This window comes from Anomaloglossus baeobatrachus, chromosome 11, assembly GCF_048569485.1.
Source record: "Anomaloglossus baeobatrachus isolate aAnoBae1 chromosome 11, aAnoBae1.hap1, whole genome shotgun sequence".
Taxonomy (NCBI): Eukaryota; Metazoa; Chordata; class Amphibia; order Anura; family Aromobatidae; genus Anomaloglossus; species Anomaloglossus baeobatrachus.
In genome coordinates this window covers 15669099-15741187 of record NC_134363.1, presented here as the reverse complement: position 1 = coordinate 15741187, position 72089 = coordinate 15669099, and the positions used below count along the sequence as shown (strand labels likewise).

The 72089-nt window shown below is 43.3% G+C and overlaps 2 protein-coding genes across 2 annotated transcripts in view; one reads left to right on the top strand and one right to left on the bottom strand.

The window, feature by feature from the left end:
• LOC142256155 (phospholipase A2 inhibitor and Ly6/PLAUR domain-containing protein-like) overlaps positions 1-7202 on the top strand; it is a 10807-nt gene extending 3605 nt beyond the window's left edge. The window contains exons 2-5 of the mRNA XM_075327692.1: positions 1659-1772; positions 4318-4464; positions 6539-6688; positions 6950-7202. Of these exons, the coding sequence (XP_075183807.1) occupies positions 1659-1772; positions 4318-4464; positions 6539-6688; positions 6950-7065 (527 nt within the window). The 3' untranslated portion in view covers positions 7066-7202. The remainder of the gene's footprint in view (positions 1-1658; positions 1773-4317; positions 4465-6538; positions 6689-6949) is intronic.
• A 12450-nt stretch (positions 7203-19652) lies between these two features.
• On the bottom strand, positions 19653-53563 carry LOC142256115 (phospholipase A2 inhibitor LNF2-like). The gene is made up of 5 exons (XM_075327652.1): positions 53387-53563; positions 49673-49786; positions 49438-49584; positions 20597-20746; positions 19653-20356 (listed from the first exon to the last, which is right to left on the bottom strand). The coding sequence occupies exons 1-5, from the start codon at positions 53436-53438 to the stop codon at positions 20241-20243; spliced, it is 579 nt and encodes a 192-aa protein (XP_075183767.1). The 5' UTR covers positions 53439-53563; the 3' UTR covers positions 19653-20240.
• Between the last annotated feature and the right edge of the window lie 18526 nt (positions 53564-72089).

Here is a 72089-nt window from a genome sequence, read left to right as displayed (position 1 = left end):
ACAGAGCCTTCTCCTGGGCCTCACTTCCGGAGACTGGATGCCTTAAAAACTGACATTTCCAGTGAACCAGCACCGGCTATAAGCTTAAGGCTGCTTTGCCTGTGATTGCTTGTCAATGTCAGTGATATCTTGATCCGTTTGTTCCTGTGCCCCTGTGCCCTTGTCTGTGTTCCGTCCCCTGGTCATTCCTTCAGTCCTCTGTCTCTTCTCCTACCTCCCCACTTGGTTGCTTCCTCTGGTACTGACCCCAGCCTAACCTTGACTCCGCTTCTGCTCTTTTCTCCGGTCCTCCTTCTGCCCATACTGTGCTTGACCCGGCTCGCCTGACTATTCCTCACATGCCCCGCAGCTCTGCTCCTCAGCTGTGCTGTGAGGCAGTGTATGAGAACACTGTGTATTTACTTCCTGGTTCTCGTTGCTCTGTTTAGTGTCTTCTGCTGCAGAGCTCCGGCTCCCTCTGGTGACAGCTTGACAATAAATATCAGCTTTTGAGACTTCTCAGGACATTGAGCCTGATGAAGAGACCCGAGAAGTCTTGAAAACTACTAAATATACACTTATATTTTGTTAGCCATTAAAATGTATCAACCACTGAGGACTCTATAAGTTTTTTCTAACTATTGGCTAACATGATACAAAGATATATTTTACCTGTCAAAAGATTGTAATCAGGGTAACATACAAGTAGACGTTGATGCACAGAGTCATATTCATAACAGTCAAGTAAATTCACAAACTAAAATTGAGGCATTTACTATTTTAAAAAAAACTTATTCGTCAAACATTTAACCCCTTCATGACAGGCCGATTTTGCTCTTTCCGTTTTTTTTTTTTGCCATTCTTCTTCCGAGAAACGTAACTTTTTTATTTTTCAGGCAATATGGTAATGTGAGGGCTTGTTTTTTTGTGGAACGAGCTGTACATTTAAATAAAACCATGCGTTTTACCATATAGTGTACAGGAAAACGGCAAAAAAATTCCAAATGCGGAAAAGTTGCAAAAAAAGTGCAATAGCACTATAGTTTTTGAGATATTTTATTCACTGTGTTCACTATATGGTAAAACTGATGTGTCAGTGTGATGTCTGAGGTCGGTGTGAGTTCATAGACACCAAACATGTATAGGTTTACTTGTATCTAAAAGGTTAAAAAAAACAGAAGTTTGTCTGAAAAAGGGGCTTACGTTTTAAGCCATATTCCATTACCCGATGCTTTCTCATTTTTCGGCATTTACCATAATAGAAAAACCTATTACTTAAACATTTAAGGCACCATAGAATAACAGAAGCAATGTTGGCAATGACCAATGTCTGAGGATTTTTAGTTGTGATAGTAAAAAAGATAAATCTATTGAGAACTATTATAGTCACCTGAATTCCTCTTACTGATTGTTCCCATATAATATATTGGGTTGTCTTCTTTTTTCCAGTGTTTTCCTATAAATGTGATTTGCATAAGGGAAGAGTAATGGAATGGAAGGAGTCAAAAATTTAAGTCTCAGTAAAATCATAATCAATTTTGGCAAATACCAATATCTGAGGATTTCTAGCTATGATGAGAAGATAAATTTATTGACAATTATTACAGTCAGCATTTCACCTAAACTCCTCTTACTGAATGTTCCCATATAATGTATCTGGATTGTCTTTTTTTTTCCAGTCTTTTCCTATAAATGTTACTCGTGCATGTGCCGAAACTCTACAAAATGTCAGGAGACTGTGACTGAATGTCTTGGAGATCGATGTATGGCCGCCTCCCAATACTATTACGTTAGTGAGTAAAATAATTCTTCATGTTATGACACATACAGTATCTCCGTCTCAATTCTTCTGATTTTGTGATGTATATTTACTAGAGATGAGCCACCACCCTAGTGTTCGAGTTTGGTTCGGTTTGTCGAACTTGGGATGTGTTCGTCGAACGTTCGTCGAACACTTTTGAACACCACTGAAACAATAGCAGGCAAACACAAATTTACACAAACATGCGAAAACACGCATGCACACACACATATTATGTTCATCTTACCTTCCGTTCCACTGCCGGCCTCCTGGCCAGTACAAGATGTGTATCGGGTAACCATCGCGACCGATGAAAGAACTTCCACTGACAGAACGCTGATGTCAAAGGCAGGAGCCGCTTGTCTGTGATTGGCCAGCGCACTGCCTTTGAGGAGCATCTGACAGAGGAAGCTCCTCCCATTCCGCGATGGCTACCCAATACACATCCTGTAGCGGCGAACTACGGGTTTCGGGTAACCATCGCAATGAGGGAGGAACGTCCTCTGTCAGGCGCGCTGGCCAATCAGAGGCAAGCAGTGCCTGCCTTTGACGTCAGTGCTCTAACAGCAGAAGTTCTGGCATCGGTCGCGATGGTTACCCGGTACATATCTTGTACTGGCGAACTGCAAGTCCCAGGAGGCCGGCGATTGAATGGAAGGTAAGGTGAGCATAATATGTGTGGGGGTGTCTATTTTAGTGTATGTTTGTGTGTATTTGTACGTGTTTGTGCATCTGTGGAATGGCACAATAGGGGACCAGGATGGGACACTAAAGCCCTGTGCGCACTTGCCGTTTTTTGCCACTGATTTCCTGCGGTTTTGCTGCATGTTTCGATGCATGTTATGTTCATAACATCTCTGCAGTGATTCACCAGCAAATACAATGGGGAAAAAAAATTCTGTGCACACTATGCGGATTTTGACAGCTGCATGTTTTGCTGCAGGATTCCCGCAGCAAAAACAATTGCATGTAACTTCTTTTCCGCACGTCGCTGCGGGATTTCACTTTATTGACTGCAATGTAATCATGAAATCCCGCAGGGAATAACGCAGGCAGCAAATTCTGTGTGGTTCATTGCATTTTCCTGCGTTATTCCCTCAGGTATTTCGCGGTTTACCTACGGTAATGTACATTGCTGCCTGCGTTTTGCAGGGAAGTGATATCATTATGACAGGAAGAGGAAGCGGAGCAGAGAGTAAACACACACTCACACACAGACATAGACATATAGAATACACACACATCACACTCACACACAGACATATAGAATACACATACAAATGAAACGGACATATAGAAAAAAAAACACGTGTGCTCCGCCGTATCTTTACCATCCAGCCGAGGTAAGCACACAGCAGCGGCCCAATATTCTAAGGCTGGGGAGGGTGAGGGGCAAGGTTAATTTCCCCACCCCTCCCGCAGCCGAGAATATCAGCCCGCAGCTGCCCCGGGACTGTCGCATTTATTATGCGGCAGTCCCGGAGTGTCCCTGGCTCTTCCTGTTGCCGTGATGCAGTGGCAATCAGGGTAATATAAGGAGTTAATGGCGGCGGATCGCCGCCACTAAATTCAGGCTTGATCATGGCACCGTCTGTGACAGCTAACATAATCAACCCGTAAGTAAAGTGAAAAAACACACACACCGAAAAATCCTTTATTTTAAATAAAACACAAAAAAGCCCGTTTCACCCCTTTATTAACCCCCCAAAACACACAGCTCCGGCGTAATCCACGTCCTGCGATGCTTGCATCAAGCCACGACTGAAACACTGCTGACTGCAGCCTCGCAACGAGCCTGCCGAGGTAATTACCGGTCATTTCCCACTGCAGGTAATGTGAACACACTACCGATCGTGAAAAATACAGCGTGTGCTCACAGGGACTCTATCTATCTATCTATATATCTATCTATCTATTCCTCTATCTATTCTTCTATCTATCTATTTATTTATCTATCTACTTTCTATCTCAGAAGGAAATTACTTTTTTTTTCTCAATGTGCTTTATTGTATTGAATGCATTAAAACACATGTACCAACCTGCACGCGGCAAAACCGCGGCAATACGGCGAACAATACCGTGGTAAAACCACAGCAAACCGCGGCAAACCGCATGCGGTTTTTGGATGCGGTTTGCCGCGTTTTTTACTGCGGGTGTGAAAATCTTTCAGACCCTGCGGAATTTTCTTAAGAAAATTCCGTTTTCCAGTGCGCACAGGGCCTTAACAAGTTGTGGAACGAATTGTCTGCATTGCAATGATTTCCTATGCGAAATCTTGCTTTGCTGAACGAGAACCTTGGTTAACAAGCAACTCCAGGAATGAATTGTTCTCGTTAACCAAGGTTCCACTGTATTAACATTGAATGACAGTATTACACAGTTACGCTTTTGGTGTTCGAACCGTTATCGAACATAACCTTGAACTGTCAAACTTGAAGCTAATTGTTGGCGTTCGTCAAACGACTCGAACATCGCCTAAAACTGGCGACCAGTTCAATTCGAACACTGCTCATCTCTATTATTTACTTATTTTCCAGATGGAAAGGAGTTGAAATCATTTTATAAAGGTTGCGCCAATGAAACTTTGTGTGAAAAGAAGGGTTCAGGAGTAATTAAAAATGTAAAATTTTTTATGGAGACGCTTTGCTGCATTGGAGAGTTATGCAACAATCAAGTATATGAACGTAAGTGTCACAATGGCAACTATTATAAGGGATTAACAGACATAGGACTACAATCTTAGGGGCACTTTGCACACTCCGATATCGCAGGTGCGATGTCGGTGGGGTCAAATCGAAAGTGATGCACATCCGGCGTCGCAGGCAATATCATAGTGTGCAAATCAATTTTGATACGATTAACGAGCGCAAAAGTGTCGTAATCGTATCATCGGTGTAGCGTCGGTAATTATAATAATTTGGAAATGACCGAAGTTACGATGTTGTTCCTCATTCCTGCGGCAGCACACATCGCTGTGTGTGAAGCCGCAGGAGCGAGGAACATCTCCTACCTGCGTCCCGGCTACCAATGCAGAAGGAAGGAGGTGGGCGGAATGTTTACGTCCCGCTCATCTCCGCCCCTCCGCTGCTATTGGCCGCCTGCCGTGTGATGTCGCTATGACGCCGCATGACCCGCCCCCTTAGGAAGGGTAGGTGAGTGCATGTGAAGCTGCCGTATCGACAATGTTCGCTACGGCAGTGATCACAAGATATCGTACCTGCGACGGGGGCAGGGACTATCGCTGTAGCGTTGGTAACACATTGTTACCGATGTTGCAGCATGCAAAGCCCGCCTTAATCTAAGGTCTCATTCAGGCATCAATGGTTTTTCGGCTTTCACTAAAACTAATTGAAGTTCATCAGTGTCTGGCCAGTGTGTGTGTTTTTCCATGTTTTTAATATGTTTAAAAAAAATTGCAAAATTTCTACTCATTGCATTGTTGAAAAATATGAGCACATAAATTGCACATGGAAGGTATTTTGGTGCTGTCCAGATTTACAGACAGCTATGGCCAATTTTTATCACTGACTTATCAAAAACAAATCTCCTATTTTTTGCAAAGCACTTCATCCACAAAAAATTCAGACACCTAAGGGATACATCTATGTATATGATAACTAGGGATGATTGAATACCGCAAATGTTCGGCAACGCCCATATTCGCCGAATAGGTCACCACTATTCGATGATTTACGAATATCTGACTGGGCATCACTTTGGTAACTTCTAAAAATTTTGTAAAATTTGGAGAAATTTTTAGGTTTTTTGATTTTGTCACTTATGCTTGATTTGGTCATCTCTACTTGTAACCATCCGACAAACTGGTTGATTTCTGTCAATGACATCTGAATGTCCTCTCATTAAATGAAAAACTACTTATTTTTAGGTAGACATTCTGAAGAAATGTTGCCAAACTTATGTTTAGATTGTTTTCAACTCATAAAAAAGGTGCTACTTGTTATCAAACTAAAACAGAAAAGGAAACAAGAAAGTTCCTTTTTATGACGTAAAGCAGAAATACTAAATGTTACACCACTCACAAAGTGGAGTGAGATACTAGTTACTATGGGGTGTAGCATGGAGTCTACAACTAGATGGCACAGTGAGTATGAGCATGCTGTGAGAGCAGAGGGGAAGTCAGACAAACCAAGGTCAGTACCGAGAGGACATGACTAAAAATTGGGAGTAGACAAGAATGAGATCAGGACTCAGGCCGGGGCTCAGGTAACCAGGAGAGTAAGTATAAATATACACAAGGGGCAGGCAAACACGTAGTCAGGAGAAGGTCAGAGGTCAGAAGCCGGATGGGAACAACAAGATCAGTTAAAGGTCAAAAGACAGTCCAGAGTTGAGTAGCCAAGATCAAGTCACAAGACATATTAGGAGCCAGGCACTTACTGCAACAAACCAGGAAATATGACTGCTCTGGCCAAACCCCCCCTGATAAACTAGAGAAATTACCCGGAATGCGGCGCATGTGGGTAAGTCCCTCCCATCACCAGTAAAAAAAATGGTGCAGGGAAACAGCCTGCCACAGGAATACAGAACGGCACCAAGACACTGGCAGGATGTTCCACGCGGCACACAGGCCGATACCGGCTCCAAAAGAAGGTGCAATAGAAAACATAGTACATAAGACGCACCACAAGTCAGGACCATGACACTAATTTATTGGAATTACATTAACATGTTTCCTTGATCATAAGTTATAGCTCTTTTGAAATATAAATTTACACAATATTGAGCTTATTTCTACAGTTCCTAAAGAGGATCCAACACCAAATGGTGTGGAATGTCCATTCTCCTTCTGTCTCGGCACTTTAGAGGAATGTAAGACTGATAAGAAGATAAAATGCACTGGATCCATGGACCGATGTATTGACTACAGGGCAACTTTGAGGATTGAATGTGAGCACATTTTTCTTAAACTTTTATATATGTTTTACAACCAAATGATCTTTTTGCTCAATTGCATGTAAAATAAAAACTATTGCAACTTCACATGTACATGAGCCTCAAATGAAATATTTTATGGTTTTGTGTATATAGTTCCTGAGAATATTCAATCATTTGAAACATTTTAGCTTCCATTAACAGTGTATTAAACAAAATTAGAATGTGTGAATATTTTTGTTTACCAAATGTTGATTGATGTTTTTATTTGAATAGATGCGAGAGACACAAACTACTCTGGCAAAGGATGTGTAAATAATGACACCTGCCGATACAACATTGACAGCAACATTGGGTTAGAAGAAATACACAGGGGACACCTGAAGTGCTAGATGATACGTTAAAATCCTGGCATCTTCAAAAAATGAATTAATGAATGAATTTTAATCTTTTAATTTCAATTATTTTCTTGTAATTTTTCTCAATTACAACTATTATTAAAGGATACAGCAGATATAACGTCTTTAAACAGGGCAATGAAATGATTTCTGGCTTTTCAGTTGGGAGTTGAGGCTTATTTATGAATAGTTACAGCAAAACATAGTAATATTGTTGTCATAATGGAAACTGTACAAAGCATTTACAAAAAGTGCATCCAGCTCCCCTCTCTGGTAAGGAGACCATCATCTGACCATGCAGGGATCTGAATGGAGTCAGCCCGCTCCTTTGGTATCCACAATTCAAATGAAAAAAGTCGATCCAGCGCAGTTCCAGTAGATAAAATGAAAAATCCTTTATTGGAAAAACAGTCTCGAGTCTGGAGACTGAGTAAGGACAGTTAGTCCGAAACGCGTCCTCGCAGCATGGCATAGTGGACTTTTAAATTTTTTTCCAATAAAGGACTTTTAATTTTATCTACTGGAACTGTGCTGGATCGACTTTTTTCATTTGAATGATGGAAACTGTAGTATGCAAGGTAATCACAAATTTTAGATCATCTTTTGGCTTAAAGGGGGCTTTACACGCTACAATATCTCTAGCTATATCACTAGCGAGCCCCCCGTCATTTGTGCGTCACGGGCAAATTGCTGACCGTGGTGCACAATATCGCTAACACCCGTCATGCGTACTTACCTTCCTAGCGTCACACAGCGGCCGACCAATAGAATCGGAGGGGCGGAGATCAGCCGCATTAACGACATGCCCACTTCGTTGCCGGAGGATGCAGGTAGGCTGTTGGTCATCGTTCCCGGGGTGTCACACGTAGCAAAGTGTGCTGCCTCAGGAATGACGAAAAACCTGCGTCCACAACGACCAACGATTTTTTTAAAATGAACGACGTGTCAACGATCAACAATAGGTGAGTATGTTTCATCGTTCACACTCGCTCGTAGCTGTTACACGCAATGACATCGCTAACGGCGCTGGATGTGTGTCACGAATTCCATGACCCCGACCACATATCGTTAGCTACGTTGTTGCATGTAAAGCCCCCTTAAGACTTATGGACTGGTCAAAATTTCAAAAAGAAGAAACAAAAAACATTTGAAATCTTTTGATTTAAATTAACATGTGATTATCTGAAAGCTTCAATAAATATTCACAAAGCAATGTGTTTTCTCATTTTGATGACATAATGAATAAAGGGGTTGTTCAGGTTTGCGATTAAAGTCTGCAGTCACTCTATGTGACCTTAGACTAATGAAAAGTCATAGTGCATGCACCGCACACTGTCAGGATTCTCCAGTGTTGATGTCGACAGCGGGCAGTCACATAGAATGACTGTAGATAATGATGAATGAGTTTAGGCATACTCGGATTTGCGATACTCGTGACGAGTACTGTCAATGGGGAATACTTGCAAACTAATGATTAACTCGAATGCCATACTATTCGTGTGAGTAGCGAATAGTGCGGAATTCGTGTTACTCATTACATTGCGACTATACCCCTTTGACATGCATTACACACACTATTCGGAATGAATACATATGAGTATCACGAATCCGAGTATTTCGAAACTCGCTCATCATTAATAGTGATGAGCGAGTATGCTTGTTACTACTCGGTACTCGCACGAGTATCACTGTACTCGGGCTACTCGGCGGGTACCGAGTAATTTTGCAATACTCGTGCTTTACTCGTGGTCTTCATTTCTGCATGTTGGCGCTCTTTTGAGAGCCAGCCCTCATGCAGGGATTGGCTGGCAGACCACTGCAATGCCACAGCCCTGTTAGTTGTGGAATTGCAGTGATTGGCCGGCCCGCACAGCGTGACCGAGCCTTTATACCGGCGGGCGCGCTGTGCTCTGTACACAGCCATCTCATATTCCCTGCTTTCCACGCCCACAGGCGCCTATGATTGGTTGCAGTGAGACACGCCCCCACGCTGAGTGACAGGTGTCACACTGCACCCAATCACAGCAGCCGGTGGGCGGGTCTATACTGTGCAGTAAAATAAATAAATAATTTAAAAAAACGGCGTGCGGTCCCCCCAATTTTAATACCAGCCAGATAAAGCCATACAGCTGAAGGCTGGTATTCTCAGGATGGGGAGCTCCACGTTATGGGGAGCCCCCCACCCTAACAATATCAGTCAGCAGCTGCCCAGAATTGCCGCATACATTATATGCGACAGTTCTGGGGCTGTACCCGGCTCTTCCCGATTTACCCTAGTGCGTTGGCAAATCGGGGTAATAAGGAGTTAATGGCAGCCCATAGCTGCCACTAAATCCTAGATTAATCATGTCAGGCGTCTCCCCGAGATTCCTTCCATGATTAATCTGTAAATTACAGTTAAAAAACACACACACCCGAAAAATCCTTTATTAGAAATAAAAAACACTAACAAAGTCCCTCATTACCAATTTATTAACCCCGACAAACCCTCCATGTCCGGTGTACTCCACGGACTCCGGCGTCGCGTCCAGCTCTGCTGCATGGAAGTGACAGGAGCTGCAGAAGACACCGCCACTCCGGTCACCTCCACGCAGCTAATGAAGGGAATAGTGCGATCAGCTGCTGTCAGTCAGGTAACTCCCGGCCACCGCTGGATCCAGCGGTGGCCGCGATTAACCTCAGTGACAGCAGCTGATCGCTATACTCACCTCAGTTGGTGCATGGAGCTGACTGGAGCGGCGGTGAGTAGCGCGATCAGCTGAGCTGTCACTGAGGTTACCCGCGGCCACCGCTGCATCCACCGCTGGATCCAGGTAACCTCAGTGACAGCTCAGCTGATCGCTATACTCATCTCATTAGCTGCGTGGAGGTGACCGGAGCGGCGGTGTATTCTGCAGCTCCTGTCACTTCCATGCAGCAGAGCTGGACGCGACGCTGGAGGACTGTGGAGTACGCCGGACATGGAGGGTTTGTCGGGGTTAATAAATTGGTAATGAGGGACTTTGTTAGTGTTTTTTATTTCTAATAAAGGATTTTTCGGGTGTGTGTGTTTTTTAACTGTAATTTACAGATTAATCATGGAAGGAATCTCGGGGAGACGCCTGACATGATTAATCTAGGATTTAGTGGCAGCTATGGGCTGACATTAACTCCTTATTACCCCGATTTGCCAACGCACTAGGGTAAATCGGGAAGAGCCGGGTACAGTCCCAGAACTGTCGCATATAATGTATGCGGCAATTCTGGGCAGCTGCTGACTGATATTGTTAGGGTGGGGGGCTCCCCATAACGTGGAGCTCCCCATCCTGAGAATACCAGCCTTCAGCTGTATGGCTTTATCTGGCTGGTATTAAAATTGGGGGGACCGCACGCCATTTTTTTTAATTATTTAATTATTTATTTCACTGCACAGTATACACACACCGGCTGCTGTGATTGGGTGCAGTGAGACAGCTGTCACTCAGTGTGGGAGCGTGTATCACTGCAACCAATCATAGGCGCCGAAAAGCAGGAAAGCAGAGAATACGAGATTGATTAATGAGCGGCCGGCTTTTTCAAAAGAGGAAAAGCCACCGGAATTTGAACAGCTGTGCAGCGCCGCGGCAGTGATCGGGGAACGGTAAGTAAGAGTGAGAGGGGGAGAATGACCGACAGACTGTGAGAGGGGGACAGACAAGAGAGAGAGAGATCGACAGAGCGAGACCGACCGACGGGAGATAGAATGAAAAAAAAAATGACCGACATCGTTAGTAAAAAGCACAAAACGTGCGTTTTGGACATCGGAGTGCCACACAAGGTTTTCACGTAAAATCTTTCATGTATTAATCTCAAAAAGTAACATACACCAGCTCTATCTCACTATTGGGTATGTGCCCTTAACATTTCCACCATGAAAATTCATTTTGGTGTCATTTTGGAAGGTTTTCTGGTGAGTCCGTAAAAATGGCGTAAAACTTGGACAAAATTGTTCACAGCTGTGACTTTTGAGTGATAAATGCTTCAAGGGGTCTTCCCCATGCTGATGCCATGTCATTTGAGCACTCTTCTGAGACTTTTGTGACATTTTTAGGGTTTCTACATGCTGCCGGGGGGTAATTTCACAAAAATACTCGGGTCTCCCATAGGATAACATTGGGCTCGGTGCTCGGGCCGAGTACACGAGTATCTTGGGAGGCTCGGCCCGAGCTTCGAGCACCCGAGCTTTTTAGTACTCGCTCATCACTAATCATTAACTGTAAACTTTCATCCCAAACACCTTTGCTATCGAGAAACAAACTGTTAAGGGGGCTTTACACTCAACGATATCACTAACGATATGTTGTCGGGGTCACGGAATTCGTGATGCACATCTGACATCGTTAGCGACGTCGTTGAGTGTGATACCTATGAGTGAGTATCAACGATCAGAAATATTCACCTAATTGTTGATCGTTGACACGTCGTTCATTTTCAAAAAATCGTTCCTGCTTCGGGACATAGGATGTTCATCGTTCCTGAGGCAGCACACATCGCTACGTGTGACACCCCGGGAACGACGAACAACAGCTCACCTGTGTCCTCTGGCAATGAGGTGGGCATGACGATCATGCGGCTGGTCTCCGCCCTTCCGCTTATATTGGTCGCCCGCTTTGTGACATCTCCGTGATACTGCACGAACCTCCACCTTAAAGAAGACAATGCACGCTGGCCACAGCGACATTGTTAGGAAGGTATGAAAGACGGATGTTAGCGATGTTGTGTGCCATGGGCAGCGATTTGCCCGTGACGCACAAACGACGAGTGCGATCGGCAGCAACATCGCTAGCAATGTCGCTGCATGTAAAGTAGCCTTTATCATAAATAGGAGCTGTAATGTAGGATGACATATCAGAATAAGCCAGCATGTGTGTAGAAAAGGCATACCACTATTGATGGCCTTTATTTGACTTACGTTCTGTATTGTTCACCAGTTTTCCCCTCTGCAGGCTCTATTTCTAATTTTCACTTATTTTTAAGCTTTCAGTTTTACTAGTAGCTATAAAATTTTCCCAAACACAGCTCAAAGACATGACACATTTCTACACCTTTGTCTTAGTGTAGAACATGATCAGAAGCAACAGCAAAAAGGACATTTTACAAAAATACTGAGTAGTGTAGCTGGGAATGCAGCTCTGTCGTGAGCTTACTTACTATAAAGCAACAGCAGTAGGGAAAGAGTTCTATAGTGGTCCTGGACTTGATTTCTGTGACACCAGCCCGGGGGTGATATCTGCATGTGGCAAATTCACATTTGAAGAAGAAAAAAATGGGCAGCTCCACTCCATTGTGCATAAAAAACTTTGGCTTTATTTTATGATAAGGTGTGTATTAAAAAAGCCGCTGCAAAGCCGTGCAGGCTCCCCAGGAAGATGGCCGTTTTGCACTGTCAAGTGCTTCTACAGGTATGCATATGGCTCCCTTTCCCTATCCCTTGACTGAATGTCTTCTATGTATGCTCTTGTTAATCCATAAAATTGAATAGGCAGCTGTAATATGATCCAAGTTAGAAAAATCCAACATCCGCCAATAATCTTCATAAAAATCTATGCTTTACTTTTTCCATAAGGGTCTGTCAGGTCTACGCATTTCGAGCAGAAGCGCTCTTAGTCACGAAACAAAGAAAACAATGTTTTGTTTGTATTATGATTAGGCATGAAAAACAGAAGGGGGGAAAAAGCACAATAGGGTCTTATCCAACTTAAGGCCCCGTTACATGCAACGACATATCTAACGATATGTCGTCGGGGTCACGGAATTCGTGACGCACATCCGGCGTTGCTAGCAACGTCGTTGCATGTAACCGCTACGAGCGGCTGTCAACGATCAAAAATACTCACCTAATCGTTGATTGTTGACACATCGTTCATTTTCAAAATGTCATTCCTCCTTCGGTCTGCAGGTTGTTCGTTTTTCCTGAGGCAGCACACATCGCTACGTGTGACACCCCGGGAATGACGAACAACAGCTTACCTGCGTTCTCCGGCAATGAGGTGGGCGTGTTGTAAATGTGGCTGGTTTCCGCCCCTCCGCTTCTATTGGTCGGCCGCTTGTAACGTCGCTGTGACGGCGAATGAACCTCCCCCTTAAAAAAAGGTTGTTTGCCGCCCACAGCGACATCGCTAGGTGTGACGGGTGTTAGCGTTTTTGTGCGCCACGGGCAGCGATTTTCCCGTGACACACAAATGATGGGGGCGTGTGCTTTCAGAAGCAACACCGCTAGCAATGTCGCTACGTGTAAAGCCCCCTTTACATGAAAAGTGATAACGGAATATGCTTACGCTATGTTTTTGTGTGTCACACAACCTGATTCAAAGCATGTAATCAGCTGCTGCAGAGTCCAAGTAACAAGCTGAAGCAGATCAGGAACAAAAGAGATGTGGAGCTATCACTGCGCTGCCGAAGATATGACATAAATCCAAAGAAGATTGAATGAAGGTTGTTTTATTTGACGTGTTTCGAAGTGTCTCCCTACTTCTTCATCAGGAAAGCCACCAGTACAGCAGGCTACAACAGTAATCAATTACTCCGGTTCCTCTTAGGCCGGAGACACACTTGTGAGGGACTCTCATGAGTCTTGCATCACATCACCCGACATGGCTGCATACTCTCCTGACAGGAGAGGGTTAGCTGCATATAGTTCTATGCAGCTGAAACTCCTGTCCAGAGAGCATCAGGCTATGCCGGGTGATGCGATGCAAGACTCGCACGAGTCCCTCACAAATGCGTCTCCCACCGTATTTTAATTCACAGCCAAGAACTAGCCCAACAGCTGGCGGCTGCAGCCTTTAACCATGGGCTTCATCTGTGCTGGTATCAGAATATAGGTACACTGATTGTTTTATTTATTTATTCATTTATTTTTACACCACGATACTGACCCGCAAACAATTCCACTGCTTACTCCACCTACCGGCCGTTCTGGAAACTCTGTGACTGGTTGCATTCAGCTGACATGCTGCCAATCAGGGTGGGGGCACATCTAACTGCAACCAATTACACGTGCCACTGGGCGGGGAAAGCAGTGAATATTCAATTAGTGTTAATTGTTGGTTCCAGAAGTGAATGCGTGACCTGGAAGCAGCTTGCTACCATAACGGATTTTCAGTTCAGTGAGTACATCGTGCGCGCTCCTAACCCCTAACCCTTCTACCAACTATTTATCCAAAAGAAATGTCACGCCTAGTCCACATCTTCCCTGCTCATGGCATCTGAGTTAATTAGCCGTCATTTTAATATCTACGGGTGGATCAGAATTCTGTCCACAACTGTTAACCTGTTAAATGCCACTATCGATTGCTATCAGCAGTATTTAGCATGAGGTGGATGGTGGCATGGCTCCCACTTTATGCGATTCTGGGGCACCGATGGTTTGTCATGACAGCAGGAGTTCTCCTGATTACCTCTGTGTCTGTCATTACGATCCTACTGAAAATGTCAGCCATGGGTCAGTGTTCATAGGAGACCGAGATTTCTGCTATACTGTAGTACTGATGATGATGCTGATGCCCTGCTCTGTATAGGACAAGTGATCATCTGATTGCAGCTTCAAGTCTGCTAATGGGACTAACAAATACAGTAAAAATGAGAAAAATAATTTGGTTTGTTTTTTAAAAAAAAGTTCAAATCACCCTCATGCATAAACGTTTACCCCAATAAAAATAAATCAATTAAAAAATACACATGTTTGGGATTGGAACATTCAGAAAAACTCTCAATTGACTGATTGTGAATGTCTATTTACAAAAACTTAAGAATTTTCAGATAATACTGAGGACCATAGTGCCCTGTATAGGATAAACCCTGTTATTTTTTAATATATATGTATGGATTTATTTTCAGCTTATGATAAATAAAATATTTATTTTATACTTTTGCATTGGCCACTTTGCCCCTTGGTGTGGTAAAAGGAATTTAAAGGCAACCTGTCAGCAGAAATTTCGCAATAAACCTAAAAGATGCCCCTTACCGATAAGATTATTTTTTTTTAATTTCGATAAATCAGATTTTTATGAATTTAGATCATCATAAATCTCCAAAATATAATGTATTTGTAACAAGAACATTGAAATCTGAATGTTCTTCTATGTGAAAAATTAAAGGGAACCTGTCAGCAGAAATTTCACAATAAACCTAAAAGATTCCCCTTCTGCAGCTCCTGGGCTGCATTCTAGAAAGGTTCCTGTTGCTATTGGGCCCCCTTTGAGACTTAAATGAATACTTTATAAAGTCTTACCTTTTTGTATGCAAATGTTTTTTTATGGTCACGGGGGCGGGCTGTCTTGCATCCGTTATTCGACTCCTGCCGCTTTACGCCGTCCCCCATTGCTGATTTCCATATATGAGGACGCCACCCAGTGCTCCCGAGGTCTCGCACATGCTAAGTGGCACTATCGCGGGACAGCACTGTGTAAAGTGTGACAGCTGGTGAGGTGATTGCGCAGGCGCAAGATTATGGGTGGCGCTGTGATTGTCATCAGCAGTGTCATCCAAGTACCCGCCCATAATCTCGTGTCTGCGCAATCACCTTACCAGCGGTCACACTTTACACAGTGCTGTCCCGCAATAGTGCCACTGGGCATGCGCGAGACCTCGGGAGCACTGGGCGGCGTCCTCATATATGGAAATCAGCCAAGGGGGACGGCGTAAAGCGGCAGGAGGCGAATAACGGACGCAGACAGCCCGCCCCCATGACCATTAAAAAACATTTGCATGCAAAAAGGTAAGACTTTATAAAGTATTTATTTAGGTCTCAAAGGGGGCACAATAGCAACAGGAACCTTTCTAGAATGCAGCCCAGGAGCTGCAGAAGGGGAATCTTTTAGGTTTATTGTGAAATTTCTGCTGACAGGTTCCCTTTAATTTTTCACATAGAAGAACATTCAGATTTCAATGTTCTTGTTACAAATACATTATATTTTGGAGATTTATGATGATCTAAATTCATAAAAATCTGATTTATCGAAATTAAAAAAAAATAATCTTATCGGTAAGGGGCATAATGAAATAAAAATCAAAGCACCAGAATTAAATTTTTTGGGCTATTACAATAAAATGCAATAAAGGTGATCATATTATTATATCTAACTCAAAATGGCAACAATAAGACTGTCATCTCAGGGTACAAAAATAAGCCATCAATCAACCCCGTACTCTGAAAAATGAAAATTTTCTGGGTCTTGAAATATGGCAAGAGAAGAAAAAAAAATTCTTATAAATTTCAGAATTTGTTTTCACCACTTAAAATAAAACTAAACATATTTGGTATCTTTATTCTCAAATAATCCTGGAGAATCATATTGCCTGGTCAGTTTTACCATATACTGAACATGGTAAATACGCCCCCTGAAGAAAGCTAATTGAAACGTACGTCAGGGTGGAGGGACAATACAGCCAGCCACACTACAGGAGGTAAAACTATTTAACAAGCACAAGAGCACCTTTTTTTCAATGTGCAGTTTGTTCTTATGAATTTTTATTATGAACTTCATGTTACTACACTAATCTGGATTGTGGATTTATCTTAACAGTCAGTACACTTTAGGACTCTGTGTCCATTTAAATTGCACATGGATGGATTGCTATTTAATATGTCAGATCAATAGGAAAAAGATTTTTGATGTCATTATTTGTTGATATATGTATAAGATGAGAGCAGCTAGATGGCTGAGTGGTTAGCACTACAGCCTTGCAGCGCTGGGGTCCATGGTTCTAATCCACCCAGAACAACATCTGCAAGGAGTTTGTATGTTCTCCCCGTGCTTGTGTGGGTTTCCTCCAGGTATTCCGGTTTCCTCAAACATTCAAAGACATACTGAAGCCTCGATGGACCTGAGGAAGCATATTCATACGCGAAACAGCTGTCGTCCGTGAGGGGGCTCGCTGTCTGCTCTGTTCCTGCCACTTTTACTGCACCTCACTCTAATAAAGAAATTTGCTGGATTCCGGTGAGTGCCGTCTCTTTCCTGAATTGGACTCTGTTACTGAACCTTATGATACATTGGATGTGCACCTCGTCACCAGCTACGTGGAGGATCCCTGTCCACACCTTGGATTTCTGCAATTGCTGATGTGAGTGGGTGGGTTGGTACGGCATTTCCGCTCTGTTGATTTTCTGATTCAAAGACATACTGATTGGGATCATATGTTGTTGTATACTTACGTTGTTGGGAGCCGCACCGAGGCTTTGGAGAGGGGTGGAATATAAGTTCAACAAATAAATAAGGTAGGTCTATTATTGACCACATGCATTTTTAGCAAAAATATTTTGATAATTATTTATGTATTTTTCTATACTTAATAACTTGTGCTGGTGTATTTATATTACTATTTACACTAAGTTATAGACTGCAATTTTGTCCTTCCGTTGCTGAAGCACCACTACACATTATTTTAAAATAATTTTAATGTTTTTAGTATTTTTCAATAAAAATTAATTTTAAATTATAACTCACTGTGTTGGAGTCATCCATAATCTAACATTTGTTATTAAATACTATTAGGGTAACATGTGTATTAATTTACTCAATTGCCTACCCAATCACCTTTTGGGTTCAGATTTAATACCTCCCTCCTGCTATTTCTTGTAGCCTGTGAGCCCTTGCGGGCAGGGACCTCTATCCTCCTGTTCCAGTCTGTGTTTTATATTGTTTATGATTATTGCACTTGTCCCTATTATGTATACCCCTTTCACATGAAAAGCGTCATGGAATAAATGGCGCTATAATAATAATAATAATTATTATTATTATTATTTCCTGCTTGTGATTTTCCCATTTTGAAGTCCAATTATATTACTATTTTTTTTTCCATTTAGTGGAGTATCAGCTAGGATATTTGGTGTTGATATTCTCCACACCCTTGGGATCACTTTCTACTTTTGCATACCTTCCCTTCTGTAGTTGATTTGCACACTGCTCTGCCCTCTGGTTCCTTAGGAAAACATGAGGGCTCAATGGCTAATCAGGAAGCATAGGTGCAAGTTGCCATAATTTATTCTGTGGTCAGGGCTATTCCAACTCTTGCAAGAACCCCTAGGGACTTCAGGGTAGGGACCTCTTGTCTGTACAGAAGCTGGCAGGGTCACTTGAAGTTTTTAGTTTTTTAACTTTACCCCTTTGTGAGTTGTTGTACAAATATAACATTCCCTGTAAAATCAATTTGATTTGCAGAATTCGAATCCTGGACAATCAACCTATCTCTAGAATTAATGTTTTAATTTAATGTGAAATATATTTTGAGCTTATACAAAAGAAATATGAAAATGTCTGTATAATTTATAAATATACAATTTGGAAATAATGTTATCTCACAATTATTAGGGAAATTTTGCCATGTTTTTCTCATGTAGAAATTGGCATATTCCTTAGTGATGAGCGAGCATGCTCGGCACTGCTTGGTACTTTGATTGAGCATTGGGTCGCTCGGCACACTCGATACCCAATTGAGTATCCTTGTGTTGGGGCACCTTCCTTGAGCCTTTTCCTGCCTCGCATTTTTTACAGTTGTTTTTCAGTCACCAACTATAAGGAAATTATCTACTAATTATGGTAATGCTGTAGCCATGTTGGCTACTGGCATTAAAGCGGTTGGCTAGCCACATCGAGTCACCTGCTCAATATAAGACCCGGTGCTACCATGCTCCATGCACTGCACCTAAAATTAGTGTAGAGAGCACTTCTGCCTGAAAAGATATAGTGTATTTGAGTGATTCTAGCCTAAAGGGTGCTTTACATGCTGCGACATCGCTACCGATATATTGTCATGGTCACGTCGTTAGTGACGCAAATCCGGCGCCGGTAGCGACATCACAGTGTGTGACATCAAGAAGCAACGATCAACGATCTTAAAATAGTCCAAAAACGGAGATCGTTGACACGTCACTCCTTTCCTAAATATCACTGCTGCCACAGGTACGATGTTGTTCGTCGTTCCTGCGGCAGCACACATTGCTATGTGTGACACCGCAGGAACGACAAACATCTCCTTACCTACATCCACCGGCAATGCGGAAGGAAGCAGGTGGGCGGGATGTTACGTCCCGCTCATCTCCGCCCCTCCGCTTCTATTGGACGGCCGCTTAGTGACGCCACAGTGACATCGCTGTGACGCCAAACGCACCTCCCCTTGAAGGAGGGATTGTTCAGTGGTCACAGCGATGTCGCTGCACAGGTATGTGCGTGTGACGCTGCCATAGCGATAGTGTTCGCTACGTCAGCGGTCACGAAATGTCACATGTATGACGGGGGCGAGTGCTATCGCGCTCAACATCGCTAGCAATCGCTAGCGATGTCGCAGCATGTAAAGCCCACGTTACAGTCCTTGTTGATGCAAAATATTTTCATACTCCTAGATAAGATTATGATAATGAAATGACTGCTTACACAGAATCTTTACACAACAGTGGTGTCAACCTATGAGTCGAAAGCCAAAGTTAGAGGTTTATTGTAAGGAAAAAATCAAATTCAGCAAAAAATTGAAAATATATTAGTTTTCAAAGTTACTTTTTGTCCATGAAATTTCGTCCTTAGTTATAATTAATGATGAAGTCACACATAAGTAACACATTGCTTAGTAACTGTTTATTGGAGTCTTCAAATAATCACATCTTAATTAATCATTTGTATTCATTCGATTTCTCCAAGCTCCTAACTAAAAGAACAAGAAATAATGTACGTGTCTCAGCAGAATGTAGTATATATTGTATCCCTCTTTTTTATTTGTGATTTAAGAGGTTGGCCACACTATAAAAATAGTAGATTGATGGTGGTCCAACACCAGGTTCTCTCACTCGTCCACTTTTAGCACCTCAACTGGTGGGTGGATGTACACATTGTGTTGAGGGGCCCACCACATTCTGTAACCTGTGTAGTGGTCATAATGGAATGTATCAAAGATCAGTTCCTGTTGAAGAGAACAAGACCTGATGTGCAGGACGAGGAAGTGTCCACTAGACAGGGTACGGAGCTTTGATATTCCTCACACCATAGTTTCTACATCCAGTTACTAATAGCTGGAGTTAATTATAGGACCTCCACTGACTTAATTTTTAATATCTAAGGATAGAGCATTTATATTTAAAATCATGAAAATTGAAGGTATCTGATATATTCATTCATTTACTTATTGAAGACTCCTGGATTATGACATAATCTTTAACATCTCAAATACGTCTTCCGTGATGCTGTAACCCCAATGGTGCCATCAAAGTTGTGTTTGCAGCCATCAGAATTTGCACAGCCTTTGACAGAAGAATTCCTTGTTGGCTCTCCTGTAGACACAAATTCAGAAGACATCAATTGGTAAAATATGTGATGTCCATATTGTAATTACTGTGACCTAAAAGGCTCCAGACTATCCCGTGTGCACAGAACATAACAATAAGACTTTTTTTGTCAAGTCTATATGCGATGATGCTGTATTTATTTTTTTTACATTTATATTTTTGTGATGATACAACACATTTGATTACACAAATGTACATATTCTGTAAGAATTACACATTGCTCACCTGGATGATCTTCTTCTACTCTAAACTCAAAGCATCGGTCCATGGATCCAGTGCAGTTCATCTCTTTTTCACTCTTACATTCTTCCAAATTGCCGGTACAGTAGGCAGAAGGACATTTTTTACCATTTGGAGTTGGGTCTTCTTCAGGACCTGGACAGACACAGAATTATTCTGATATACATATTTTGAAATTTTGAATAACAAAAAGGATACAAAACTAAAAATATCCCTAATATTTCACCTTGGCTAATTGAACATTTTCCTATTTATTATTTTAAACAACCCTTCTGTGGATTTTGCTCCTGGTCACATGATGTCCTATTCTCAGATGACATCCACATTTGATTATATTCTGTTTGAATCCCCAGGTTAAACATCATTGATTGTCACTTTCAGGGTTTGGTTTTAGTAACTTACGTTGTACTGAGCATTTACACAGGCACACAACACAAGCTCAGTGCAAATGAATAGAATCAATGAGCGGATCTTTGGAAATTTAAATTTGACAATTGTGACAGATTTTCCTCAAAAATTTGTTTTGTAGCAAATACATTTGTGAAAACTTCAAAACTGGAAATCTAGTAACTGTTCGTAAAATACCCATGAGGAGAGAGCGAGAGGTGGTGAACTGTGCTGACCAAAGGTGCTTAGACTCTACAGAAGAGAGGGAGAAACCCGCTGATCAAAAGAGCTTACACTACAGTCCAAACGTTTAGGGTCACTTAGATATTTCCTTATTTTTTAAAGAAAAGCACATTTTTTTTTTTCAATGAAGCTAACATTAAATTAAACAGAAATCCCCTCTATACATTGTTAATGTTGTAAATGACTATTCTGGCTGCAAAATCTGTTTTTTAGTGCAATATCTACATAGGTGTATAGAGGCCCATTTCCAACAACCACCACTCCAGTGTTCTAATGGTACATTGGGTTTGCTAACTGTGTTAGAAGTAGAGTTGAGCGCGGTTCGCGGTTCTCCAGTTCTAGGCTCAAGTGATTTTGGGGACTGTTCGAGATCGAACTTGAACTCGAGCTTTTTGCAAAAGCTCGATAGTTCTAGATACGTTCGTGAATGGTTCTAGCAGCAAAAAGCAGGGCTTTTTACAGCTACAGTGTGCAGGAGCCATCGCTGGCAGCCTGCCAGAAGCTGGTAACCAAGATAAACATCGGGTATCCAAGCAAAGCGCTTTGGTTAGTAACCCGATGTTTATCCTAGTTACGTGCAGGAAGCCCACACTTCCCCGCTCAGCTCGCTCCGCCCCCTCCTGCCCGCGGCATGTACACATATATACTCTCACACACACACACACACACACACACACACACATGGTCCTGCTCGGCTTACCTGCGGTGATGAAGTCCCGCCATCGAGACCTCAGCGCTGTCACTTTCCTCCATGGCTGCCGCTTGTCACATCACCTCTCGCTTCCGACCCGAGACTGACTAGCGGTGACGTTACGGGCCTCTCGCGATACTTGGTGTGAAGGTGCCGGTCATTGAACTCAGTGACAGGGGCTGTCAGTGTGCTGGAGATCAGCGCAGGTAATGTACCTCGCTGACAGCAGCACTTGTCATCCCCTGCAGTGACCTGGGCTGACCCATTGATGTTAGCTCAGGTCACTGCACTGCTCTCCCAGCCAATGGGGAACATCCTGCTCTTCATTGACTGGGACAGTGTGGATCGTCATGGCAACCCCTTGCATTACACCAGACCTGGATTTGTTTTTCATTCTAATAAATTGGTTAATGAGGGAATGTTTTGGGGAGTGTTTTTTCAAATAAAAATGTGTTTGTCGTCTATTTTTTTTATTACTGACAGGGTTGGTGATGTCGGGTATCTGATAGATGCCTGACCTCACCAACCCCAGGGCTTGATGCCAGGTGACATTACACATCTGGTATTAACCCCATATATTACCCCGTTTGCCACCGCACCAGGGCGCGGGATGAGCTGGGGCGAAGCACCAGGATTGGCGCATCTAATGGATGCGCCACTTCTGGGGCGGCTGCGGCCTGCTGTTTTTAGGCTGGGGAGAGTCCAATAACCATGGACCTCCTTAGTCTGAGAATATCAGACCCCAGCTGTCTGCTTTACCTTGGCTGGTGATCTAATTTTGGGGGGACCCCTACGTGTTTTTTTTTTTAATTATTTATTTAATTTAAAATAACAGCGTGGGGTGCCCTCAGTTTTGGATTACCAGCCAAGGTGAGGTTGCCAGCTGTGGTCTGCAGGCTGCAGCCGTCTGCTTTACCCTAGCTGGCTACAAAAATAGGGGGAACCCTATGTCATTTTTTTTTTTCATTTTTTTGGCTAAATACAAAGCTAAGCACCCCTTAGTGCCACATGAAAGGCACCAACGGGTGCTCCACTTTTTATCCACTTTTTCTCCACTTGTTCTCCATTTTTTCTCCACTTTTTCTCCACTTTTTCTACATTTTTTCTCCACTTTTTCTCCACTTTTTCTCCACTTTTTCTCCAATTTTTATCCATTTTTTCTCCACTTTTTCTCCACTTTTTCTCCATTTTTTCTCCACTTTTTCTCCACTTTTTTCTCCACTTTTTCTCCACTTTTTCTCCACTTTTTCTACATTTTTCTCCACTTTTTCTCCACTTTTTCTCCATTTTTTTCTCCATTTTTCTCCACTTTTTCTCCACTTTTTTTCCTTTTTTTTCTCCATTTTTTCTCCACTTTTTCTCCACTTTTTCTCCATTTTTTTCTCCATTTTTTCTCCATTTTTTCTCCACTTTTTCTCCACCTTTTCTTCACTTTTTCTCCATTTTTTCTCCACTTTTTCTACATTTTTTCTCCATTTTTTCTCCATTTTTTCTCCACTTTTTCTCCACTTTTTATCCATTTTTTCTCCATTTTTTCTCCACTTTTTCTCCACCTTTTCTTCACTTTTTCTCCATTTTTTCTCCACTTTTTCTACATTTTTTCTCCACTTTTTCTACATTTTTTCTCCACTTTTTCTCCATTTTTTTCTCCATTTTTCTCCACTTTTTCTCCACTTTTTCTACATTTTTTCTCCACTTTTTCTCCATTTTTTCTCCACTTTTTCTCCACTTTTTATCCATTTTTTCTCCACTTTTTCTCCACTTTTTTCTCCATTTTTTCTCCACTTTTTCTCCACTTTTTCTCCATTGTTTTCTACATTTTTTCTCCATTTTTTCTCCACTTTTTCTCCACTTTTTCTCCACTTTTTCTCCATTTTTTCTCCACTTTTTCTCCACTTTTTCTCCACTTTTTTCTCCACTTTTTCTCCACTGTTTCTCCACTTTTTCTCCACTTTTTCTCCACTTCTCCAATTCTTCTCCACTTTTTCTCCACTTTTTCTCCACTTTTTCTACATTTTTAATCCACTTTTTCTCCACTTTTTCTCCACTTTTTCTCCATTTTTCTCCACTTTTTCTCCATTTTTTTCTCCACTTTTCTACATTTTTTCTCCACTTTTTCTACACTTTTTCTACACTTCTCCACTTTTTCTCCACTTTTCTCCACTTTTTCTACATTTTTAATCCACTTTTTCTCCACTTTTTCTCCGTTATTTTTCTATGGTCGGTCTACCCATTAGCTCTGCCATGCATAGTGTAGCTCTACACCTACTGCACATGTTACTTTATGATTGACATCTCTTTCATACCAGAGCTGTCTAAGCCTACTCTGACCCCATATTTGTCATTACTATATTGTCCTTGTACTGTATTATGACATTTGTATAATGTGTTTCATTTCTTGCTGTGTTGCAATTTTTTTGCTGTATCCCAATTGTACCTCTACATTGTTCGAGTTTATGTTATTGTTCTCTCACTCTTATGTGATACTGATTATTGTCATTTTTCATGATTACATGCAGATAAGTCCTATCTGACGAAGGCTCAGGCCGAAACGTCATTTGTAACTTGTTTTGGACAAAAACATATATGCTTATGAAAAAAAAAATTTCTTAATACGGACCAATAAAGAGTGATTTTGCATTACTATCCGTTGTGACTTACTGACTTAGTCTGGGAGATTTAGAGTGCCGAGGTTACTCACTAATTTTATCTATTATTACCTCTGAGCACCTATATACCAATGAGCAGAGCTTCCTCTACAGTAGTTCTCCTGATTAGGCATGCCCTTACCTCATGAGCAGGGCATTGCAGCTTTGGTAGCAACCATTACGAAATGGACTCTGCTGCTGTGGACCCGAGAAGAGTGAGTGCAGATTCATTGCACCCACACTCCTCACATGAAGGGTCCGCACTCCTAGAAAATGGGGGATACGTTCCCTGAGTGTCTCCCAATAACTATGGACCTTCCCACCCTGAGAATACCAGACCACAGCTGTCCGCTTTACCTTGGCTGGTGATCCAATTTGGGGGGGACCCTACTTTTATTGTGTAATTATTAATATTTATAAAATAATTATAAAAAAGAGCCTGAGGGGACCTCCACATTGGATCCCCAACCACGGTAAAGCTGCCAGCTGTGGTTTGCAGGCTACAGCCGTCTGCTTTACCCTAGCTGGCTATCAAAAATGGGGGGACCCAACGTCATTTTTTTTTTTAACTATTTTTTAAATAGAAAAAATTAATGGGCTTTCCTGTATTTTGATTGCCAACCAAGATAACAGCAGGCAGATGGGGGTGGCAACCCATAGCTGTCTGCTTTATCTGCGCTGAGAATCAAAAATACCGCGGAGCGCTACGTCATTTTTTTAAAGATTTATTTTTACAGCACTGTGATGTCCAGCAATCAAAATACAGGGAAGCCCATTTTGTTTTTAGTTATTTAAATAAATAATTAAAAAAAATATATATGGGCTCCCGCTGCATTTTTTGTATTGCTAGCTAAGGGTAATCCAAGCAGCTACTGGCTGCTAACCCCCACTGCTTGGTGTTACCTTCACTGGCAATGGAAAATCCAAGGAAGCATTTTTTATTTTTTTTGCCAAAAAACTACAAAAATAGGACGTGAGCTTCGCCATATTTTTGTATGCTAGCCAGGTATAGCAGGCAGGTGCTGGAAGAGTTGGATACAGCGCCAGAAGATGGCGCTTCTATGAAAATGCCATTTTCTGAGGCGGCTGCAGACTGCAATTCTCAGCAGTGGGGCCCAGAAAGCTCAGGCCAACCTGTGCTGCGGATTCCAATCCCCAGCTGCCTAGTTGTACCTGGCTGGACACAAAAATGGGGCGAAGCCTACGTCATTTGTTTTCTAATTATTTCATGAAATTCATGAAATAATAAAAAAAGGGCTTCCCTTTATTTTTGGTTCCCAGCCGGGTACAAATAGGCAACTGGGGGTTGGGGGCAGCCGTACCTGCCTGCTGTACCTGGCTAGCATACAAAAATATGGCGAAGCCCAAATAATCTTTTCAGGGGGCAAAAAACTTCTGCATACAGTCCTGGATGGAGTATGCTGAGCCTTGTAGTTCTGCAGCTGCTGTCTGTCTGTATGGAGAAGAGCAGACAGCAGCTGCAGAACTACAAGGCTCAGCATAGTCCATCCAGGACTGTATGCAGAAGTTTTTTGCCCACCAAAAAAATGACGTGGGCTTCGCCATATTTTTGTATGCTAGCCAGGTACAGCAGGCAGCCACGGGCTGCCTCCAACCCCAAGTTGCCTATTTGTACCCGGCTGGGAAGCCTGTTTTTTTAATTATTTCACTTATTTCATGAAATAATTAAAAAAAAAACTACGTAAGCTTCGCCCCATTTTTGTGTCCAGCCGGGTACAACTAGGCAGCTGGGAATTGGAATCTGCAGCACAGGTTAGCCCGAGGTTTCTGGGCGCCTCTGCTGCGAATTTCAGTCCGCAGCCGTCCCAGAAAATGGCGCTTTCATAGAAGCGCCATCATCTGGCGCTGTATCCAACTCTTCCAACAGCCCTGGAGCCGGGTGGCTTGTTGGGTAATCATGAGTTAATACTGGCTTTGTTTTACTAGCCAGTATTAAGCCAGAGATTCTTAATGTCAGGCACATTTGACCCGGCCATTAAGAATCTCCAATAAAGGGTTAAAAAAAAGACACCACACAGAGAAAAAATACTTTAATAGAAATAAATACACAGACACATTGGAGACTCCATCTTTATTACCCCCTGTCAGCCCAATAAATCCCCAATAAACCAGCGCTGATAAGAGGTTTTTAATAGAGGCTTAAATTATAAGCAGCAATTTCAGCGTTCCAAGTGCCTTTAAATAAATTTGAAGAAACTGGACTTCAGGATTGTAGTGAGGATTGTAGTGAGGATGAGGTGCCCCAGCCCATTACTTGATGGGCTGGGGCACCTCATCCTCACTACAATCTTCACTAGTGTAGTAGTAGTGACGATTGTAGTGAGAATGAGGTGCACCAGCCCATCATGGGCTGGGGCACCTCATCCTCACTACAATCCTCACTAGTGTAGTAGTAGTGACGATTGTAGTGAGGATGAGGTGCACCAGCCCATCATGGGCTGGGGCACCTCATCCTCACTACAATCCTCACTACAATCGGGAAGCAGCGTGCAGCCTTTACTCTGTGAGTGATAAGTGCTGCTAGCGGTAACAGCGGTAACGCTGACAGACGCGTTACCATAGCAACGGTGCTCCCGGAGCCGCGGTTAGCGGTGGCGTCACCGCTAACTGCGTTACTATGGCAACGGTGATCTCCGTTAATGACCGGCTGTGTCAGCCGGTCCCTAACGGAATGGGGAGTCGACCGTGTGCTAGAGCATATCGCCGGTACACGGCGATACACAAATGTGCACCGTGTACCGGAGAGGTGACTGGTCACATGGCTATTTTGACATCACGATAGGTCCTGCTTCTCTGCTGGCCGTGGCGGTCACCGGGAGGATTCAGCGATCATCGGATGGAATAGCGGCAGGAGACAGAGTGCAGGAGGGATCGCAGGGACCGGTAAGTGTTATGGCAATGTTTATTAACTGTTTGTGTACATTTATCATGCATTTTTATGTGTTTGTGATTGCCTCCCATTATAGCCTATTGGTTCTAGTTCGGTTCGTCGAACGTTCAACGAACCGAACTCGAACGGGACCCCCGTTCGGCGAACCGACCTCGAGCCGAACCGTGACCGGTTCGCTCATCTCTAGTTAGAAGGCTAGTGGATGTTTTGAAATCCCTTGAAAACCATTGTGCAAGTATGTCAGCACAGTTGAAAACAGTTTTGCTGATTAGAGAAGCTATAAACTGACCATTCTTTGAGCTAGTTGAGAATCTGGAGCATTATTTTTGCTGGTATCATTAAACTCTCAAAATGTCCAGAAAAAGAGAACTTTCATGTCAAACTTGACAGTCTATTCTTGTTCTTAGAAATGAAGGATATTCCGTGCGAGAAATTGTCAAGAAACTGAAGATTTCCTACAACGATGTGTACTACTCCCTTCAGAGGAGAGCACAAACAGGCTCTAACCAGAGTAGAAAGAGAAATAGGAGGCCACGCAGCACAACTGAGCAACAAGACCAGTACATTAGAGTCTTTAGTGTGAGAAATTGATGCCTCACAGGTCCTCAACTGTCAGCTTCATTAAATAGTACCGCAAAATGCCAGTGTCAACTAGAGATGAGCGAACCGGTCCCGGTTCGGCTCGAGGTCGGTTCGCCGAACGGAGGTCCCGTTCGAGTTCGGCTCGTCGAAAGTTCGACAAACCGAACTCGAACTGCATAGTTAACAATGGCAGGCAATCACAAACACAGAAAAACACCTAGAAAACACCCTCAAAGGTGTCCAAAAGGTGACAAACAACTCACAACACATGGGAAAGTGACAAGGACATATACTCATGCGAAAACAAAAGAGCTGGACAAGGAAAAATAGGAGGACACACAGATATATGAGTATATGCAAGGAAACATTGATTCCATTATTGTGCAACTTGAGCCCTGCTCATTTTAGGCTTCCAATCTGGATAAATTGCCTGAGCTCGCCACGTACGCCTTGGGGATCTTGTCGTGTCCTGCAGCCAGCGTTCTCTCGGAACCTGTCTTCAGTGCTGCTGGGGGTCTGCTGGCAGATAAGCACATGTGTCTGTCCACTGACAATGTGGACATGGCTCTCAGAGGACTTTTCTTCCCCTGGGTCAGCCAGGGGAGACGAAATGCACGTGTATTTTTGAGAGTGCTTCATGCAAAGCATCTTTTTCATTTTGAAAAGGGGGGTCAAGTGATGTCAGTCAAGTGCGGTGTGTGTGTGTTACGGGGGGCTGTCTGATAATAACCGAAAGGAGTATCAGACAGTCAGGGTCCACCGTGCAAAGACTTTGCTGCAGACTATGGCAGAGTGCAATACCTCTGTTAACTCACAGAAGGATATAATAAGAAAGTAAAGCAATTCCTCCCTTACTTGGAGGGTGTGTGGAATGATCTCTGTTAATAATCACAGAGACAAAGGCAATGTGTGCGAAATGGCACCTACCTAGGTCCGCTCTTCTAGTGGTGCAAAAGAGACGAACAGCAGCGTAAGCCGCACAAAGCTCCTACCTGCGTTCGCTCCACTAGTGTGCGAGGACACGAACCACTAGATATGGCACCTGCCTAGGTCCGCTCTTCTAGTGGTGCAAAAGAGACGAACAGCAGCGTAAGCCGCACAAAGCTCCTACCTCTGTTCGCTCCCCTAGTGTGCGAGGATACGAACAACTGCCAGACGCAGTATAAGGAACGTTACGCTAGCGGCAACGTCCACCTACGAGTACAATCACAAGGCCCAGCCAGACCATGTGCCTCAGGCACCTGCCTATGTCCGCTCCCCTAAGAGGTAAGGATACGGACAGCAGCCGAAGCTGTAAGGTATAAGAACGCTACCCTGCCGGTAGCGCTCACCTAGCATAGACAGAGGAATGCCTAGAGGAACGCGCACAGAGCGTCTACTCATATGCATGAACCAAGAGGACTGAGCACCATGCGGCGTGTGTCAGGGTCTTATATAGACTCTGTGCCTCATCCAAGATGGAGGACACCAGAGCCAATCCGCTTCCAGAACGACAGGAGTGACGTCATGCTGGCCTATCACCGAGCAAGACGTCACAAGCACATGACCAGCGAGCAATCGGCATAGAAGGTGTCAGAGACATGTGACCTCGTGTCAGCGATGATGTCACCCGCACATGTGCAATGGCTCCAAGATTGGACTTAGTCTCTGGCGCTCGCACATGTGCAGTAGCAAGAAATCTGGACTTAGTCTCCAGCGCTCGCACATGTGCAGTAGCAAGAAATCTGGACTTAGTCTCCAGCGCTCGCACATGTGCAGTAGCAAGAAATCTGGACTTAGTCTCCAGCGCTCGCACATGTGCAGTAGCAAGAAATCTGGACATAGTCTCCAGTGCTCGCAGCAACCGTAACAGTACCTCCCCCTCAAGGGCCCCCCTCCCGGCGACGCAGATAATCGGCAACTAAGTCGGGAGCATGGACAGCCTCCTCAGGCTCCCAAGAGCGATGTTCCGGGCCATAGCCCTCCCAATCTATCAAGAAGAACCTGCGCCCTCTAACCATCTTAGAACCAACTATGGCTCGTACCTCATAGCTAGAGCGAGAGGAATCAGAGGCAGGAGAGTGCACTTCACGAGCGTGAGGTAAAATAGCCGGCTTTAGCAGTGAGACATGGAATTTGTCATGAATCCTAAGATGGACAGGTAACTTCAATTGATAGACTACAGGATTTACCTGTCGAAGAACCTCATAAGGACCCAGGAAGCGAGGAGCAAATTTGACAGAGCTCACTCTAAGTCTCACGTGTTTTGCAGAGAGCCACACAAAGTCCCCTGGAGAAAAGACAGGAGCCGGGCGACGAAACCGATCGGATACCGTCTTCATACGGTCCTTAGCTGCTTGGATCGACTCTTGAGTCCGATCCCAAACCTCTCTGGCATTAGTTGCCCAGTCGGCCACAAGAGGAGGAGGTGCAGCAGCGGGAAACGGTACCGGTACCCTAGGGTGTTGCCCATTATTGAGTACGAACGGTGTCTGCCCAGTGGCCTCAGCCAGCGAATTGTTAAGGGCAAATTCTGCCCAGGGTAGGAGGGAGGACCAGTTATCGTGGTTCTCAGCAACAAAGTGTCGAAGGTATATAATCATAGATTGATTGGTACGTTCAACCAAACCATTAGTCTCCGGATGGTATGCCGAAGAGAGATTCAACTCAATTTGCAGAAGGCTACAAAGATCTCGCCAGAAACGGGAAGTAAATTGCGGGCCTCTATCACAAATGATACGATCTGGCATCCCATGAAGCCTAAAGACATGCTTGAGGAATAGTTTGGCTAATACCCTGGAAGATGGGATTCTCGATAACGGTACGAGATGAACCATCCGGGAGAAATGGTCCGTAATGACCCACACAAATCTATGTCCCTGTGAACATGGAAGATCACCCACAAAGTCCATGCCTACCACCTCCCATGGTCTATCTGGCACTGGTAAAGGATGCAAGAGCCCAGCCGGTCTCTGCCGTAATGGACGGTTGCGAGCACACGAGTAGCAGGAACCGACATATCTCTTGACGTGGCTGGCTAAGTGTGGCCACCAATACCACCTCTCCAGTAACTCTCGTGTCCGCCTAATACCAAAATGCCCACCCACCTTTGAGGTGTGGGCCCATGACAGTATATCATTCTGTCGATCAGGCGGAACAAATGTCTTGCCCGGTGGGATTTGGTCTAACGTCACAGGGGAGAGCGTATGAAAAACCCTGGAGGGAAGGATAAGACGAGGTTCGTCAATCTCTTCCTGGGTAGAAAGCATAGAGCGAGACAGGGCGTCTGCCTTGTTATTCTTACTCCCAGACAAATAGTTGATGGAGAAGTGAAAGCGGGAGAAAAACAAGGACCAGCGGGCTTGGCGAGGATTCAGACGCTGAGCGGTTTGTAAGTACGTCAGATTCTTATGGTCTGTATAGACCTGGAAAGGATGTTTCGCTCCTTCCAGCAAGTGACGCCACTCCTCCAAGGCTAATCTCAAGGCGAGCAGTTCCCTATCCCCAATGGTATAGTTTCTCTCTGCCGGTGAAAAGGTTTTAGCAAAGAAGAAACACGGCCTTTTTCTACCTGCACCGTTCTTTTGATACAAGACCGCACCAGCACCCACTGAAGAGGCATCAACCTCTAAGAGGAAGGGCTTACTCTCATCGGGTCTTTGAAGAACGGGAGCAGTTGAAAAGTGTCTTTTTACTGCCTCAAAAGCCTGAGATGTCTCAGTAGACCAGGCTTTGGGATTAGCACCTTTCTTAGTCAAGGCCACCAAAGGGGCCACCAAAGTAGAAAAATGGGGTATGAACTGCCTGTAATAATTTATAAATCCTAAGAAGCGTTGCACCGCCTTCAAGGAATGAGGTTCGGACCATTGCAGGACAGCAGAGAGCTTCGCAGGATCCATAGCCAGACCCTCTTGTGAGATAATGTAACCCAAAAAAGGCAATGAGGACTGCTCGAATACACATTTCTCGAGTTTAGCAAACAATGAGTGCTCCCTTAAACGGGAAAGGACACGAACGACATCCTGACGATGAGTCTCCAGATCAGGAGAAAAAATCAGGATGTCGTCCAGATACACCACTACTGAGGATAACAGTAAATCCCTGAACACATCATTTACGAAGTCCTGAAATACTGCGGGTGCATTACATAACCCAAAAGGCATGACGAGGTATTCATAGTGACCGTCTCGGGTGTTAAAAGCGGTCTTCCATTCGTCACCCTTTCGAATTCGTACCAAGTTATACGCACCCCGCAGATCCAACTTCGTAAAAACTTGAGCTCCTCTCAGTCTGTCAAAGAGCTCCGAAATTAAAGGTAATGGGTATTTGTTCTTTATTGTGATTGCGTTGAGACCCCTGTAATCTATGCAGGGACGCAAATCACCCTCTTTCTTCCGAACAAAGAAAAACCCAGCTCCCGCGGGAGAGACAGACTTACGAATGAACCCCTTCTCTAAGCTCTCTCTTATATAGGTCGACATGGCCTCCGACTCAGGTATCGACAGGGGGTAAACCCTGCCTTTAGGTGGAACCGAACCTGGGATAAGGTCTATGGCACAGTCATACGGCCTATGGGGTGGAAGAACCTCAGCACCCTGTTTGGAGAACACGTCAGCGAAATCCAAATAGGGTGTAGGTATGGGAGAGAGATCAGTTGATGCAACTGCAACGACCTTAGGTGGTAAGGGAAGACATCGGGACTGACATTTCGAACCCCAACTAATAATGCTGTCAGACTCCCAGTCAATGTGAGGAGCATGAGTCCGAAGCCATGGAAGACCCAGAAGGACGTCGTCTATACCCTCAGGCAAAACAAGAAAAGAAATCTCCTCTATGTGACCCTGAGACAGGGAAAGGCGCAAGGGAACTGTCCTCAATGTAATGGAGTCAGACAACATAGTTCCATTAACAACACGGACAGGAATAGGCGCCTCTAACATGATAGAGGGAATATTGTGTCCCTTTACAAATCCTGAGGACACAAAAATCCCGTCAGCTCCGGAATCCACAAAAGCCATAATAGGCCATGTATTCTCAGATAGCGAGAGCTGACCTGGGATACAACACTTAGAGGGTGCAGAAGACGTCTCTAGTAACCCCCCTCTAATGGTTACTAGGCCAGGGAGTTTCCCTGACGACTAGGACACTTGTTGGCATAGTGCCCAGCCTGACGACATACGTAACATATAGGAGGACCAGACTTGCGTAGTCTGGAGAACGTATGACCTAACTCCATAGGAGTGGGAGATGTTTCAGATGCTGAGGAAGATGGTAGTGGACCCTCAACAACTGGAATAGCCCGATGCTTAGGGCGTGAGGAAGAGACCTCGAGTCTACGTTCCTTATGGCGTACATCGATCCTCGTTGCTACTGTGATCAAGTCCTCCAGAGAAGCAGGGACTTCACGAGTAGCAAGGGCATCCTTGACATAGCCAGCCAACCCTCTCCAGAAGATAGGAATCAACACCTTCTCTGGCCAATCTAGTTCTGCCACCAGAGTTCTAAAAGCAATGGCATAAGAACTAGTGGATAACGAACCCTGAGATAGATCTAACAGTCTCAGGGCCGCATCATGGGTAACCTGCGGACCCATGAATACCGCCTTAAGAGCATCAAGAAAGTCTTGATGTCTCAGAGTAACCACATCAGAGCGCTCCCATAGGGGAGTCGCCCATTCTAAGGCTTTGTCCTGAAGTAAGGAGATGATAAAGCCTACTCTGGACCTCTCCGTAGAGAAGCGAGAAGAGTTAACCTCTAGGTGTATCTGACACTGACTAATGAAACCACGACATGATCTGGCATCGCCAGAATATCTGTTTGGTAGAGCAAGTCGAGGATCATGTGCAGATGTCACCATGGTCTGAGGTTTATCCTCTATACTCTTGAGCCGTGACTCAAGTACTTGTATGTAACGGTGTAACTGCTGATATTCTGCCATAACTGCCAGACCCTTGGCTCAGTCCTAATGTTACGGGGGGCTGTCTGATAATAACCGAAAGGAGTATCAGACAGTCAGGGTCCACCGTGCAAAGACTTTGCTGCAGACTATGGCAGAGTGCAATACCTCTGTTAACTCACAGAAGGATATAATAAGAAAGTAAAGCAATTCCTCCCTTACTTGGAGGGTGTGTGGAATGATCTCTGTTAATAATCACAGAGACAAAGGCAATGTGTGCGAAATGGCACCTACCTAGGTCCGCTCTTCTAGTGGTGCAAAAGAGACGAACAGCAGCGTAAGCCGCACAAAGCTCCTACCTGCGTTCGCTCCACTAGTGTGCGAGGACACGAACCACTAGATATGGCACCTGCCTAGGTCCGCTCTTCTAGTGGTGCAAAAGAGACGAACAGCAGCGTAAGCCGCACAAAGCTCCTACCTCTGTTCGCTCCCCTAGTGTGCGAGGATACGAACAACTGCCAGACGCAGTATAAGGAACGTTACCCTAGCGGCAACGTCCACCTACGAGTACAATCACAAGGCCCAGCCAGACCATGTGCCTCAGGCACCTGCCTATGTCCGCTCCCCTAAGAGGTAAGGATACGGACAGCAGCCGAAGCTGTAAGGTATAAGAATGCTACCCTGCCGGTAGCGCTCACCTAGCATAGACAGAGGAATGCCTAGAGGAACGCGCACAGAGCGTCTACTCATATGCATGAACCAAGAGGACTGAGCACCATGCGGCGTGTGTCAGGGTCTTATATAGACTCTGTGCCTCATCCAAGATGGAGGACACCAGAGCCAATCCGCTTCCAGAACGACAGGAGTGACGTCATGCTGGCCTATCACCGAGCAAGACGTCACAAGCACATGACCAGCGAGCAATCGGCATAGAAGGTGTCAGAGACATGTGACCTCGTGTCAGCGATGATGTCACCCGCACATGTGCAATGGCTCCAAGATTGGACTTAGTCTCTGGCGCTCGCACATGTGCAGTAGCAAGAAATCTGGACTTAGTCTCCAGCGCTCGCACATGTGCAGTAGCAAGAAATCTGGACTTAGTCTCCAGCGCTCGCACATGTGCAGTAGCAAGAAATCTGGACTTAGTCTCCAGCGCTCGCACATGTGCAGTAGCAAGAAATCTGGACATAGTCTCCAGTGCTCGCAGCAACCGTAACAGTGTGGCCCAATTAGTGGCAACGAGGGAGACTGTGGTTGGAGTCCCCTCGCTTTTGAAAAAAGAACCAAGATGAACAAGTCATGGCTCTCAGAGGACTTTTCTTCCCCTGGGTCAGCCAGGGGAGACGAAATGCACGTGTATTTTTGAGAGTGCTTCATGCAAAGCATCTTTTTCATTTTGAAAAGGGGGGTCAAGTGATGTCAGTCAAGTGCGGTGTGTGTGGCCCAATTAGTGGCAACGAGGGAGACTGTGGTTGGAGTCCCCTCGCTTTTGAAAAAAGAACCAAGATGAACAAGTCATGGCTCTCAGAGGACTTTTCTTCCCCTGGGTCAGCCAGGGGAGACGAAATGCACGTGTATTTTTGAGAGTGCTTCATGCAAAGCATCTTTTTCATTTTGAAAAGGGGGGTCAAGTGATGTCAGTCAAGTGCGGTGTGTGTGGCCCAATTAGTGGCAACGAGGGAGACTGTGGTTGGAGTCCCCTCGCTGTGTTTCTAAAAGAACCAAAATGAACAAATCATGGCTCTCAGAGGACTTTTCTTCCCCTGGGTCAGCCAGGGGACGGTAAAGGCACGCGTATTTTTGAGAGTGCTTCATGCAAAGCATCTTTTTCATTTTCAAAAGGGGGCTCAACCGATGCCAGTCAAGTGGGGTGTGTGTGGCCCAGTTAGTGGCAACGAGGGAGACTGTGGTTGGAGTCCCCTCGCTGTGTTTCTAAAAGAACCAAGATGAACAAGTCATGGCTCTCAGAGGACTTTTCTTCCCCTGGGTCAGCCAGGGGACGGGAAAGGCACGCGTATTTTTGAGAGTGCTTCATGCAAAGCATCTTTTTCTTTTTCAAAAGGGGGCTCAACCGATGCCACTCAAGTGGGGTGTGTGTGGCCCAGTTAGTGGCAACGAGGGAGACTGTGGTTGGAGTCCCCTCTCTGTGTTTCTAAAAGAACCAAGATGAACAAGTCATGGCTCTCAGAGGACTTTTCTTCCCCTGGGTCAGCCAGGGGACGGGAAAGGCACGCGTATTTTTGAGAGTGCTTCATGCAAAGCATCTTTTTCATTTTGAAAAGGGGCATCAACTGATGTGAGTCAAGTGGGGTGTGTGTGGTTCAATTAGTGGCAACGAGTGAAACTGTGGTTGGAGTCCCCTCGCTGTGTTTCTAAAAGAACCAAAATGAACAAATCATGGCTCTCAGAGGACTTTTCTTCCCCTGGGTCAGCCAGGGGACGGTAAAGGCACGCGTATTTTTGAGAGTGCTTCATGCAAAGCTTCTTTTTCTTTTTGAAAAGGGGGCTCAACCGATGCCAGTCAAGTGGGGTGTGTGTGGCCCAGTTAGTGGCAACGAGGGAGACTGTGGTTGGAGTCCCCTCGCTGTGTTTCTAAAAGAACCAAGATGAACAAGTCATGGCTCTCAGAGGACTTTTCTTCCCCTGGGTCAGCCAGGGGACGGGAAAGGCACGCGTATTTTTGAGAGTGCTTCATGCAAAGCATCTTTTTCTTTTTCAAAAGGGGGCTCAACCGATGCCACTCAAGTGGGGTGTGTGTGGCCCAGTTAGTGGCAACGAGGGAGACTGTGGTTGGAGTCCCCTCGCTGTGTTTCTAAAAGAACCAAGATGAACAAGTCATGGCTCTCAGAGGACTTTTCTTCCCCTGGGTCAGCCAGGGGATTGGAAAGGCACGCGTATTTTTGAGAGTGCTTCATGCAAAGCATCTTTTTCATTTTGAAAAGGGGCATCAACTGATGTCAGTCAAGTGGGGTGTGTGTGGCCCAATTAGTGGCAACGAGGGAGACTGTGGTTGGAGTCCCCTCGCTGTGTTTCTAAAAGAACCAAGATGAACAAGTCATGGCTCTCAGAGGACTTTTCTTCCCCTGGGTCAGCCAGGGGACGGGAAAGGCATGCGTATTTTTGAGAGTGCTTCATGCAAAGCATCTTTTTCATTTTGAAAAGGGGCATCAACTGATGTCAGTCAAGTGGGGTGTGTGTGGCCCAATTAGTGGCAACGAGGGAGACTGTGGTTGGAGTCCCCTCGCTGTGTTTCTAAAAGAACCAAGATGAACAAGTCATGGCTCTCAGAGGACTTTTCTTCCCCTGGGTCAGCCAGGGGATGGGAAAGGCACGCGTATTTTTGAGAGTGCTTCATGCAAATCATCTTTTTCTTTTTCAAAAGGGGGCTCAACCGATGCCAGTCAAGTGGGGTGTGTGTGGCCCAGTTAGTGGCAACGAGGGAGACTGTGGTTGGAGTCCCCTCGCTGTGTTTCTAAAAGAACCAAGATGAACAAGTCATGGCTCTCAGAGGACTTTTCATCCCCTGGGTCAGCCAGGGGACGGGAAAGGGACACGTATTTTTGAGAGTGCTTCATGCAAAGCATCTTTTTCATTTTGAAAAGGGGCATCAACTGATGTCAGTCAAGTGGGGTGTGTGTGGCCCAATTAGTGGCAACGAGGGAGACTGTGGTTGGAGTCCCCTCGCTGTGTTTTTAAAAGAACCAAGATGAACAAGTCATGGCTCTCAGAGGACTTTTCTTCCCCTGGGTCAGCCAGGGGACGGGAAAGGCACGCGTATTTTTGAGAGTGCTTCATGCAAAGCATCTTTTTCATTTTGAAAAGGGGCATCAACTGATGTCAGTCAAGTGGGGTGTGTGTGGCCCAATTAGTGGCAACGAGTGAAACTGTGGTTGGAGTCCCCTCGCTGTGTTTCTAAAAGAACCAAAATGAACAAATCATGGCTCTCAGAGGACTTTTCTTCCCCTGGGTCAGCCAGGGGACGGGAAAGGCACGCGTATTTTTGAGAGTGCTTCATGCAAAGCATCTTTTTCATTTTGAAAAGGGGCATCAACTGATGTCAGTCAAGTGGGGTGTGTGTGGCCCAATTAGTGGCAATGAGTGAGACTGTGGTTGGAGTCCCCTCGCTGTGTTTCTAAAAGAACCAAAATGAACAAATCATGGCTCTCAGAGGACTTTTATTCCCCTGGGTCAGCCAGGGGACGGTAAAGGCACGCGTATTTTTGAGAGTGCTTCATGCAAAGCATCTTTTTCTTTTTCAAAAGGGGGCTCAACCGATGCCAGTCAAGTGGGGTGTGTGTGGCCCAGTTAGTGGCAACGAGGGAGACTGTGGTTGGAGTCCCCTCGCTGTGTTTCTAAAAGAACCAAGATGAACAAGTCATGGCTCTCAGAGGACTTTTCTTCCCCTGGGTCAGCCAGGGGACGGGAAAGGCACGCGTATTTTTGAGAGTGCTTCATGCAAAGCATCTTTTTCTTTTTCAAAAGGGGGCTCAACCGATGCCAGTCAAGTGGGGTGTGTGTGGCCCAGTTAGTGGAAACGAGGGAGACTGTGGTTGGAGTCCCCGCGCTGTGTTTTACATGCTTTTAGAAGGGCATGACATGGCTTAGAGGTTGACTTTCAGCATCTGGAAACTGTTGGCTACCAAAATGCTGCCTTTCCAACCTTTTTAACCGAGGATTTTCGAGACCTTATGCCCATCTCAGTGCCCCAAGAGCCGATGCCCAGGCGCCACTCCTTCTCCAACAAAGGCGTGCACGCGCTACACCAGCATGTCGCACTAAACATCACTGATTCCTTGAGAAACTCTGTGTGACAGGGTGCTTTTCACCACAGATAATTGGCCCAGTAAGCATGGACAGGGGCGTTACATGTCGCTGACTGGGCAATGGGTTACTGTGGGGAGAGATGGAGAAGGGTCTGCTGTACAAGTCTTGCCGTCCCCACGAGTTGTTTCAATCCTTCTTCTGTATGTAGAAGTTAATACACTGCTTCTGCCTCTTCAACCTCGTGTGGGTCCTCCACCTTGGCGCAAACCCTGTATGGTCAGGCCACCTATCCTTGTAACTGCGCACAAGGACTACCACACACCTCCTTACTATGCTGGCAGCAGAGCTCAATGCCATCAGGCGGTCAAAGTTTTACTTTGAAATGTATGGGAAATGTGAGTCACACCGCTGAGAAGTTGTGGACGGTTAGCTCTGGAGACCGAGTTTCATCAATGGTTGTCTCCACTCAACCAGCAGCCAGGGAAGGCCGGGTGCGACAATGATGCAAACATGGGTGCGGCCCTTCGCTGTGACAATGTGACACACGTGCCTTGTGTGGTTCACGTGTTGAACCTGGTTGTCCAGCAATTTTTAAAGCACTATCCTGGCCCACATGGCCTTCTGCAGAGAGCACGGTGTAACGCCTTGCTTGATCCACACACTCAGATGGGCTGTAAATGATAGGCTAAAGGGAAGCCACTCACCAAGCAGGACCCCTAGAACCCTGAAACCCTTTAACCCCTATACAGGGATTAGGAATTGCACAGGGCCCAAGGTGATTAATACCTGTGGAAGGCTGCAGTTCCAGAGAATAGTAGTCAGGCAGGGTCAAAACATTAATTGAGGAACAGGAACAGAATGGGATGGCCAGGACTTAATCAGAAAACAAGCAGAGGTGAAATGCGGATCGGCCAACAAGGTACATAAACAGCAAGCAGGAAAAGTAGTCAGGTAACAAGCACACAAAATCTTAAAACTGAACTGGGGGTAAAAGCAGAGCTATGTCTGGCAGTGGTCTGCAGACCGGATGGGCATAAAAAAGGGTGTGGTGTCTTCCCATTGGTTGTAGCTGAATGATGGTATTTCATCTGTGAGATACCCACCAGCTACATTCAGCCAGAGATTCTGCATCTGTCAAGGTAATGCAGCCCAGTGGGTGAGCATAACCTGCGTCCACCTGCACCGCTGGCATCGACTCCTCTCCCATCATCAGCAATATTCATGAAAGGAACACGTTGTCACCTGGCGACCGGAGTACAAATTGACGGAGCGGACTCCGTTGGTGACTTAACAGCTGTGTGCGGCAATGATGCAAACCTGGCTGCGGGCCATCGTCAGGGCAATGTGACACACGTGCCTTGTATGGCTCACGTGTTGAACCTAATTCTCCAGCAATTTTTAAAACACCATCACGGCCTACATGGCCTTGTGCAGCGGGCACGCTCGCTATGTGCTCACTTCCATCGTGCGCACACAGCAGCTCAATAACTTTTGTCGCTACAGAAGTCTTTAGGTCTGGTGGTTAAACGCCTGAAATGCAATGTGCCCACACGCAGGAATTTGAATCTGCACATGTTGCAGCATTTGTGGCAGCACCGCCGAACCCTGCTGCAATACGTTATGACATATAGCCTGGGATAACTTGATCCAGAGGTGGTGCAGATCACGCTGCTGGAGTGGTGTCAGATCAAGGACCTATGCACCCTGCTACACAGTTTACAAATGTCGACGAAGATGTTTAGCACTGGCAATGTCATTCTCAGCGTGACAATTCTGGTCATCTACAGGATGGAGCACACTGTAATTATTATTCTTCGGAGTCAGGTGTTGGGACAAGAGGAAGGGGAGGAAGTACAGGAGGAGTCATATGCGGAAGGGATAACAAGATCTACGAGGTCCAGATGGTCAGCGGCACCTATGCGGCAGTCATGGTGAGGGAGAGGGATTAACAAGGGCACATAGTATCAGCAAAAAGTGTTGAGGAAGGTGCAGGAGCCCATGAAGAAATGGAGGACGAAGTGACGATGGGCATGGAAGACTCAGCAGATGAGTGAGAGCTTGCTCACATTTCGGTTGTGCGAGGTTGTGGGGAGAGGGCAGAGGAAGGAGGCACGATTCTCACGTCTCTGCCACCAACACACCAAGGACTTGGTCCTCCTGGATGCACAAGACACATGAGCGCCTTCTTGCTGCACTACCTACAACATGACCCTCGGATTGTACGAATTCAAAGTAATCCAGAATACTGGGTTGCCCCACTGTTAGATCCCCGGTACAAGACAAAATTTGGCAAAATAATTCCTGCCATAGAAATGGACGCACGTATACAGGAGTATCTGCAGAATGTGGTACGCAATCTTAGATCTACTTTTCCACTAAACACCAGTGCTGCACAGAGTGAATCTCAACGCTTTGTCATGGATAGGAGGAAATGGTCTTTTACTTGTCCACATCGGAGGGACCGAGGGATGGCTGCTGTGCTGAGATGGCGTTGAGTACGATGTCCCTGCAGAGTTGCACTTTTGGTCATATACCAAAATGAGTTGAAAAAGGACAGATGCTGGTGGAAAGGGGAACAGGTGTGTTGGAAAGGGGAAAAAGTTTTGGTCCGTGGATTTGGTGGTTAAGCAACAGTAACATTTGCTGAAGAAACACCATCTGTTACAGTGGGACTGGCAGATTTGGATAAAGTGGTATATACTATGTTACTGCTATATAACGAAAATTAATAAGAAAAGAAAGAGAAAGGTATATATCCCCATCAGCAGTCAGTGTCCACCGTGCTCCCAATTGGAAAAGGAGAGGTTGGCAACTGGAAGGTTTGGTGGAGGATACAGAGCTGTGTGGCTATGAAACTAATAGTAGCCTGAACCGAGTTAGACGCCATTCGGATCTGTAGACTGGGAGCCCTGTTAGCGTCACAGGGTCCACATGCCCACCCAGCCCAGGAACTCCCTGTTAACAAGACAGGGGCCATTGAGTACGCTGACCGTGTGCGTAGGGGCACACCTGTGGACAGCAGGCGCATAAGCAGCAGCAGGCCTGTTAATGCCACTGGGCTGCACAAGCAGGACTGGTAGGACAGGAGCTGGTCTTAACCGTTCTGCGTTACCAACTGTGGTGGTGGCCTGCATCGACACCCTATCCTTGCCTACCTCTGGCCTAAAGCCGCAATGGGTTCAACACATGGAGGTGTGCTCTTTCGGAGCATAATAGAAGACTGCGCACCTCCTTGTTGGCTCCAGCCCCTTTTATAACCTGGGTCCGCCCCAAACCAGGGTGAACCACAATGCACTTCCTGGAGACAAAAGTAGAGTGACACGTCATGAGTGGCATAACTAGCGTCCTATTTGGAAACGCAACTTCAATGATGACCTCATGGCTGCCATGACCCAAACACCTCACCAGTCATCATCTGACCATCAATAATGCGGTGACAAGTCATAGGGGTGGGCCTCTGCAAGCCATTTGGGAGGACACATGATGCCCTGTGGTCTATATGGGACCCCCACATCAGGGGCAGGGCCAAAAAGTTTATTACCGGACATAGTCTCTGATGCAGTAAGTGCCTGAGCATGCTCAGTAGCATGAAATACAGTCTCTGAAAAAAGACTATCAGCTTTAGCATGGTGTCTAGACACAAAACAGGACTTAGACCCGGCACGGAATGCAAGCACCTGTGCAAAGAGGCTTTTCACACTTAGTGTGGGAGCATGCGCTGTATCCCGAAATGAAGACTTAGCATCAGGAATGGCACAGTCAGGCTGAGCATACTCACTAGGTGAAACACTGTAATTAGGCTGCAGCTGGGGTAAATCGGCACACGCATGCGCACTAGCTGCCTCTCCACACTTTGACGTGGAGGGGAAATTGCTCTTGGAGATGCTGTTTATGAACAGAAGGAAAAGCTAAAGGAAGCCTGACTTTCTATCCCTCCGAATTATCAAATGCAGCAATGAATTCCCTGAGTTTGCTATAACATTAGCGTAGCAAAATGTGCATGAGGGTGTCATGTAGAGGTGCTATAAATAGCTTGGCACCAGTGGGGCACTAATGGAATACAACAGCCAGTTCTATGATGCCACTAAATGGCAGTATTTTTTGCTATCATTATAGCTTATTAAAAACAGAGCAGGAGGGTGTCCTGCACAGGTGCTAGAAATAGCTTGGCACCAGTGGGGCACTAATGGAATACAACAGCCAGTTCTATGATGCCACTAAATGGCAGTATTTTTTGCTATCATTATAGCTTATTAAAAACAGAGCAGGAGGGTGTCCTGCACAGGTGCTAGAAATAGCTTGGCACCAGTGGGGCACTAATGGAGTACAACAGCCACTTCTTGTATGCCACTAGGTACACTGACTGTTTGCTAGTATAATGGCTTAGTTAAAAAAAGTTGGAGTGTGCAATGCAGGCAGACGTGCTGCAAATATCTTTACAATAGTGTGAATAGACAAAACTACAATAGCCACGTTTAGGATGCCACTAGGTACACTGACTGTTTGCTAGTATAATGGTTTAGTTAAAAAAAGTTGGAGTGTGCAATGCAGGCAGACGTGCTGCAAATATCTTTACAATAGTGTGAATAGACAAAAGTACAATAGCCACGTTTAGGATGCCACTAGGTACACTGAGTGTTTGTTAGTATAATGGCTTAGTTAAAAAAAGTTGGAGTGTGCAATGCAGGCAGAGGTGCTGCAAATATCTTTACAATAGTGTGAATAGACAAAAGTACAATAGCCACGTTTAGGATGCCACTAGGTACACTGACTGTTTGCTAGTATAATGGCTTAGTTAAAAAAAAGTTGGAGTGTGCAATGCAGGCAGAGGTGCTGCAAATATCTTTACAATAGTGTGAATAGACAAAAGTACAATAGCCACGTTTAGGATGCCACTAGGTACACTGACTGTTTGCTAGTATAATGGCTTAGTTAAAAAAAGTTGGAGTGTGCAATGCAGGCAGACGTGCTGCAAATATCTTTACAATAGTGTGAATAGACAAAACTACAATAGCCACGTTTAGGATGCCACTAGGTACACTGACTGTTTGCTAGTATAATGGCTTAGTTAAAAAAAGTTGGAGTGTGCAATGCAGGCAGACGTGCTGCAAATATCTTTACAATAGTGTGAATAGACAAAAGTACAATAGCCACGTTTAGGATGCCACTAGGTACACTGAGTGTTTGCTAGTATAATGGCTTAGTTAAAAAAAGTTGGAGTGTGCAATGCAGGCAGAGGTGCTGCAAATATCTTTACAATAGTGTGAATAGACAAAAGTACAATAGCCACGTTTAGGATGCCACTAGGTACACTGACTGTTTGCTAGTATAATGGCTTAGTTAAAAAAAAGTTGGAGTGTGCAATGCAGGCAGAGGTGCTGCAAATATCTTTACAATAGTGTGAATAGACAAAAGTACAATAGCCACGTTTAGGATGCCACTAGGTACACTGACTGTTTGCTAGTATAATGGCTTAGTTAAAAAAAGTTGGAGTGTGCAATGCAGGCAGAGGTGCTGCAAATATCTTTACAATAGTGTGAATAGACAAAAGTCCAATAGCCACGTTTAGGATGCCACTAGGTACACTGACTGTTTGCTAGTATAATGGCTTAGTTAAAAAAAAGTTGGAGTGTGCAATGCAGGCAGACGTGCTGCAAATATCTTTACAATAGTGTGAATAGACAAAAGTACAATAGCCACGTTTAGGATGCCACTAGGTACACTGACTGTTTGCTAGCATAATGGCTTAGTTAAAAAGAGTTGGAGTGTGCAGAGGACAGGAGGGTACAGTGCCAGGATTGTGGGGCTCTGGGTAGAGGAATGGAAGCCTGCCTTTCTATTCTCTCCTAATGGTGAAATGCAGCGACGAAATCCCTGACCTTGGCTACACAGACGCTGTCTCTGTTTTCAGGACCTGTCACCTATGGCTCTGACCCTGCCGGTTTGAGCCCTTAAAAGGACTGCTAGAAAGTGCACTCCCTAAGCTGTCCAGCGCTGTGTATGGAGCGCATACAGCTGTATCAGCGATAGGACAAAGGACGGAGCTGCGACAGTGATGTCTGACACCAAAGACGCAGAAGAGATAATGGCGTCCTGGAGGAAAATGTCCGGTTTTATAATGCAGGTACATGTGACATGGACATCCTATCACACATGCCGTTGCTTCTCTGGCTAAAAGTCCACTTAGCTGTGTGTGTGTCTGGGATTGGCTGACATGCTGGCCCGCCCCACTACACGCGCGCGCTTAGGGAAGGAAGACAAGGAAAAAAAAAAATGGCGATCATATAGAAACAGCAGTGATCTGAAGGCGCTGTTCACGCACACTATACACTGAAATGTCATAATAGTGTGATTCACAGAGTGACTTACACTATTACAGCGGAAACCAAGCTAGGAATTAGCTGGTTTTTTGCTGCTAGAACCGTTCTCGAACGTTTCTAGAACTATCGAGCTTTTGCAAAAAGCTCGAGTTCTATTTCGATCTAGAACAGGCCCCAAAATCACTCGAGCCTAGAACTGGAGAACCTCGAACCGCGAACCGCGCTCAACTCTAGTGTCAACGTCTACAGTGAAGAGGTGACTCCGGGATGCTGGCCTTCAGGGCAGAGTGGCAAAGAAAAAGCCATATCGGGGACTGGCTAAAAAAATGAAAAGATTAATATGGGCAAAAGAACACAGACATTGAACAGAGGAAGATTGGAAAAAAGTGTTATGGATAGACAAATCGAAGTTTGAGGTGTTTGGATCACACAGAAGAACATTTGTGAGACGCAGAACAACTGAAAAGATGCTGGAAGAGTGCCTAATGCCATCTGTCAAGAATGGTGGAGGTAATGTGATGGTCTGGGGTTGCTTTGGTGCTGGTAAAGTGGGAAATATGTACAAGGTAAAAAGGGATTTTGAATAAGGAAGGCTATCACTCCGTTTTGCAACGCCATGCCATACCCTGTGGATAGAGCTTGATTGGAGCCAATTTCATCCTACCACAGGACAATGACACAAAGCAACCTCCAAATTATGCATGAACTATTTAGGGAAGAAGCCGGCAGCTAGTATCTATCTGTAATAGAGGGGCAAGCCCAGTCCCCAGATCTCAACCCTATTGAGCGGTTGTGGGAGTAGCTTGACCGTCTGGTACCAAAAAGTGCCCATCAAGCCAATTCAACTTGGGGGAGGGTGGAAAGCATGGGTTGAAATATCTCCAGATTACCTCCGCAAATTACCAGCTAGAATGTGAAAGCTCTGCAAAGCTGGAATTGCTGCAAAGGAGCATTCTGTGCCGAAAGCAAAGTGTGAAAGAGAAAATTATTATTTCAGGTAAAAATCCTTATCTCTAACCTCGTCACTGTCTGGACGATATTTTCTATTCATTGTGCAACTCATTTGATAAATAACAGTATGATTTTTCATGAAAAAGACAAAATTGTCTGGGTGACCCCAAACTTTTCAACGGTAGTGTATACTCTGTAAGGGAGAGAGAAATAGCCTTGTTGACCATGAAAGTTTACACTTTACAGTTGAGAGAGAAGACTCCCCAATGATCACAAGAGCTTTCACTGTACAGAACAAAGTTTACCCCTCTGACTATAAGAGCTTACATTCTATAAGAAAAATATGACCCTACTTACTGTGAGAGCTTACACTCTACAAAAGAGAGAGAGGACCTTTTTGACCATAAAAGCTTACACTGTTCAAGGGAGAGAGGGAGAGGACTCTGTTGACCATAACAGCTTAAATTCTTCGGAGAACGGCGAGGACCTCACTGACCATAAGAGCTTACACTCGAAAGAAGAGAGAAAAATAATCTTGCTGATTATAACAGGCTATACTTTACAGGAGAAAGGTGACCCCTTTCACTATAAGAGCTTAGACTCCACAAAAGAGAAAGAGGACCTTACTGACCATAAGCTCTTATACTCTATAGGAGAAAGAGAGAACCCCGGTGACCAAAATCGCTTACACGCTACAGAAGAGATAGAACTCCTATGAATATAACTGCTTACACTCCACAGCAGAGAAATATTTATCCTGTAATTCTGTGGGTGGAGAATGACTCTGACAAACAAGCTTTGCCCATGGGAATCGCTGGCCTGTTGTGACCCAGGTACTGACCACTACATTAAAAGTTATAATAATTAGGGATGATCGAATACCTCAAATATTCGGCTTCGTGAATATATTCCGAATAGGTTGCCGCTATTCGACTATTCACGAATATTCGATGCGCAATGTAAGTCTATGAGAAACCCGAATAACAACTATTCGGAACTATTCGGGTTAACCATAGACTTACATTGAGCATCGAATATTCGCATAGGCGACCTATTCAGAAAATATTCGCGAAGCTGAATATTTGAGGTATTCGATCATCCCTAATAATAATCCATAAGAAATCACATCTACAAGATATTATGGGGAAACCCATGCAACAATGCAAAATGATCTTTGCCTACTCTGCAGAGTGGCAAAAAGTTCTGAGCAAGATTTTAGAAACCGCAAAGGAGTGTAAAAATGTTTGAATTGGCGTGAAACTTCTAACTTCAGGAAATTTATTTGATCAAACTTAATCCTGTACTATATGATTCGCTCATCTCCACTGAATATTTCTCCTTTTAATATGAAACATTATTGTTAACATTCTTGGTTTCAGCTTGTTGCATTATAATACATTTGTTATCGTTAAATGCAGAAACAGAAGCACAAATATTTCTGTTATCTTAAGTTCCACTTCTCTACACTACAATCAAAATTAGATCTTTGCAAGATTTGAACCTTTGGCCAGAAATATTCCTCTTCACATACCCAGATCTTGTAAATGGAGTGGAATTGGGGCGCAGTTTAATGGAAGGTTTCAAAATGTTACATATTCATAAGACTAAGGTTGGGCTCATCAGTCGTAACAGGAATACTCGCAGATAACTGTGACTGGTGGTTCCCGGTTATATGGTGTTTAAAATCCAGTTCTGGGCCAGATGCTGGTCCCCATATCAGTCTATGGAGACCAAAATCCAGTGATTAAAAATGTTGGTAGAAAGGATGGGGGGATTAAAGCAAGCAAGCTTTACTTACCGAGACTCTATCATAGCTGTACACTTCTTCCAGGCTGCTCATCCACTTCCAGGGCATCATACATATGCACTATTTTCCCCACCCACCGGTGTCTGTGATTGGTTGCAGTCAGACATGCCCACTTCCTGAGTGTGTCTGATTTTTCCAATCACAATCGCTGTCTGCAGGTTGATGTTGTACAGTAAAAATAAATCAAATAAATTGTTGTAGGGTCCCCCCCAAAATATGATACCCAGCGCAGATAAAGCCCACGGCTTCAGGCTGCAGCCGCCAGCCTTGTGTTTATCTTGGTTGTGTATTAAAATAAGAGGAACCGCAAGCGGCCTTTTTTTGAATTATTACTTAAATAAATAATTTTAAAAAATGACGTAGGGCTCCCCAATTTTTATACACATTAATGATTAAACTCGCCAGCTGGGGCTGGGATTCTCAGGCTTAGGAGACCCATGCTTATTGGGACAACAGCCAGCCTAAAATAAGCAGCTTGCAGCCACCCAGAATTGTTGCATCCATTAGATGAAAATTGGAATTGGAATAATAAGGGGTTAATAACAGCTCACAGCTGCCACTAAGCCCTAGATTGCCAGGAGGTGCACATTTGATACTGAAATCTTGTGCAAACATTTTAGCACCAAATTTGCATCTCCAGGCAGAAAACTGCACCAAAATGGTGTCAAAACCTATTTTTTGCATTTTTGAGCCAAAACACTCCCATTAAAACTGCATGTGGTAAGATGCGGTAGTGATGTGAATTTTTTGCCAGGAGGTGAAGATTGGGTGCAGGAATATGGTAAAAATATTTCAGCCCCATCTACATCTCTTGGTAAAAAAGCGGTTTTCTTCCTGGAGAAGCAGGTCTCATCTGAGGTGAGGTCACTGAACTTACTGAGGTCACCTGAGGTCAGGTTAACTGCCATCACAGATGGAGGACCATGCAAACCTCCAGCTGTGAGACCAAATCACCTGAATGACATCACCACTGATCTTGAGGCTCAGTCGCTGCTTCAAGTTTGCAGTGGGTGGTCATGTTCAATGGTCGCACTCTGTATCTTCAGATGTAGCAGAGCTGGAATCATTGTGGGACCTCATGTGGATTGTGATGAAAGAGGGTGTTTGTTTGTATTTTATTTCAAATAAATAATTTTGTTGGTGTTTGTATTTATTTACTTTCACTTACAGATTAATAATGGTGGGGTCTCATGGATCCTCCAAATTATTAATGTAGGGCTGAGTGGCAGCTGTAGGCTGTTATTAACCCCTATAACCCATGCGTTTGGTTGCAGGCAGATGCTGTTACACAGGCCGGGGGCAATTTCATTGCAACCAATCACAGACACTAGTGGGTGGAAAAAAAGCAGTGCATATACATGATGCTAATAAGCGGCCCTGGAAGTGATGAGCAGCCGATAGAGCAGGATACAGCCGCACCGGAGCCTCGGTAACTATGAAACACTTGCGTCATTCTTATTTTCTTTATTTTTCCTTGATTTTTTTTTTATTTCCCAACTTGCTCGATCTGGATGAACACCCGTAATCACGGGTCCAGCATTCAGGTAAGTTGGAGACCACGAGGATACACACTTTTATAATCCTGGTCCACCCATTAATACTCATCTGTCATGTATTCTTTATAATTAATAACATTGTGAAACTTACGTTCATATTTTTCAGTGTTGCATAAATTTCCATCGCAGCAGTGGACAAAATAACTAAATATAAAGTTTTCCAGTGCTATGGAGCCGTAGGTTCCACACAAACTTTCATTGGCACAATTTTTAAATAAAGATTTAATAGTATTTCCATCTAAAAAGAAGTAAATAGAAATCACAAAACCAGACGTGAGATTGGGAAAGTGAAACTTTGTAAATAGAAAGAATAGATTTGTACTCACCGCTGTTAGCATATTGAAAGGCGGACATACATCGATCTCCAATGCACTCAATCTTTGACTCTTCACTTGTTGTAGAGTTGGGAGAGAAGACATAATAACATTCATTGGACAAAACTGGAAAATAAAGATAACAATTCAGCGATTATATTGGGAGACTCAGAAAGTTAATATGCAAAATTGGAGAGACAAGGAATGCAATAGGGTCTTATCCAAGATAATAGAGGGCTAAAAGCCATATAGGTGCTTTGAAAGGCTGTCTCAGACACCCACTTGGTAAGACAAGAAAATCTGGAAATTAAGGGGTTGATCTTGTGCTGCTGGCGGAACAGAGGAACAAAGGGATCAATACTGGAATGTAATTTACTTATCAACGCGTTTCAGAGTCGCCAGACTCCATCAGGATGGTCATTTTTTTTCTCTTTTTTTTTTTTAAATTGTAACATAATGTTTTATTAGTGGACAAAACTGTGAAAGGCTGTGACTAAGTGATGAAATTAAAAAATTCCACACCCTCCTTTTTAGCTTTTCCTCTTTTAACTAAGATGGCTGTTATGTTGGTTTGGCTTATTTTATTGCTTGTATGTTCTTAATCTCTCTGCACTTTTCATTTTCCCAATTGCTGATAAAGGAGATTTTAGCAAAGCTTACCATAAATCTATTGTATTTAGTATCTATGTTATCCCAGTCTACGTATTGTATCTAAAAGTTATGTTATCTCAGTCTTCATACTGGATGAAGGATTATTATTATTATTATTATTATTATAAATTGAGGGAAATGCTATTACTATTGTTTACTGTTTAATGTTTAAAACTTTCATTAAAAAATATATAATATAAAAAATAAAAATACATACAATGTTTTTAAAGGTCATGTAATCAAAAAACATTACGGACATTGTATGTATGTGAACTTTTTATATTGTAAAGAGATTGTATGGTTCTGCCGATATATTGTCTATTACAAAGACATTCAATAAGACAGATAACAAAATGCGACTGACATGTTAAAAAGCTTTTGATGGGAGTGATTTCTTTATTGTCAATGGAAAAGCAGAAATTTGTTCTCCAATGACAAATTGATGCAAAGCATAAGCATTTAGGTCTATCACATAAAAGACTGTTTACTTGATTATTTAACCTGTTGTACTTTCAGCATACTGGGTGCTAGAATATTTCTACCCATAGGAGCTCTTCTGTATGCAGTCAATGTGTTTTTCTGCAAAGTCTTACCTAGTATAGCATCATATAGTAATATAGACTAATGATCCCATAATATTTTCTGAATTATCATGTTTTCTGAGCTAAAAGTAGTAATAAAATTGGATTTAAATTTGCTGCAAATTTAAAGACTAACCGTTTTAGTAATCAGTTAAGATTGTTCCAATTTTTTCATAGCTTTGAAGGCTTGGTTGATAAGTTTATTGGGATAGTTGTGTTTGGAAAATGTGGAGGGTAAAATCTCCACTTGTCCTATAAAATCAAAATCAAGTAGTACATTTTTTTTTAGAAATCTTTTGTATTGTTTGTGAGGAATATTTAATAGCCACTTGTAGTATTGTCCACTTTTATAGCCATTAGCGTCAATTTAGTTGAAAAATGTTTTAGTGAGAATTCAGCAATCACAATAAAGGAAAGTAAAGTCAAGAAAATGAATGCTATAAATATTAATAATGGAAGTGAAGATTAGACCCAAATTATTAAGTTAAATCCAAGAAATGAAAGTCTGGAAATTGTTGGCTGAATAATCCCAAATAATGAACAGGTCATCTATGTATCTTATGTAGCTAACAATGTGTTTCTTACCCCCTTAACGACCATGAGCAGTGAAATTACGTCCTAGCCATCACTGAACCATAGATCCCAAAAAATGAAAAGCCTATGTGTTACGTAATATGGCACAAAATGTGTGCAACCTTTTTTGAGTACTTTTCTGAATTTTTTTAACCCCTTAAATAAAAGTAAACCTATAAATGTTTGGTGTCTGCAAACTCGTACTGACCTAAGGCATGACATCTATATATCAGTGTTATCATATATTGAACATGGTGAATAAAATATCTCAAAAACCATCAAGCAATTGCAATTTTACCGCACTTGGAATTTTTTTGCCGTTTTCCAGTACACTATTTGCTAGAACATATGATTTATCTTAAAAGTACAACTTGTCCCACAAAAGAAGCCGTTATATGGCAAGATTGACAAAAAAGCATAAAAGTTACTGCTCTCGGAATAAGGAGAACAAAAAAAGACGAAAATCTGCGGAAAAGAAGGGGTTAAAAGGGCTGTTTCAGATAAAAAATGATTAAAAAATAAATATTCTAAATAAAGAATTTACAAAAAAAAATGATTAAAAAATAGTCATAAATAAATTTGCAGATGTTGATGCTATTTTCTGGTGCTAGGTTTCTGATGGTAGATGTCTTCTAAAAAGCCAAATAATTATTGTTCAGATTAAAGGACAGACCTCAGACCTAAAAGTATAAAATTCTTTTGATCCACAGGTATCTTGTAATTGTAATCATATTGGGAAAGTGTTTAAAACAAATCAGACCCGGTTCATGAGGTATGGTATATTTGAGAAAAGGGAACACACATCCATAGTAAGAAACAAATAGGGATCATTCTATGGGACTTCATAAACCAGACATATTAATCGTGTTGGGTCTCGGTGATTGAACGAGAATGATATTATCAATGCCTGATACTAGGTTGAATGTAAGGAAACCTGTACCTGAGATTATGGGCCAGCCAAGGATTTTTTTTTTTATCCGTGTGTGTTTTGGGTAGAAAAAAACAATGTTGGGGTTATGTATATGAAGGAAATTAACTTCTTGTTTGTTTAAAATGTGTCTGGAATCAGACCGGTGATTGTCCTAATGAAGAAGTCTATCGACTCCGAAATGCTTTGACAAATAAATCACATTCCAGGATTTATTCCTTTTTCTTCTTCTCTGCCGGCAGCACAGGATTAAGGAAAAATAGTGAATACATTGATTATCATTAAAATCATGTTTTCCATAATCGTAACCAATCACACCCAGATTTTGCTCATTACCAACTCTGCAACCATGATCCTATAGTGACTTTAAACCACTTCAATTTATAAGTCACAAAGGGTTTTTGGGGGGATATTTAAACACACACCACTGTGGTTTTGCAGCACTTGGGTCCTGGGTTCAAATCCCACCAAATAAATCTCCATGGAGTTTTTATGTTATCCCCATATTTGCATGCCTCTCTAGATATTCTAGTTCCTCTCCCATTCGAAAGTCATACAAATGGAGAATTTAGGTTTTTAGTCAAAATGAGGTCATTGCATAGTATAATAAGACTATATAATTGAGTAAAATATATAAATTCTGCCAACCTTCTTTTAGATTGTTCAAATAATTTGTTGACTAAAATGAATTTAAGAAAGTGCTTTAAATGCCATTTACACAATATGGAAATCTAGTATTTAGAACTATCTCTGAAATAAAGCCGTTTCAGATAAGAGATTATTCTATATGAAACCAGTACTGGTAATGAAGAGTCTATATGAATACACAAATGGACATATAACAGGTGGATCCATGTAATATGTTGGTACACAATTAATAGAGATCTAGTTTTGGCAACAATTATTTTCCCATTCGTGAGAATACCTTAATATGTAACACTTTATACAAGAATCCTACATGTATGTGGTGAGAAATGACGGCACCGGTCTTACCTGAAACGACAAGAGCAGAGATCACATAAAGCAAAACAACCAGGTTCTTCATTTTGCAGCTTCTCAGATTCTCTACTGTTGTCTGTACACAGGAATCATATAAATACACTTTAACGTTTACATCATTGGATAGATGAGATCACTCCTATAACATTTACGACGGGACTCCACACTTTCCAAATTTCCTTGGCAAATCATTTTCCTCTTAGCAAAGTTTCGGGCTTTCTTAGGTAATTTTCTGCAGTAATACAACAATATTATGTATAGTACAAGGCGTTCACGATACATGTCTATTTGAACTTGTCAAAAAGAACAATTTTGCTTTGTTTGTTTTTTGCTTTGTTTAATTGTTTCTACAAATTACCTAAGATTATATTTACCTTCCCTGACGAATGTTGGGTGGATTCATTCTATTTGTAAACACATGATTCATATGGTTTGATTGGAACACTTAATGTAATTTTTATTTTCTTGACTTAATTAAACCCTATTTTTATGTATTCATAGTATATCCTTAAAATGTTTTGAATTGTGTGGTTCTGATAGAGATCTTCAATTGCATAGACATGTTGGCCGTGGGTCAGCGTTCACAGAAGATCAAGATTTCTGCTGCATACAGCAGTGCTGATTATTAGTGGTAGGTGAACCCCCGATGTTCGGGATCGGGAGACTTGACTGAGCTTTTTGTAAAGTTTGAGTTCGGTCTCTGAGATAACACAAACTTGCGTCCGAACCCCTAACTAGGACTTTACAGTTATAGGATGGGGCGGGGGGGCTGTAAAATAAAGAATATAGTTAATAATAAACATTGTCATTATGCTTACAGCTCCCACGACGCGTCCTGCAGATCCACTCAGCAGCTGTCTCCCGGCCGCTTCTGCTTCCGGGTCCAATCATTAATTTCCAGTGGTATTCACTGCACTGCTCGTTACTCAGCATTCTTCGGCTGTTTTCGGCCGTGTTCACGGTGACGTCAGGGTTCACCCAGCCATTGACTCAGGTGAACCCTGAAGTCACCGCGAACACTGCCATAAATAGCTGAAGATTGTCGAGTAATGAGCAGTGCAGTGAATACCGATTGAACTTTGAGTATCACTGTCATTGTCAGCCTGCTTCTCGCTCTGTAGAGACTGTCTGTACAGAGCGATGTAGCAGAGCTGACAATGCTCTCTCTGCTTCTCACTGTGTATAGACTGTGTCTGTACAGAGAAATGAAGCAGAGCTGACATTGCTGTCTCTGTGGACTACGTCGGACAGAGGATTTTTTAATAATAAAGAAAGAGTCTCTAAATGGTTTTTGTTTTATTTCTAATAAAAAGAAGTTTTTCTATGTGTTGTGTTTTTCTTTTTACTGTTTACTAGAAATTCATGGTGGCCATGTCTAATTTGGCGTGACTCCATGAATTTTGGCCTTAGTACCAGGTGAGAATACAAAGCTGGTATTAACCCCTTTATTACACAGCATGCCACCATGAACATGGCCAAAAACAGCCGAAGACTGCCGAGTGACGATCAGTGCAGTGAAAACCACGAGAAGTTAATGATCGGATCCGGAAGCAGAAGCGGCCGGGAAACAGATTCTGCAAGACGCGTTGCAGGACCTGTAAGTATAATCATTATGTTTTTAATAATGTGCTTTTTTACAGCCTCTGGACCAGAACTTGACCCGAACTTTAACACGATCTTCCCAAGAAAGCTCGTTTTCGGGATCGTGTGTACGAACACAATGTGTTCGGTATGGACCCCGAACTTTACAGTTCAAGTTCGCCCATTACTACTGATAATGATACTAATGCCTTTTTCTGTATAGTACAAGCTATCATCTGATTGCAGCTTCAAGTCTCATGAGGGGACTAACAAATACAGTAGAAGGTGAGAAAATGTTTTTAAAAATGAGAAAAATTAAAAACCTACAACAGTTCAAATCACCCCCTTTTTGTTCTAATAAACATAACTCAATTAAAAAAAACACATATTTGAGATTGCTACATTCATAAAAGTCTGTATTATCAAAGTACAAAATAAATTAATCTGATCCGTAAGGGCCATAATGAAAAAATTAAAAAACACCAGAATAAAATTTTTTAGGCTGCCGCAACATTGCAATAAAATGTAATAAGAGGTAATCAAAACACTGTACTTACCCCAAAATGGTAACAACAAAAATGTCATTGTAGGGCCTAAAGAATAATACCTCAATCAGCCCCACATCCTGAAAAATGAACATTTTATGAGTCTTGAAGTATGGGAAGACAAGAATTTTTTTTTTCCAAAAAATTTCTGAATTTATTTTCACCCTTTAAAAAAAACTATACATGTTTACTATCTTTGTCCTCATATAGACCTGGAATAGCATATTGCCTGGTCAGTTTTACGATATAATGAACATGGTAAATTAAAACAAATTGTGGAATTGTACTTTTTTTTGCAATTTCAAAGCATTTGAAGTTGTTTTTCCCTACTTTCCAGTACATCTCTAAATCACATGATACTACTAATGCTGTCATTCAAAAGTATAACTTCTACAGCAAAAAACAAACCGTCGTACAGCTATGTGGAGGGAGAAATATAAAAAGTTATGCCTCTTGAATTAAGGGGAGGAAAAAGCAAAAGTACAAAAACATAAAATCGCAAGGCAAATGTGATTAATTAGGAAGTTGAATAGGAATACTTCAATATCTTAATGATGGTCTACTGGTCCTGCTTGCCGAAAACCCCGATGCGCATTTCGTGCGATAGTCTTCCTCAGGGGCGTAGTATTCCTGTTCAACATTCAGTTCATCATATATGACATAGGGAATAGGAATAATTCTGAACTTCTCTAGTATTCTACTAATAAAATATCCATTTTGGATGAATAATAATTTATTGTTAATTTATTGTTGGATACCATTTAATGATTGGTCTATGCACAATGCACCTTATTTTCCCATATTTTTTGCTGCTAATATAAGGGAACTTTCTTGTTCAGTAATTATTTTGAATGTGATTTGTTTTTTAATTATTTCATTAATAAAATTAAGTATTTTACTTTGATACCATTGTCATGGTCACTATCCCCATATTTATGAGTGTTTTAGCTGGCTCATGATTGGGGATGTTTGATTCTTTAAATCACTGCGGTAACTCTGTGGAAAATGTATTTATTTATATCTATTTTCTACTATCAAATTTGTGTCCAATAATCTGGACCACTTTAATATATAGTTAATTAAAGACTATAGCAAAGTCAGATGATGAGTAGTAGGAGCAACTTTTGTTGATTAGTATCAAGGTGCCAACCCCTGTGGAAAAATAGGACAGACAAATAAGAGATAGGGGAGCTATTTTTGACCTTCTTTTTCTCTCTACCTTTAATTATATAATTTTTAAGTCATCTTTCACCGACTTTGGGTATTTTTCTTAACAATATGAATAAAAGTTAAATTTAATTGGAATGTTTTCTTCTTTTTGTCTTCCATCTCTAGCTGTACCTTAACTTTGACAATCTGTAATTACAATTGTATATATTGTGTATAGCTCTATAACTTTCTAAACTACTTTTCCAATATTGTGTTTTACTTTTCAAGGATCTTTTAAAAACTACTTAGAAAAAACCTTAACTTGTATATGGGAATATAGTGGGTATTCTCTGTGACACTGTAGAGAGAGTGGGGAAAAAAGGAATTGTATCCATCACATACTGGTAATAGTGGGAGGCATCTTTTTCCCCTTAACAACCGTGGGCTAGAACATTATGTCCTAACCTAGCATACTGTTATCACCTGCGGCTGCTGCAGGTAGCCAGCAGCGATTAGACCACATGTCTGCTAATTTATACAGCAGAAATGTGTGCCTCGCAGGCATGAGTGGATCTTTGATCCACTCGCATCTGTTAACCCCTTAAATTGCACTGTCAAAATGTGACAGCGCAATTTCAATTCTGATAAATTCTTCACTTACCCAGTTCCATTGGAGGCGCCATGATGTGATCACTGTGAACTGAGGGTTGCCATGGTAGCACAGGGTTATCTAATGACTCCTGTCGCTCACATGACTCACTTCCTGTTTCACCCGGCTGAGTGCTGCATGTAAGAAGAGGTGAGTATTTCTGGTGATCACAGCTGTGTAGCTGGGATCAATAGAAATTAATAAATGATCAGATTCCTGATTCTTATAGTTCATTGGGGACTAGTAAAATAAAAATAGTGTAAGCGCATATTCACCGGCCACTATTGGAAGTCATGGGACATGATCACGTGGAGCCGATTGTTGCCATGGTAGCACAGGGTCATGTGATGACTCCCGTAGCTATCATGAGTTACTTTTACTGCATGGACAGCACTGGCTGTAAGAGGAGAACAGCATTTCAGCAGATCTCAGCTGTGCAGCTGTGATCTACAGAAATGCAAAAGCAATCAGGCTGCTGATGCTTATAGTCCCCTAGGGGAACTAGTTAAATCAAAAAAGGAAGACAAAAGTTCTAAAAACCTAAAAAAAATAAAAAACTTAAAAGTTCAAATCCCCCCCCCTTTCACCCCAAAAAAACTTAAAGGGTTAAAAAAAAATAAAACATATACATACATTTGGTATCACTGCATTCAGAAATGTGGGGTCTATGAAAATATAAAATCAATGAATCTGATTGGTAAATGGCGTAGAGGCAAAAAAAATTGAAACGCCAAAATTACGTTTTTGGGTTGCCACAAAATGTAATAACAGGCGCTTAAAAAGTAGAATTTGCGCAGAAATGGTACCATTAGAAACATCAGCTTGAGGTGCACGTGTCCTCTTTCAGGCACGTTCGGCTCACCAGGTTCTCTGGGGACTTTTCGTCCAGTCCCGACTCCCCATTAGGGATCGGTCTTTACATGCGGTGGTTGGATCCAAGAAGGTCCGAGGGAGTATGTTGTACCTGATGATCTGTGTTGACTTGGGTTCAGAGTACCGGACCTGGGTGCCCGCTGAGGAGGTTTAGGGTCCCAATTTGGTGGTGGCTTTCGAGAGTCAGAGTGGGGGCCCTAGATGGGGGATTTACTGCTACTGTTTGGGGTTCTTCCGAGCCTCGAACCATTCCTGATCCACCTTCATCCCCTGCTGTGGTGCCGGCTGACTCTCTTGCACCCCCTGTCTGCCACTCCAGGTGACTGACTGCTAGACGACAGGTGTCCAGGATTTTTGTACATTCTGAGGCTAAGTCCCTGTTTTGCCCTACCATGCATGCCCTACTGTGTTCCCGCTGCCTTTCCTAGCTCTATGTGCAGGATTCGAGCTACTGTGCATGCGCGTGATGTCACCAGTGATGCAGTGGCGTCTAATTGGCCGTCGCTGACACCACCAGTGATGCGGTAGCTGCTGATTGGTAGTCGATGACATCATCGGTTACATATTGGTCTCTGATTGGTCACTGATGATGTCGTTGGGGATGTGGCGGTCCTTGATTGGTCGCTGCCATCACCATTGCCATCTGGGGCTTGACTTGGGGCAGAGCTTAGTTTTTAAAAAATCCTGGACAACGCACATGGCTGTGGGTGCATCACATCTGCTTTGTTACTTAGTACAGAGCAGTGCAGCTATACTGCAGCTTTAGCGCTATCCATATCTGGAAGCGGTAGACAGGGTTAGGCAGCGGTACCCATCACACCAAGATAATGTAGTGAGTTATGATAGGTTCAGTCCACTTCTCCTCCCTCAGTGGCAGCTCAGTGGTGTCAACTGAGTTGCATCTCCTGTCCCGGTGTGCCCTGTTCGTGCATGGATAGTCACCCTCAGGACTCTCTGTGCAGTTAACAGGAGGGGTCCTGTTTTCAGTGTGTGCAGCTAACATTGCTAATTGTGTTTATTGTTTTTTTCTGAAGATTTGTCATCCATCCGCTTGTCCATCTATAGCTTTACCACCTGCTCAGAGGCCTTTGGGAGACATTAGAGCTTTTAGTAGTTTTGACTCTAACTGTCCTCCCGTGTAACAGAGCGCTTCTGCTGGAGGAGATATAGTGTATTTGAGTATTCTAGCCTTAAAGTCCTTGTTGATGCAAAGTGTTTTCAGAATCTTGGATAAGATTATGATAATGAAATGACTGCTTAGATAGAATTTTAACACAACAGTAGTGTCAACCTACTGTGAGTCTATGCCCAATGTTAAAGGTTTTTTGTAGGGAAAAGAAATCAAATTCATAAAAAAATTGAATTGATTTTTTATTTGTGATTTAATGGGTTGGCCACACTTTAATAATAATAGATCGGTGGGGGTCTGAAATGAGGTCCTCCCACTGTTTTACTGTTAGCATCTTGACCAGCGGGTGATGTAGACATTGTGTTGAGGGGCACACCGCATTCTGTAACCTGTGTAGTGGCCATAATGGAATGTGTCAAAAATCAGTTCCTGTTGAAGGGAACAAGACCTGATGTGCAGGACGAGGAAGTGTCAACTAAACAGGATCTTAGATGTTCCTCACACCTTATTGTCTACATCCAGTTGCTAACAGCTGTATTTAATTATTGGACCTCAAATTACCTAATATTCAAAATATAAGGATAATCGATCATTTATATTTAAAATCATCAAAATTGAAGGTATCTGATATATTCATTCATTTATTCATTGACAACTCCTGGATTATGACATAATCTTTAACATCTCAAATACTTCTTCCGTGTTACTGTAATCCCAATGGCGCTTTCAAAGTCATGTTTGCAGGCATCATAATTAGCACAACCTTTGATAGAATAATTCTTTGTTGGCTCTCCTGTAGACACAAAATCAAAATGTATAAATTGGTAAAATATCTGATGCCCATATTATAAATACTGTGACCCAAAAGGCTCCAGATTATCGAGTGTGCACAGAACATAACAATAAGACTTTTTTTGTCAAGTCTATATGTGATGATGCTTTATTTATTTCTTACATTTATCTTTATGTGAAGCTACAACACATTTTATTACACAAATGTACATATTGTAGAGAGGAGGACAAGAGTTTTTCAGGTGCAAAAAGGTTTACAAATTTTATTAAACACAGTGGGGATACACATCCAAATGGTCATTAAAAACAGGTTAAAATTTTAGTGACGGGTTGCCCCCACACTTAACAGTAACATGGGCTGAGGTGTACACATGTTAAACATATAGGTAAAGCACAATCAATTGTACAAGGAGGACATGTGGGTATTATCTGTCAACCTGCTATATATCTCAGAATCATACTGCCAAACACATAATAGTGCAGTGATGAGCACAGCTCATAATAAGTGACTGACCCCACTGAAAGCCCTGCACAAGCAGATACCGGTACCAGTGACACCATATATCGGCCCAGCCAGGTGAGAAGGGGAGCTCCGTCAGGAATAGAGCCTCAAGGTGACCTACGTACGTTTCAATATTAGTGAATAACAATCTTCATCAGGGAGGAGGCGTCTCCTGCTTGTGCAGGGCTTTCAGTGGGGTCAGTCACTTATCTCTACAATATGTCAATGAGTTTGTGCTAATTGGGCAGGGTTCCAGAAAAATGTGGACCCACCCTTTATTTGCTATGGTATTTTGGAGTACCCTCTCCTTAACAAATGTACATATTCAGTAATAATTATACATTACTCACCTGGATAATATTCTTCTACTCTAAAGTCAAAGCATCGGTCCATGGATCCAGTGCAGTTCATCTCTTTGTCACGCTTACATTCCTTCAAATTGCCGGTACAATAGGCAGATGGACATGTTTTACCATTTGGAGTTGGGTCTTCTTCAGGACCTGGACATACACATAATTATTCTTACATATATATATATATATATATATATATATATATATATATATATATATATATAATTGCCTTATTCTGTCTGTCTGTCTGTCTGTCTTGCTCCAAAATTGTGTCCTTACCATGACATGTCCTTATGGTGACAAACAGCGGATTGGCTGCTGGCCTCGCCATGGCCCCACCCCCCCCCGCACGGATTGGCCGCTCGCCTCGGCTCCTCCCCCCGCATGGATTGGCCGCTCGCCCAGGCTCTGCCCCCCACATGGAATGGCTTCTCGCCCCGAGGTGAGCGCATCAAGGTCCTGCAGCAGCGGAACACACACACACGCACACACATAAGAACAGACACACACACACACACATCAGATCACACTCACTCTCACACACACCTCACACACACATCAGATCGCATCCACATACTCACAACATCCCGTGATATCGCTTGCTTCTCGGAGGCGATACTGTGCAGTGATCTTCCAGGACCTGCCGGAGGATCACATGGCCGGAAGCATGTGGTATTTCCGGATGTTGTGATTGTGTCAGTGCGTATATGCGATATCGCCAGTGTGTGTGTGAGTGTATGCAATCGGATGTGTGTGAGTGTGTGTGTGTGTGTGTGAGTGTATGTGATCGGATGTGTGTGAGTGTGTGTGTGAGTGTATGTGATCGGATGTGTGTGAGTGTGTGTCTGTGAGTGTATGCGATCGGATGTGTGTGAGTGTGTGTGTGTGAGTGTATGCGATCGGATGTGTGTGAGTGTGTGTGAGTGTATGCGGTGGGATGTGTGTGAGTGTGTGTGTGTGAGTGTATGTGATCGGATCTGTGAGTGTCGGCAGAGGAGCATGGCGTGCAGCACAGCTGCTGGGACCACCCACCGGTGGGCACAGGGAGAAGTGGGGTGTGTGTGTGAGTGTATGCGATCAGATGTGTGCGTGTTTACTGTCTGATGTGTGACTGTGGAGCACGATGGGGAGTGCGCAGCATGGGGGATGGAGCACGATTGGGAGTGCGCAGCATGGGGGATGGAGCACGATGGGGAGTGCGCAGCATGGGGGATGGAGCACGATGGGGAGTGCGCAGCATGGGGGATGGAGCACGATGGGGAGTGCGCAGCATGGGGGATAAAGCACGATGGGGAGTGCGCAGCATGGGGGATGGAGCACGATGGGGAGTGCGCAGCATGGGGGATGGAGCACGATGGGGAGTGCGCAGCATGGGGGATGGAGCATGATGGGGAGTGCGCAGCATGGGGGATGCAGCACGTTTGGGAGAGCGCAGCATGGGGGATGGAGCACGATGGGGAATGCACAGCATGGGGGATGGAGCACAATAAGGAGTGGGGATGGAGCACGATGGGGGGTGCGCAGCATGGGGATGGAGCACGATGGGGGGTGCGCAGCATGGGGGATGGAGCACGATGGGGGGTGCACACCTTCCCCCAAAACACACACACACACTGCCACACACGCACTGCACAACACACCACACACACACTGGGAACCACAAACACTGCCCTACACAGACACCCACACACACAACGCCGCACACACACAACACCCAACACACAAACACCGTGGCACACACAAATATACGCACATACCGCACAACACACACATTGCACAAAACATACCTCCCCCCAAAACACACACACACACACCCACACAAACCGCGCAACACACATACACAACGTTACAGACACACAGCGCTCCACAAATAACGACACACAACGCAACACACAAACAACACCGCTCTCACCCCCGCCACACCCAGACAACACCCAGAACATGTACAGCCCCTACACAACACTTCGTAACTACACACAACAACATCTATATATATATATATATATATATAACAAAAATCATACATTAACTACACAATACGTAAATTCTAGAATACCCGATGCGTAGAATCGGGTCACCTTCTAGTATATATATATATATATATATATATATTGAAGTTTTGATTAATACAAAGGATACAATACTAAAATTATCCTAATATCTCCCCTTGGTTGAATGAAAACTTTCCTATTTTTTATTAAACAACCCCTCTTTGGATATTGCTCCTGGTCTCATGATATCCTATTCTCAGATGACATCCACATTTGATATATTCTATTTGAATCCCCAGGTTAATCAGCATTGACTTTCAGGTTTTCGTCTTAGTAAAGCCTGCTATACACGTGTCAATTTCGCATACGATATCGTATGCAATCTTACCCGCCCCCATCGTATGTGTGGCACGTTCAATTTGTTGACCATGTCGCACAAACGATTCTTTCCCGTCACACGCACTTACCCTTCCATACGACCTCGCTGTGGGCAGCGAACATCCACTTCCTGGAGTGGGAGGGACGTTCAACGTCACAGCGACGTCACAATGCGGCTGGCCAATTGAAGCGGAGGGGCGGAGATGAGTGGGACGTAAACATTTTGCCCACCTCCTTCCTTCCACATTGCCGGCGGGAGCCGCGGGACTCAGGTAAGATCTGTTCATCGTTCCCGGGGTGTCACACACTGTGATGTGTGCTGCCTCGTGAACATTGAACAACCCGACGTGCAATTTTAAGGAAATGAATGACGTGCGTGCGATGAATGGTTTTACGTTCAAGCGCAATCGCACGTACCTGTCACATGCTGCAACAACACTAACGTTGCCGGATGTACGTCACTTACGACGTGACCCCGCCGACACATCATTAGATTTGTTGTAGAGTGTAAAGCCCGCTTTACAGTTGTAGTTGTTCAGTATTCACAAAGCCACACAACACAAGCTCAGTACAAATTAATAGTATCAATAAGCAGATCTTTGGAAATTTAAATTCGACAATTTTGACAAATTTTCCTCAAAAATTGGCTTTAGAGCAAATAAATTTGAGCAAACTTCAGTACTGGAAATATAGCAATTGTTTGTAAAATACTCATGAGGAGAGAGATGGAGGGAGGGACCTGCTGACCATAAGATCTTACACCCTACAGAAGCGAATGAGGACCCTACTGACCAAAAAAGCTTACACTCTACATGGGTTGAAAAATAACCTTGTTTAATATAAAAAAAATACCCTTTAGAGTTGAGAGAGAAGACCCCCAACTGATCATAAGAGATTACCCTGTACAGAAAAACTTGACCATGCTGACTATAAGAGCCTACATGCTATAGGAAAAAGATGACCCTACTTACTGAAAGAGCTTACACTCTATGATAAAAAAGAGAGAGAGGAACCTGCCGATTACATTATAAGAGCTAACACTCTACAGTAGAGAGATGACCCCGCTGACCATAAGAACTTACACTCCACAGGAGAGAGAGGACCCCACTGACCATAATAGCTTACACTCTATAGGAGAGAGAGGGCTCCGCAGATTATAAGGGCTTACACTCTACAGAAAAGAGAGGGAACCTTTGTGACCATAAAATATTACACTCTGCAGGGGAGAGAGGGAGAGAACTCCATTGACTTAAAGAGCTTACACTCTACAGAGAAGAGAAAGGACCCCACTGCCCAAAAGAGCTTACATGCTACAAAAGAGAGAGAGAACCTTTTTCACCATAAAATCTTATACTCTACAGGGAAGAGAGGGAGAGGACTCCATTGACCATAAGAGCTTACACTCTACAGAGAACAGAGAGGACCATACTGACCATAAGAGCTTACACTCTACAAAAGAGAGAACAAGAATCTTGCAGGACCATAAAGGTTTATACTCTAAAGGAAAAACCTCTTTGACTTTAAGAGCTAAGACTCTACAAAATAGAGAGAAAGGACCTCACTTACCAGAAGATATTACACTCTAGAGAACAGAAAGAGTACCCCGGTGACAAAAGCACTTACACACTACAGAAGAGAGAGAACTCCCCTCACTAGAAGAGCTTACATTCTACAGGAGAGAGAGAGATGACCCCACTGACCATAAGAGCTTACACTCTATAGGAGAAAGAGAGGACCCCACTGACCATAAGAGCTTACACTCTACAGGAGAGAGAAAGGACCCCACTGACCATAAGGGCTGACACTCTATAGGATAGAGAGAGGACCCCACTGACCATAAGAGCTTACTCTCTACAGGAGAGATAAAGGACCCCACTGACCATAAGGGCTGACACTCTATAGGATAGAGAGAGGACCCCACTGACCATAAGAGCTTACATTCTATAGGATAGAGAGAGGACGTCCCTGACCATAAGAGCTTACACTCTACAGGAGGGAGAAAGGACCCCACTGACCATAAGAGGTTACACTCTATAGGAGAGAGGACCCCACTGACCATAAGAGGTTACACTCTATAGGAGAGAGAAAGGACCCCACTGACCATAAGAGCTTACACTCTACAGGAGGGAGAGAGGACACCACTGACCATAAGAGCTTACATTCTATAGGAGAGAGAGGACTCCACTGACCATAAGAGCTTACACTCTATAGGAGAGAGAGAGGATCCCACTAACTATAGGAGCTTACACGCTACAGAAGAGAAAGACTTACCCAGAGATTCTGGAGGAGGAAAAAGTTTCTGACAAACTATGTCCACTGGGAACCACTGGCCTGTATTGAACCTTAAACTGACCACCACATTAAAAGTTATGGTAATCCATAAGATATCACATCTACAATATATTTTGGAGAAACCCATGCTACAATGCACAATGATCTTTGCCTATTCTCTTCAGAGTGGCAAATAGTTCTAAGTTTTTCTGAACCTCAGACAAATGTAATAATATTTGAATTGGCAAGAAACTGGCAACTATAGGAGATTTTATGCAAACTCAATCCTCCAGAAATTAATTCGCTCATTTCTACTGAATATCTCTACTTGTCAAAATATGAAACATTATTGTTAACATTCTTGGTTCCAGTTTGTTGCAATGTAATACATCTCATATGGGTTAAATGCAGAAAAAAACAGAACAAATATTTCTAATTTCTTAAGCTCCTCTTCTCTATACTATAATAAACATTAGATCTTTGCAAGATTTCAATCTTTAGCCAGAAATGTTCCTCTTCACGTACCCAGATCTTGTAAATAGAGAGGAATTGGCGCTCAGTTTAATGGAAGGTTGCAAAATGTTACATATTCATAAGACTGAGGTTGTGCTCATCAGACATTTATTGCCTATAAATAATAACATTGTGAAACTTACGTTCATATTTTTCAGTGTTGCATAAACTTCCATTGCAGCAGTGGACAAATAGATTAAAGTTTACGTTTTCCAGTGCTAGGGATCCTTTGGTTCCACACAAACTTTCATTGGCACAATTTTTATATAATGATTTAAATTCATCTTTATCTATAAAGAAGTAAATAGAAATCACAAAACCAGACGTGAGATTGGGAAAGTGAAACCTTGTTAACAGGAAGAATAGATTTGTACTCACGGTTGTGACCATATTGACAGGCGGTCATGCATCGATTTCCAATGCACTCAATCTCTGACTCTTCACTTGTTGTGGAGTTGGGAGAGAAGACATAATAACATTTATAGGACAAAACTGGAAAATAAAGATAATTCAGAGATTACATTGGTAGAATTGCAAAGTTAATATGTAAAACTGTAGACACAAGTAATGCAATAGGGTCTATCCAAGGTAATAGATGCCTGAAAGCAAGATAGGTGCTCGCCTGATGCGGCTTTGTAAGACACAAATGCTAAATGGCTTGGAAAGGCTGCTGCAGACCCCAGCTTGGTAAGACAAGAAAAGCTGGAAAGGAAGGGGTTAATCCTGTGCTGCCAGTGGACAAGAATAATGAAGGGATCAATACTGGAATTTGATTTACTTTTCAACGTGTTTCGGAGTCGCCAGACTCCTTCATCAGGACAGACACTTTTTACTTTTTTCAAACAAAAATATAAACTTCATATAATATATATATATATATATATATATATATATATATATATATTTATATAAAATATAAAATTCAAACATAATATTTTATTAGGGGACAAAGAAAATGTATAAATTCATAAAATGTAATATTAGTAAATATAAATTAAATTAATAAGGTATTACAATAATTTAAAATTTATTTGTTTATAGACATTAGTATTGAATAAAATAGATCTGTTATTTTATTCAGACTTTGAGGTTGTAGTGTGTTTAGTTCATATATTGAAAAGACCTTTCTTATTAAGAGATTCTCTACAGTTTGGGCAATTAATCGGAATTTGTTCAATGGGAGTAATGTGCAACCCATCAAAGCCTTTATTATTGAAGCGCATGTGGGTAGATTTCTATTAAAATATAAACAGTTTGTTGTAAAATATTGCAATAAGGAGGAAAAAGAAAAAATGGTGCAACCTTTTACTTTGACCCCATAATACATTATGGAAAACTTTAAAAATTACCTATGTCAACTCTAAATAGGTAGCAAAACTGTAAAAGACAGTGACTAAGTGCCGAAATTAAAAAATCCACGCCATCCTTTATATTTTTTCCTTTTGTAATTGAGATGGCTGTTATGTTGATTTGGCTTATTTTATTGTATTGTTTGTACGTTCTTAATCTCATTGCACTTTTCATCTTCCCAATTGCTAATAAAGGAGTTTCCAACAATGCTTACCATAAATCTATTGTATTTAGAAGCTGTGTTATCCCAGTCTGCGTACTGGATAAAAAAAAATCATTATATTTTGATGGAAATGCTAATACTATAGTTTACTGTTTAATGTTTAAAACTTTCATTAAAAAAATATATAAAAAAAAATAAAAATACAAACACTGTTTGCAAAGGCCATGTAATATAAAACCATTAAGGACATTGTGTCCATGTGAACCTTTTATATTGTAAAGAGGTTGTATAGTTCTGCCGATATATTGTTTATTACAAGGGCATTCAATAGCATAGAAAACAAAATGTGACTGACATGTTAAAAAGCTTTTAATGGGAATGCTTTCTGTATTGTCAATGGAAAAGCAAAAATTAATTCTCCAATGGCAAATTGATTCAAAGCATAAGCATTTAGGTCTATCGAATAAAAGACAGTTTACTTGATTATTTGACCTGTTGTTTCAGTCTGCTGGGTGCTACAATATTTCTAACTGTAGGAGCTCTTTTATATACAATCCATGGGTTTTTTGGTAAAATCGTAGCTAGTATAGCATCATTTAGTAATATAGATTAATGATCCCATAATATTTTTCTAAATGACTATGTTATAAAATAAAATTAAATTCCAGGATTTATCCCTTTATTCTTCTTGTCTGCCGGCAGTGCAGGATTAATCCCTTCCTTTCCAGCCTTCTTCAGAGTCAGAAAGAGGAATTAAGGAAAAATGATTGATTATCATTACAATCATGTTTTTCATAATCGTAACCAATCATACATAGACTTTGGTCATTGCCAACACTGCAACTTTGATCCTATAGTGACTTAAAACTTCTTCAATTCATAAGTCACAAAGCTTTTTTTTGGGGGGGTGGTATTTATACACCACTGTGGTTTTCCTGCACTGGGGTCCTGTGTTGAATTCCCACCAAATACAACATCTCCATGAAGTTTTAATATTCTCCCCACTTTTTCATCAGTTTTCTCTAGATAGTGTAGTTTCCTCCTCCATTCCAAAGGCATACATATGGAGAATTTAGTTTTTAGCCCCAATGAGGTCATTGCATAATATGATGACACTATATAATCGAGTATAATATATAAATTCTGACAACCTTCTTTTAGTTTGTTCAAATAATTTGTTGACTAAAATGAATTTAAGAAAGTGCTTTAAATGACATTTACACAATGTGGAAATCTCTGGAGCAAGTCCAGAGAAGAGCCACCATAATGGTAGATGGTCTGCAAACCATGCCATATGAAGAACAGCTAAAATAACTAGGAATGTTTAGTTTGAAAAAGAGAAGGCTGAGAGGAGACTTAATAGCGGTCTACAAATATCTGAAAGGTAGTCATAGTGCAGAGGCAACCACCATATTTTCATTAACACAAGAAAGTACCAGAAGCAATGGGATGAAACTAAAAGGAAGGAGATTAAGATTAGACATTAGGAAAAACTTTCAGACAGTGAGGGCAGTCAGGGAGTGGAACAGGCGACCACAGGAGGTGGTGAGCTCTCCATCAATGGAAATCGTCAAGCAAAAACTGGATAAAAATATAGCTGGGACAATTTAGAAAAGCCTGCACTTGCAGGGCGTTTGACTAGATGGGCCTTAAGGTCTCTTCCAACTCTACCATTCTATGATTCTATGATTCTATGATTCTATGAAATCTAGTATTTAGAACTATCTCTGAAATAAAACCATTTCAGATAAGAGATTATTTTATATGAAACCAGTACTGGTAATGAATAGTGATGAGCGAGCATGCTTGTCACTACTCGGTACTCGCACGAGTATCGCTGTACTCGGGCTGCTCGGCGGGGACCGAGTAATCTCGCGATACTCGTGCTGTACTCGTGGTCTTCATTTCTGCATGTTGGCGCTCTTTTGAGAGCCAGCCCTCATGCAGGGATTGGCTGGCAGACCACTGCAATGCCACAGCCCTGTTAGTTGTGGAATTGCAGTGATTGGCCGGCCTGCACAGCGTGACCGAGCCTTTATATCGGCTGGCGCGCTGTGCTCTGCTCACAGCTATTCAGACAGTCAGTGTAGGGAGAGTGTCGCTGATTCAGGGAAAGTTTTGCGGCCCTTTATAGCTTTTTCAGTTGCAGGGCTGCAAACAGTGTGACCAAAAGTCCTTCTCAGGACTATGCTAGTTGTATACAGGCAGGCAGGGTATAGCCAGGTCGAAGTACAGTAGCAGAGTCCTTCTCAGGACTACTGTTGCTATATACAGGCAGGGTATAGCCAGGTCTGAATACAGGCTAGTGACCAAAAGAGTCCTTGTCAGGACTATTGTACCAGTATACAGGCAGGCAGGCAGGCAGGGTAGTGGTGACCGTATACCAGCCTTCATCATATCTGGGGCTGGTGTACACAGTGTAAAACAGTCCAGATAGTGTCTGACTTGTCTGTAATTGTCGCTCCCCAAAAAAACCTGTTAGGTTATTATTGCGTCCGTGCTTGGTTTTTAAAACCGCACGTGTGTGCCTGTTGGTGGCAGCGTACAGGTGCACTTGTGTGCAATTTCCACACACTTTGATATAACGCACAAGTAGTGAATATACACGTCAGCAGTGCACAGCATTGCAAAATGCGCAAGGGCATTGACAAGGAACAAGGAAGTGGACGAGATGGTGGTGCAGGCAGAGGCCGAGGTCGTGGGCAAGCTCTAATTTCGCCACAACAAAGGGCCACATCTAGTCGCTCGCACGTCCTGTCCCAAATTCTTGGGGACCGCAGCAGTACACCGCTCTTGAACCAAGACCAGTGTCAACAGGTTGTTAGTTGGATAGCAGATAATGCTTCCAGTCAGATTGGCACCACCACAAACACTCTGTCTTCCACACGGTCAAGTGTCAGTAGCCGTGATACTGCACCGCACATTTCTGAACCTGATCCTCCTTCCTACCACCAGGCTGAGTACACGTCCTCCTCGGACATTAATGATCCCACACTTGGACACTCGGAAGAGCTGTTCACGTTTCCATTCACACATTCTGGCCTCTCACCAGCTCATATTGAAGTGGGTCATGAGGAGATCGTCTGTACAGATGGCCAAATATTTGAGCAGCCACGTTCTTACGAAGTTGGCAACGTGTCTCAACAAGTGGTGGACGATGATGAGACACAATTGTCAGCAAGTCAGGAGGAGGAGCAGGGTGCGGAAGAGGAAGACGACGTGGTGGATGATCCAGTAACTGACCCAACCTGGCAGGAGGATATGCAGAGCGAGGACAGCAGTGCACAGGGGGAGGGAGGCGTAGCATCACAACAGGCAGTAAGAAGCAGGGTGGTGGCCCCAGGCAGAAGTCAGGCAACCGTTCCCCGGAACAACACGACGACACAAGGTGCCTGTACAAATGTTAGGTCTTCCCGAGTCTGGCAGTTTTTTAAGTTGGATCCAGATGATTCAAAAAAGGCCATTTGCAACACCTGCCGTGCCAGCATCAGCAGGAGTACCAAAACTAGCAGCCTGACCACCACCAGCATGATCAGGCACATGTCAGCCAAGCACCCGACTTTGTGGGAAGTACAACAGAGTCGAGGAGCAGTGCTTGCTGATGTCACTGCTACGTCTTCGCTGGTTGTGCATGCGAGCCAATCCTCTGTCCATGCTGCCTGCGAACAAGCCTCCTCCACTCCTGCACCTGCAGTTGCCTACGCAGAAAGAACACCATCATCAAGCACGTCCTTGTCCCAGCGCAGCGTTCAGTTATCAATTCAGCAAAACTTTGAACGCAGGCGCAAATACACTGCCAACACCCCACATGCCACAGTTCTAAATGCTAACATTTCGCGACTGCTTGCGCTGGAAATGTTGCCTTTTAGGCTGGTGGAGACTGAAGCATTCCGTGACCTGATGGCGGCAGCTGTCCCACGTTACTTGGTCCCCAGCTGCCACTATTTCTCCCGGTGTGCCGTCCCCGCGTTGCATAACCACGTGTCACAAAACATCACACGTGCCCTGAACAACGCTGTTTCACCCAAGGTCCACCTAACCACAGACACGTGGACAAGTGCTTGTGGGCAAGGCCGCTACATCTCGTTGACGGCACACTGGGTTAATATTGTGGAAGCTGGGACCCAGTCTGAGCGAGGGACGGAACACGTCCTTCCCACACCAAGGTTTGCAGGCCCTACCTCAGTCAGTGTTTCACCCACACTCTACAGCTCCGGAATGTCATGCTCTTCAGCCTCCTCCTCCTCCTGCGCATCCTCATCCACTGTGCCCTCCACACCAGTCACAAGCTGGAAGCACTGCAGCACTGCCTCGGCGAAGCGGCAACAGGCTGTGCTGAAGCTAATCTGCATAGGTGACAAACCCCACAATGCAGAAGAGCTGTGGACAGCTCTGAAACAGCAGGCAGATCACTGGCTCACACCTCTGAACCTAAAGCCAGGAAAGGTCGTGTGTGAC

Excerpts from the sequence above, each read along its gene's own strand:
- LOC142256115 (XM_075327652.1), bottom strand. The coding sequence starts at position 53,438 with ATGAAGAACCTGGTTGTTTTGCTTTATGTGATCTCTGCTCTTGTCGTT. Across the intron at positions 49,787-53,386 it reads CTCTGCTCTTGTCGTTTCAG|TTTTGTCCAATGAATGTTAT; the intron begins GTAAGACCGGTG and ends TTTATTTTCCAG. Across the intron at positions 20,357-20,596 it reads AGTAGAAGAAGATCATCCAG|GAGAGCCAACAAGGAATTCT; the intron begins GTGAGCAATGTG and ends TTGTGTCTACAG.